The 72,089-nt window shown below is 33.3% G+C and overlaps 2 protein-coding genes and 1 long non-coding RNA gene across 3 annotated transcripts in view; 1 reads left to right on the top strand and 2 right to left on the bottom strand.

The window, feature by feature from the left end:
* LOC134254057 (uncharacterized) overlaps positions 1–5,043 on the top strand; it is a 14,779-nt gene extending 9,736 nt beyond the window's left edge. The window contains exon 2 of the long non-coding RNA XR_009989243.1: positions 4,934–5,043. This is a non-coding gene — a long non-coding RNA (uncharacterized LOC134254057). The remainder of the gene's footprint in view (positions 1–4,933) is intronic.
* Positions 5,044–9,629: 4,586 nt separating this feature from the next.
* On the bottom strand, positions 9,630–12,854 carry LOC134254055 (uncharacterized). The gene is made up of 2 exons (XM_062736622.1): positions 12,724–12,854; positions 9,630–11,895 (listed from the first exon to the last, which is right to left on the bottom strand). Exon 2 carries the CDS (start codon positions 11,880–11,882, stop codon positions 10,218–10,220), a length of 1,665 nt encoding a protein of 554 aa, XP_062592606.1. The 5' UTR covers positions 11,883–11,895; positions 12,724–12,854; the 3' UTR covers positions 9,630–10,217.
* A 12,989-nt stretch (positions 12,855–25,843) lies between these two features.
* Positions 25,844–42,062, bottom strand: LOC134254058 (uncharacterized). The gene is made up of 6 exons (XM_062736624.1): positions 41,846–42,062; positions 40,641–40,709; positions 32,088–33,111; positions 31,724–31,992; positions 26,234–27,335; positions 25,844–26,180 (listed from the first exon to the last, which is right to left on the bottom strand). The coding sequence occupies exons 1-6, from the start codon at positions 42,060–42,062 to the stop codon at positions 25,844–25,846; spliced, it is 3,018 nt and encodes a 1,005-aa protein (XP_062592608.1).
* Positions 42,063–72,089: the final 30,027 nt, after the last annotated feature.

Consider the following 72,089-nt stretch of genomic DNA (forward strand, 5'->3'; position numbering starts at 1 on the left):
CGTGCAGGTATCTATCATTTTAAAATAATTATTTAAGGGATGCATAAATTAATTTGTTCTCCAAAAATTTTATTTAGATTTGATTGCGCAGGGGTTTTTTTTTTCTCTATGCAGCTCTTGCTGACATTTTTTTTTTCAGTTTAAGCTACGATTTAATGCAAAACATTTTGATATATAAGAATCATGTGGGAATATTTTTGAAACAAAAATGCTTCGGGAGATCGTAGATTCTGAGAGAAATGTCCGACAATGTCCTCCACCGGTCGTCATATACAAATTGAAATAAGCAGATGAAAGGAAAAGGTGGGGGGGGGGGTATTTTACGATCATGTTTCATTAAAATGTAGAGTAACTATAAAAAGGGGAATACAGCACTCACTGGTGCCCCCATCCCACCTCCTTTGAGTTTTTTTTCTTTTTCGCTTTCGTAAATAATTTTTTTTCCTAATCTTGTATACATACGCTTTTTAATTCGTCAACAAGTAACGAAATGACGCACATAGGTGTTGGTTGATTATAAATATAACCCCACGGAATACGATTTTCCGTTTTTTTGGGGGGGAGGGGGTCAAAGTAATAATTTGTGAACTTCCCCACTCCCTCCTTTCTAAAATTTTTGAATCCGACAATAATACCTTTACGTTGTAAAATTTTATTCTTAATTCACCTCAATTTTTGAGTAAATACTAACAGTTCTATGGCGAATTGAACGATTGGTATGTCTGTATATGGATACAGCTTTCCGTCATCGCTAAATATAAACCGTACTGTATCGTTGATATTTTGCAGATACAGTACAGTTTCTGCTCATTTGCATAAGAAACGCCCACAAAAAGTGTTCTGTATCGCAGTTACAGTATGCTTGACTTCAAAGGAAAACTCACCGGGTCATGTCACAAACTAATTATACACATATGACATCTAGAGGGGGGTCTATAAAACACAAATATTTCACATTTCTGTAACGTGCCCAAGGTATGAGGCTTTATAATTGATCAAATCTCCAATGAAGGAGATATGTTTCATTGTAACCAATATATGTGGTACTTCCTGGTAATTTGTTATTTGGTAATCCTGGTTGATTTGGTAAGATAAATCCCTGTGTTGGTCAGTACAAATATTGCATTGCAGAGGCAAACAAGAGCACAACATAAGAAAATTCAAGTTTCAGCAATAATTTAATAAAGGAATAACAGTTACTGTAATACTGATGACTGGAAAAACCAAATAAACAGTGGTGATAATACAATTGGTCAGACCGGACGTCACATAATTATGATTTGGTCACGCTATTATGATTTGGTAACGTTATTATGATTTGGTAAAGTGATGACTGTTGATTTTCCGTAATAAATCAATTTGGTCAAATGTACACAATGGTAAAACTTCAAAGAGACTGTTGAATTCCTTAATAAATCTATTTGGTCAATATAATCTATAGTAAAAACTCCCCAACCGTTAGTTATATCAGTGTTTACGTACAAATTCTATTAAAGTTGTTGCGCAGACGTTCTGCAGAGTCAAACTGAAACTTCAGCGTCCGTGGCGACGCTTATATAGGGTAAACTACCGGACATGCGCAGTGCGCTTTACTTAACCAAAAAGAAAGTATAGACCAAAATGGCAGACGATACTAACAACATCGCCGAAGTGGGACAAACCATGGAAAATACGAACGATGTGACGCCGAATCGTAAAACAAATACATAGTAATAAACAATGAAGGTAAGTTGCATAAAAATGTACAATACAAGTTGCGTATAAGTTAACAATAATAAAATAATGACGTTCGAGGACGGAGAACAATAACCTAAACCCCCCTTGTAAATTAGAATCTTCCGAATCGCCATGACCAAAAAGGAAAACAACGTGATCGACAAACACACATGAAAAACGGTATTTACGATTAATTTAAACGATATACTGTAAGTTAAATGAAATAAACATTCATAATAAATACTGTTTCAATCATAAGAGTCCATAATTTTACGTATCAGTCCATATTTCCTCCGTGGTAAACTTGGTCATTTACCAAATATGAAAGTGTAGGATTTACCAAACATGAAATAATAGGAATTACCAAACATCATTTATAGCACACTCTATAGTAATGTTTACAGTTCAAATATAATTGCTGTAAGAGAAATCATGTACAAATAATGATTACAAGTATTATTTAGAGTACGAGTTTCCTACTGTATCAGAGATACAGGGCGGGGCTTGAGGCGAGAGCGATAGCTATAGCTCGAGCCGGGCCCCGCCCTGTATCTCTGATAAAAGAAACGAGTATTCTAAATGACTTGTGACATGACCTTTCCAAGGACCTCACTAATTTACATGCGTATTTGGGTACATACCTCCCAACCAATCAGATGATTTTGCAGAAAGTCGATTTAGTATCCCATTTTAAGCATTCGCAACTGAAATGCCGAGTGAGATGGACGTGCAGGTATCTATCATTTTAAAATAATTATTTAAGGGATGCATAAATTAATTTGTTCTCCAAAAATTTTATTTAGATTTGATTGCGCAGGGGTTTTTTTTTTCTCTATGCAGCTCTTGCTGACATTTTTTTTTTCAGTTTAAGCTACGATTTAATGCAAAACATTTTGATATATAAGAATCATGTGGGAATATTTTTGAAACAAAAATGCTTCGGGAGATCGTAGATTCTGAGAGAAATGTCCGACAATGTCCTCCACCGGTCGTCATATACAAATTGAAATAAGCAGATGAAAGGAAAAGGTGGGGGGGGGGTATTTTACGATCATGTTTCATTAAAATGTAGAGTAACTATAAAAAGGGGAATACAGCACTCACTGGTGCCCCCATCCCACCTCCTTTGAGTTTTTTTTCTTTTTCGCTTTCGTAAATAATTTTTTTTCCTAATCTTGTATACATACGCTTTTTAATTCGTCAACAAGTAACGAAATGACGCACATAGGTGTTGGTTGATTATAAATATAACCCCACGGAATACGATTTTCCGTTTTTTTTTTTTTTGGGGGGGGGGGAGGGGGGTCAAGGTAACAATTTGTGAACTGCCCCACTTCCTCCTTTCTAAAATTTTTGAATCCGACAATAATACCTTTACGTTGTAAAATTTTATTCTTAATTCACCTCAATTTTTGAGTAAATACTAACAGTTCTATGGCGAATTGAACGATTGGTATGTCTGTATATGGATACAGCTTTCCGTCATCGCTAAATATAAACCGTACTGTATCGTTGATATTTTGCAGATACAGTACAGTTTCTGCTCATTTGCATAAGAAACGCCCACAAAAAGTGTTCTGTATCGCAGTTACAGTATGCTTGACTTCAAAGGAAAACTCACCGGGTCATGTCACAAACTAATTATACACATATGACATATAGAGGGGGGTCTTAAAACACAAATATTTCACATTTCTGTAACGTGCCCAAGGTATGAGGCTTTATAATTGATCAAATCTCCAATGAAGGAGATATGTTTCATTGTAACCAATATATGTGGTACTTCCTGGTAATTTGTTATTTGGTAATCCTGGTTGATTTGGTAAGATAAATCCCTGTGTTGGTCAGTAAAATATTGCATTGCAGAGGCAAACAAGAGCACAACATAAGAAAATTCAAGTTTCAGCAATAATTTAATAAAGGAATAACAGTTACTGTAATACTGATGACTGGAAAAACCAAATAAACAGTGGTGATAATACAATTGGTCAGACCGGACGTCACATAATTATGATTTGGTCACGCTATTATGATTTGGTAACGTTATTATGATTTGGTAAAGTGATGACTGTTGATTTTCCGTAATAAATCAATTTGGTCAAATGTACACAATGGTAAAACTTCAAAGAGACTGTTGAATTCCTTAATAAATCTATTTGGTCAATATAATCTATAGTAAAAACTCCCCAACCGTTAGTTATATCAGTGTTTACGTACAAATTCTATTAAAGTTGTTGCGCAGACGTTCTGCAGAGTCAAACTGAAACTTCAGCGTCCGTGGCGACGCTTATATAGGGTAAACTACCGGACATGCGCAGTGCGCTTTACTTAACCAAAAAGAAAGTATAGACCAAAATGGCAGACGATACTAACAACATCGCCGAAGTGGGACAAACCATGGAAAATACGAACGATGTGACGCCGAATCGTAAAACAAATACATAGTAATAAACAATGAAGGTAAGTTGCATAAAAATGTACAATACAAGTTGCGTATAAGTTAACAATAATAAAATAATGACGTTCGAGGACGGAGAACAATAACCTAAACCCCCCTTGTAAATTAGAATCTTCCGAATCGCCATGACCAAAAAGGAAAACAACGTGATCGACAAACACACATGAAAAACGGTATTTACGATTAATTTAAACGATATACTGTAAGTTAAATGAAATAAACATTCATAATAAATACTGTTTCAATCATAAGAGTCCATAATTTTACGTATCAGTCCATATTTCCTCCGTGGTAAACTTGGTCATTTACCAAATATGAAAGTGTAGGATTTACCAAACATGAAATAATAGGAATTACCAAACATCATTTATAGCACACTCTATAGTAATGTTTACAGTTCAAATATAATTGCTGTAAGAGAAATCATGTACAAATAATGATTACAAACTAATTATACACATATGACATATAGAGGGGGGGTCTTAAAACACAAATATTTCACAGTCATGTTTTTATATTGAACAAATTCACATAGGTATAATAACAGGAAATATCTTCTCATCACATCCAAATCAAAGGGGAGGATGCAGTTATAAACTTCAGCATACTCAGTATATGTATCTGACGTACGTTATTCAGAAAATATTGGATAACTGTATTACTTTTATTAGCTGTATTTATGAGATGGATTATTCTTAACATTTAGGATTTAGGGTTTATTTATCATTTTTTTTTAAGACAATGACCCACACCTGTCAGAGTTTGATTCATATTCATGATTCCATATTGGTTTGAGTAAAATGAATTTTATAATTTGTTGATTTTGACTTCTTTGTGAGGTGGAGTTAAATTAGAATAAACAAAAACAATGATGTTCTGATTTGTTATGTTTTCCAAAAGAAAAAAAAACAAGAGAATTTTAAAGTATATGACAGTATTAGATAGCCCTTAAAATTGTAATAAGATATTATTTCCAGAAAGAAACAGCCGTAAACGAAATTAAGAATTTACTGGGGAAGCTGAATTATCATACATCGAAGAAGTGCTTACAGGAAAGCTCTATTTTTCTGCTAAGAATTCCTCGCTCTGTGTCAGACAGAAGGAAAACGTAGTGAAGCAAATGGTTACTTTATGCTAATTGGTAGTTGCAAGTTAGTACAAAGATTGTTTACAAGAAGAAAACACTTACTGTGGCTTTCAACTCGACATTTAGATATATCGACGACTTACTGTCAAGTAACAATGGTTATTTCCATTATCTCGATACGATATATCCCGGTGAGCTTGAGATAAAAGATACCACAGAGCCTGACACATCTGTTTCATATTTGTTCACTTTACTTGGAAAAAACGTAAGGCCATTCCAAGTTTTTTCTATGTTTAGCGTCCGCGTGCGCCTTGGTTTATGACACCCCATAGAAGAAGAAACACACAACATCAGGAGTCATGAAATTGATTAATTTAGTCGAAATTTTTGTTATATTGGGTGTATTTTAAGCATTTAATCCCTTGTTTTTGCTTCAGAATAGATATTTCTTCTATTAAAACAGTTTAGTCAGATCAAATCATTTGAAGGGTGTCATTTTTATGACTTTTAAGCCTGTGTTTTATGTTTTGGCTTGTGTGTTTTTTGCGAATAGATAGGTAGGTTTTTGAAAGATGGGTGGACGCTAAACAGAGAAAAAACTTGGAATGGCCTAATGGTAATCTATCAAACAAGCTCTATGATACACGTGATGACTTTCATTCGTCAGCTTCCCTTACCTGTACAGCAATATATCTTCATCACCTACATATCAAGTTTATATATAAGTTGATTCGATACGCAAGAGCATGCTCTACGTATGTTCAATTTTTTATTATTGACAACAAGTTGATGAAACAAGAATATAAGCAGTCTCGTTTAAAGTCATCATTTCGTACATTCTATGGTCGATACAATGACCCTGTCATTGAGTCACTAAGTTTTTCATACTAATAGCAAGTACAGTATTTATACACACTGAATTGACTACGGATTTTTCTGTTATGTGGTTTTTGGAGACCAGGTATTCCAACAATCTATTGGAATTCCCATGGGTATAAATTGCGTTCCGTTATAAGCAGACTTATTTTTATATTCATATGAAGCAGAATTTATGCAAAATCTTATGCGTGAAAAGAAGAAAACACTTGCTGTGGCCTTCAACTCGACATTTAGATATATCGACGACGTATTGTCAATTAATAATGATAATTTCCATTCCTACGTCGATACGATATATCCTGGTGAGCTTGAGATAAAAGATACCACAGAGTCCGACACTTCTGCTTCATATTTGGATATTTTACTCGAAAAAGACACAAATGATAATCTAACAACCAAGCTATATGATAAACGTGATGACTTTAACTTTTCTATCGTCAACTTCCCTTACTTATGCAGCAATATACCTTCATCACCTGCATACGGAGTATATATATCTCAGTTGAATCGATACGCAAGAGCATGCTCTACGTATGAACAATTTCTTCAACGAGGTAAATTATTGACAAGCAAGTTGATGAAACAAGAATATCAGCAGTCTCGTTTAAAGTCATCATTTCGTAAGTTCTATGGTCGATACAATGACCTTGTCAGCAAATACAATTTATCATTGAGTCAAATGCTGACTGACGTTTTTCATACCAATTGTTAGTCCATTGTTTATACACTGAATTGACGACGGATTTTTTCCGTTATTTCCTGATCATGACAACGAGCACACGGCGGGTGTGACCGGTCGGCAGGGGATGCCCACTCCTCCATGGCACCTGATCCCATCTCTGATGTTTCGGAGGTCCGTGTTTGCTCTGCTCTTATTTTGTATATTGTTTAATGGACTTTGAGATTGAATACTGTTCGTTATCTCCATGTCCCTCTGTTATTTTCCGATCATGACAAGGAGCGTGCGACGGGTGTGACCGGTCGGCAGGGGATTCAAACTCCTACATGGCACCTTATCCCACCTCTGATGTTTTGGAGATCCGTGGTTGATTTGGTTCTATTTTATATTGATTTATAGACTTTTGATCTTGAATAACGTTCGTTACCTCCATATTTGTGACATGACCCGGCGAGTTTCCCTTTGAAGTCAACCGTTCTGTAACTGCGATACAGAACACTTTTTGTGGGCGTTTCTTATGCAAATGAGCAGAAACTGTACTGTATCTGCAAAATATCAATGATACAGTACGGTTTTTTTTTAGCGATGACGGAAAGCTGTAACCGTAGACTAGACAGACGTAACAATCGTTCAATTCGCATGATAGCACTTAGTATTTACATATTTGAGGTGAATTCAGAAAAAAAAATTACACCGTGAACGTAAAGTTATGAGTGTCGGATTCAAAAAATAGAATGGTGGGAGTTTGGCTGTTCACAAATGACTACTTTTACACGTAACCCCCCCCCCCCCCCCCCCGCCCAATAAAAAAATGGAAAATCGTTTTTCGTGGGGGTAGATAAATAATCAACCCAGACACCATGTGCGTGATATCGTTTCTTGTGATAAATTAAAAAAGAAAAAGCTCGAAGGGGGTGGGGGCATACCGACGCGCACCTGTGAGTGCTGAATCCCCCTTTGGTTACTCTACATTTGAGTAAAACATGAAGGTAAATGCCCCCCTTTCCTTTCATCTGTTTATTTTAATTTTGTATATGATTATGACGACCGGTGGATGACATTGTCGAACATTTCTCTCAGAATAGCACTCCCCCTTTTTTACATTTATCTGGTAGGACATTTCTCTCAGAATACGATCTCCCCGAAGCATTTTTCTTTCAAAAATATTCCCACATGATTCTTATATATTAATTTTTTTTTGGGCACGAAATTGTAGCTTTAATAAAAAAAAATCTGTATATCAACAAGAACTGAAAAGAGTAAAAAAAACCTATACACGTAATCAAATCTAAATTAATTTTTTCCATGGAAAACAAATTATATAATGCATTTCATAATTCTAAATGTTTTAAATTAATAGATACCTGCACGTCCACCTCGCTTTCAGTTGCGATTGCTTAAGTAAAATGGGATATTCTATCAACTTTCTGCAAAATCATCTGATTGGTTGATAGATAAGTACCCAAATACGCATGTAAATTAGTGAGGTCATAAGAAAGGTCATGTCACAAGTCATTCAGAATACTCGTTTCCTACTGTATCAGAGATACAGGGCGGGGCCCGGCTCGAGCTATCGCTCTCGCCTCAAGCCCCGCCCTGTATCTCTGATACAGTAGGAAACTCGTACTCTAAATATAACATCTATAACTGCTATGGTGACCAATTAAATATGCAGAGATGATACATATATATAAGAATGCAAACTTTTAATACTTGTATAAAATGATGAATGTGACATACATCTTCTTGACGAGTGAACAGGTCTATTCCCAAATATTATATAAGAACTACCGGTGTACAGTAGGATTTCCCCCATACCAAGCCTTCCCCCGGAAATTGTATTCTAGAAAAGGACCCCCCCGCCCCCGAGGGGAAATCTCACACTAGAGCAACCCCTCCCTCTTTCTTTCTCAGAGTAGAATTTTCCCCCTCGTTGTAGAGTCAATATAAACCACAGCCGCAATAATTTTGTGCAAAAAAGGTAAACGACAAAATTTTTAAAGGTAAATGAGTGGGTTTTTTTGACGTATGTTGTAAGACTTTTCTAAGCATAAATTTCAAATCATGGAATCTCATACAAAATATATAGCTTTCACAAGAAATATAAATACATGTATTCTTAAAATATGATGAAACAAACAAAAAATAGCATATTTTTCAAGTTTCACGCATTCTTTATGTTCATGATGTTTGCACTCCACTAATTTTCAGGATACTGAAAAAGTTTTTGTCCAGTTTCTTAAATATTATTCAATTTATTATCCGAATGATGAAGTTAACGCCATACTAACACTCAGAGGAGAATATCACTTAAAATCCATAAATATTTACATCCACTGAATATTTTCTCCTTTATTTCTTAAGAAAACCCATTGCGTTAATCACTACATGAACTACATGATTAGACATGTCGCCTGTACAGATTTCTTGATCAGTGGCTGTTCCATCAATGTAACGTATAAAGACGTTCGCATCATTAATACAATAATTCATCTTTTTAATCCTACTTTAAATGATTATTTAAACAAATATAAATATAAACAATAAGATGTCTTTCTTTGTTTGTTATTACTGGAATTAACGGTCGCAGCTATTGCAGAAAAAAATTACAAATCCCGCTTGCGCGGGTTATGTATTTTTTCTGCAACAGCTGCTTCCGTTAATTCCAGTAATAAAAAACAAAGAAAGGATTTTATTGTTTAAATATACATCACTCCTATAAACAATACTAGTATAAGCGGATAATTATAATTTAGTGCAATTCTTCAAAGACACTAGTCTTTTTTTTTCTTCCCTTTTTTTTTCTTTTTTTTTTTTTTACAATTTTCTCTAAATCTAAGGTCACCAGTCTCTCAAATACAAAGAGGAAAAAAGCCGTGATCCAACTGCACATCAGGAAATGTCTTAATTCTCATCACATCCATAGCAAAGATAAGAATTACTGCAGTTTTAAACTTTCGCAAATATGTATTTTTGACGATATTCAGATATTTTTTGATAACTGTATAACTTTTTTTATTTGTCATGCAAGCAGTGATAATGCAGAACTGTATAAGTACTCTACTGTCACATCTAATGACAAACACAGATTGTTAAAGGAAATCTTATTTGGAAGATCTAAAATTATGATTCAATCTATTATCTCACAAAATATACTAGTATTATCTGAAGCTTTTTGCTGATAAGAACGATTGCTATACAGCAAAACTCGTTTAGTACGAACACGGTTATAGCGAATTTGATATAGCGAAGTCATCTTGGATCCCCAGCTATATGAATTAAATGAATTTCTTATACGGTTATAACGAATTACGGATATAGCAAAGTAATTTCATAGGTCCCAGTGACTTCGTTATGACCGAGTTTTGCTGTAGTTCATCACCATCTCTCCTGCAGGTTTACATCTTCAATGAAATCACTTTCAATTTTCCAAAACGCAGACCGACCCAACACCTACCCTTACTGTCCACACTCAAACCACCTGGTGTATCTAATCCACAGTCATCCACGCATTGTAAGAATTGTCCATTTCGATCCAGAATATGCAGGCAATCATTGTTGTGATCTGTCACAATAATTTGACTCATGGAATCAGTAGCAATTTGCTCTGGACAAAAATATTTTTTTTTATTTGCTTCATAACCATGGTACCGGAATCTGACATTCCCTTTCGCATCCATGACAACCACTTTCTTTGCATTTCCATCGGAGGCACAAATATCCCCGTTTCTGTTTTTAGCTAAATATATTACAAAGTCTCCTCTTCGAAAAATAGGAACTCCTTTTGAATCATTCTGTATTTCTTGCTTTGTTTTCTGTCCGGCATAACAAACTATTTTGTGATCATAGATTGCATCGTCAGATATCAGGTCGACAAGGATGTTGCCTGAATCGGTGCAGCAAAGTCCCCATGGCTTCCAGCCCTCGGGTGCTTTTATCAGTGGTTTTGTTATATTACGTCTGACAATATTCACATTTTTACCGAAAAATTCAGTGTAAATCAGTTCTCCTTCTTTAGTCACTGAGATGTCAGCTAGGTCCTTTGAAATGCTGATAGACTCTTTTACAGACCCACGTATGTCCAATCGTAGAATTAGTTCGCAACCAACTTCAATCCATGCTTCATCAGATCCAGCACAAGCTATTGTATGAAAATACTCGCACTTCGGTAAATGCTGAATATCAGCAATCACTCTGCCTTTCCCAAGCAATTCTGACGCAGACAAGACGGGGACGTCTTTGATTATACCAAGAAGCAATGTCTGTGTTAGTGTAGCTTTGAATTCTCCAAGTTCTATGCTTAGTTCTTTTCCTCGATCTTTTTTTACTTTTAAGGAAGGAATGGTTACATTAATTCCTTCAGGTGTAGGTTTGTATTCTTGGAGTTTTGATTTGTAGTTGACAACCTTGGAGACTGGTTTGGACCTAAGGATTTCTTTGTTTTCTTTAATAGTTTGGATCATACTCTCGGTTATACTTCTTGATTCATGATTTTTTTCGGTAAGGGATTTTATCGCCTTGTCCTTCATGGATTTAATTGAATTTTGATGTTTTTCAAAGATTTTATCTACTTCCTGATGCCAGCATATTTGGTGTCCTTCTAATTCTCTTTCAATCTCTTCAAATTTTGCTGTTGTTTTTGCAATGCATGTATTTGATTTGTCTGCGGCACTTTGCCGTTTCTCAAAATCCAGTTGCTTCTGAAGTTCCTCTGACTCTAACAAAATCTTTTCAATGTTGTCATAGTAATCAGCTGGAATTTCCTCGATACTGTGGGTTTTGTGCGAAGTAATGACGCATTTCATGCAGACTACTACGTCACATTGTTGACAGCACGCCTCACATTTCTGACCTGGGTGTAATTCGCATTGCTGACTGACCTCTTTCACATTTCTTTTGGTAAACGGAACAATGTCATGTGGAAGTAGTTTATGGGCATCAACATGTTTATTGATGCAGTTTCCACAGAGATTGACCTGGCAGCTATTACAAAATTGATAGGCAGCATTGTTACAAATGTCACAAGTGATGACTTCTTGGGCCCATGTGATAGGTGTGGCCATTTTGCTTGCTGACCTTGTGGAAAAAGTTAAAGAACTTCATTGAGAGACTTTTTGTGATAGTGATTTTCAGGCTAGATTAAGGTACTTCAGGTTTCGCCAAAGGTCAGCATATCCAAATATTTATTTTTACAATAGCCCCCAAACTATGTAAGGTATAAAGTTTAATCTTTTATAGTGTACAGATACCGGTATTTCATTGATTAGGTATCATTGAGAACAAATATTTTGGAAAATATTTTTTTGAGAAAAAATATTTACAAAAATTTTGCATTTTGCACCTGTTCAATGCTGTACCTTTGGTGAAAACCATCATTGTAGAAACAATATATGTTTATCAATGAAGGACAAGTTGAACGTAAATTGTCTCTGAAAGGCTGCTATGGAAAGCTTGATGAAACCCCTATAAAATCTGCCATTTGCATTGTACTTTCGGTTTCAAATCTAAGCATTAGGACAAAATAAAGCAGGGAAAACAACTTTCCAGAAGCTATCGAAGTCCTACATGTACTTGACCTTCATTGATTAACATATTTTGTTTATGCAATGATGAATTTCACTTAAAGTTCGGATGTACTTAGGTGTATTTTGCAAAAGTATTTGCATTTTTAAAAAAAATTTTCTCGATTAACATTCATTTTTAATTAAGTATTTGTTATCAAATGATACTTTCTATTTGTTAATCATTATGTTATATATATTTATAAACTGTAAAAGTTTTTATTTTTGAAACCAAATAGTTTTAGAAATAATTGTAAAAATAAATTTTTGGACACGTTGACATTTGGTGAAACCTTAAACAATGTAAAACATATTATTTTTTAGAGTGTGCAGAATCACTCACCTTAAATACTATTTTGTTCGAAACATTTCTCTGATATATCAAACAACTTGACCAGAATTCACTATATTCACCTTCTCATTTATTACTTTCGTTTTGATTTGAAATTTTAAAACTAAGACTGACCTTGCCAGATTTACACGAAAGAGAGGCAATATCAGTCATTTAAAAGGTCGAGACGACTAGATTTTCTGGCGTCATCATAAATTTGAATGTAAATTAGCTATCTGTTTACTTTACCTACTGATGAATGAGTCGCAAAGCATAATGGACTACTACAAGTACTCAGATATGTTGAAAATAAAAAGCAACTTGAATTGTCCCTTGGAAACTAATTTTTAATTCTATTTTTTGAGATTTATGAAAGGAATATTAAAATTGATGTTCTTTTATTTCTATGCTAAAAGAACACGTTTCACTTATGGCCTTATTTGGTCCTGTGTATTTCTGAAAAACTGAAACAGCTTGATTTGCATTAAATATCATTTAGATCTTTGATGATTGCGTATCTATCAAAAATGACGTAATTTTCTGGCTAGTCAATGTATTATGACGTCATTTAATGCGTCAATTTCCTCATACCGGGGGATATTCTGAAAAAGTTTACGAAAACAGGCGATTTTTAAAGCTATTTTTCGATATTTTATATAGAGCGCAACCTCTGATCTAAAATATGCAGCTCTTAAATAAAAGAACTTTTTCTGAGGATTAAATGACATACAATGAAGCGCATTAAAGTGGTAAAATTTTCCGTTCGAATGGAACTTTTTGAGCTATCTTTAGAACGTTTATTTTCATCTTATGACACTCCCATTTTTTTAGAAATGGATAAAACGGTAAATTTGTTTATTTGAATACCTGTAGAACAGGTTTTCCATAAATAAAACAGCCATTGAATTTGACGGTCTAAATAAATATCGAGTAAACATGTGGTAACTTCAATAGACATGATAAGTTCAAAAATATGTACATATTCGTCACAATTTGTGTTCTACAGAAGCGGAGAGTCTCTAACTCTCTCTTCTAATTTTTTTTTAAAGCTCCATTTCAGTGTAACTCATATTGCTTGTCGCGAAGAATGGGGTGTCCTAAAACATTATACGACGAATATTTCTTTCTCATTTCTAAAGAAATGGGCGTGTCATTATGTTGTAATTGACGTTCAAAACATGATTCAAAACGTTTCATCCAAACGGAAAATTTTACCACTTCAATGCGCTTCATTGTATATCATTCTTAAAATCAGAGAGTGCGCTGGAGGTAATATTTTTTTCTTCACTGAAAGTACTCAAATGTACCTGTGTATTTTTTAAATTCAAGAACATTGCAATTTGATACAGCTAGTTCTCCCAGACCAGGACTTTTAGAAGAAAATTTTTAACAGGAAATAATCAATATTTCATTCTAATGCTTTAAATGGAACATCAAGTGTTAATCAATGAATTGGTATATCTACAGGGCCATTTTATGCACAAAGTGAACCAAGCTATTTACAAAATTTGCTTTATGAAGCCTTTTATCAACGTATAATTCATCGGCCTAAAGCATTGTTCAAAGAGAATTACGTGCTATCGTGTCGATAAAGTTTGAAGTTTTTTTTATGTGATAAAGGTGTATATAATTATACAGTTGTAGATTTCATCGAAGGTCAACATGTCCAAATAAATATATGACTGCCGTCACGAGAAAAGGGCCCTTAAGGTCAAATTTTCATAAATTGCCTTTTTGGTAAATTTTGATAGCCGGGCTCTTTCTAAATGCAAATACATAAATTTTGAAAATATCTCACCTTTTCAGTGTTCTATAAGCATTTTAGTATAAGACGCGCCAAAACAACTTTGACGTTACTCACTGAAAACGTAATGACGTCGACTACGTCTAATTCAATTTCCAAAAATTCCTAAAGTTACATATTATTTAAATATCCTCAATCGTTTTGATCATAAACTTGAGAAAAATTTAATTTTTTTCTTCCAAGCGACTAGTATGTGACTATTCCTAAAAGATTTCGTATGTTATTACTATTTTTATACTATTTTAGAGCAGATCTAATAATTTCGTAAAGGGGGATGTTGGTCTAGACAGAATCTATGAACGGTTTATTAAACCCCTGTCACACCGGGGCTGCGTCCTCACGGCGACTGCACGGCGTCCTCAAAAAATGCAAAACGCCGAGGTGATCGCAGTAGAGTCTCCTACAGCGCCGTGACAACGCGACGAGATCTCCACTGAACGCCGTAGGGTCGCGTAGGGTCTCCTAGAACGCCAGGGGACGGCGATCACTTTGGGCATGCACAAAGTACGCGCCGTGTGATCGCGGTCTGACAAGAACGCCGTAGAAACGTAGTATGATCGCCGTAGCAGCGCGGTGAGATCTCCAACAACGTAGTGGGAGCTCCGTACGAACGCCGTGAAGACGCACATGATCGCGGCACAAACGCAGTGATAGTAGACCGCGCTTCCACGGAGACCTCACGGAGATGTCGCGGAGTCCTTGGAGATGTCACTGCGTTTCTATCGCGTTTTTACGGCGCTTCTAATAAGATTTATCGTCTTGAGATTTTTTGGACTGCGATTACACGGCGACAGCACGGAGTCGTCACTGCGATCATTGCGCTCCCATGGCGTTTCTACAGCGTCCGTTGGCGATCACAATGCGCTTTCACGGCGTTGTTAGGGCGTTGTCAGCCAGCACACAAAACAAGAGCAATGGGATCATATTTGATCAGCAGTAATTCCAACGTATTTGTTGCACTTGGAGCATTTAAGTGAAAACAAAAATGGAAGAGAAAATTACATCAGAACTTGTTCTGTTGTTTCACTTAAATTTTGTACTGTTGTTTCACTTAAATTTTGTAGAAAACTTTTCAGCGTGTTTATTTTTTTTTACATTCATAATATAATCAAAGAAAATCTAACAACACCTCTGAACCGATGAAATTGAAAAAAGGGAGTTTTATCATAAAACTATTAATAATTAAGTACTGAATTATGTAAATAGAATATTTTTTATTAATAAGAATATTTCTTGGCATGATTAGAAGTATTCTCATCGTGTAACTTGAATCTTTAAACAAAAATGTTTTACATTCCTTCTGAATTTAAGTCAATGAGTATAGAACGCATTGTAAACGTATTGTGAACGCAGCCATCGCAGTGAGAACGCCGTGAACACGAGGTGAAAACTCCTAACGCGCCGTGAAAACTTCGCGGAAGCGCAGTCAATCGCCGAGAGATCTCCGTGGGTACGCAGAAGAACGCCGTGAGATCGCCGTAGAATCGCGTCCGTCGCCGTAGGGACGCCGTGACATCTTCATATTATGAAAATTTTACAGAAATTTGTGCAATTTCCCTGCGATTCCACGGCGATTTAAAAGATTTAACAACGCCGTAATGACTCCGTGTGAACGCAGCTTGGTGTGACAGGGCCTTAGAGAAACACCGACATCTTACGAACGAACGTAACTCTCCCTAATTTCCCGTTTTCTCGGGACCAGTAATTGTACACATATAAAGTTTAAAATTGGAAGAAATAAGTATATGTGTAAAATAGAACGTATAGTGTTTTAACCACTTTGTATTTGAAAATTGCTCAAGTCAAAATTTTTGTAATCACTTACAATGTTTTAAAAAAGCGAGCAAATAGAATAAAATACACCATAATACTTTAGACGGATTAGGAAACACGTTTGTCATGCTTCAGTGATTAAACGTATACAAACTACTCGTAGTGTGCGCCTTGTTCATATGGGGAAAGGTTACTTTTTACAGCTTGAAAAAAAAAAAATAAATCCGTGCAGTCAAGTAAATAGGTAGTGCGCTTTATAAAGAGTCTTGTATTGAGAGAGAGAGAGAGAGAGAGAGAGAGAGAGAGAGAGAGAGAGAGAGAGAGAGAGATTCTTTTTTTAAATTTATTAAAATATCACTTCAACGAAATAAACGAGCATTCATGGTAGACAGTATCTTCTTAGATGATGTATTAAATGGCGATCTTAAATAAATTATCTTGGGCTGCTTTTATTTTATATATGTAACAGGCCTGAAGCAAGCAATTTCAGTTTGGGGGATTTGATAGTTTACACACAGACAGAACGTGTAAATTTACGACCTTGAACTTTGACCTTTTGACCTCGAAATCAATAGGGGTCTTTATTAGGCCACAGGGAGATGTTATGTAAAATTTCATTGCAATAGCTCAAATGGTTCTAGAGATATTGTGTGGAAACGAAAGTATTGTAACAGACAGAATTTGCTTATTTATGACCTTGACCTTTGACCTTTTGACCTCAAAATCAATAGGGTTCTTTTTTAGTCCATAGGGAGTTGCTATGCTAAATTTCATTGGAAGAGCTCAAAGGGTTCTCGAGATATCGTGTGGAAACGAAAAGCTTAATATCCATATTGGCATATTCTATTTGCTTCAGTATACATTTCATAATTCTACAAATTCATAAATTTTATTTGCTTCAGTATACATTTAAGAATTCAACAAATTCAGTCAAGGGGATCCGACCCCCCCCCCCCCCCCCCGAACTGCGCATGGTTTACTTTAATTTTTCCCTAAGCGGGGGACACAAATTCTCTGAATTAGCTTGTTTATTTATCGACTTCATTAGGACGGGGGGGGGGGGCTTATCCCCAGCCCCTCAACCCCGTTCCCATATACGACCGTGTGTACATGTATATCTGTTTATATGTGTGGATTATAAAAAAAAGGCTGAAAATATGCATTAATGTAGGGTGGTGCATTTTTTCTTACTAAAGTTGTTTTCTTTGTCTTAAAAATATGCTCCACAATGTCATTATTTGTTAACCATGCATTATTCGTCAAAATATAAAATTAGAAGCTTTTGACCACATACAGACTTATTTTGACCAAAGGTCAAATATATATATATAAACTATAACCGAAATTATAACTTGTTTCATTTGTAAGGAAAATATATACAATCATGTATTCACCATCCTGTTAACCCCCCAAAAAAAGATTGATTCCAGAATACCGACAAAAATATATACGGACTTTTAAAAGTGTGAATAATATGAAAACGTAGTTGTCACTTAGTTGTCATGGCATCCTTCAAAAGTATGTGCATACATACATGTATGCTTATCACCAGTGCCTGTAGACCAAACAACTCTCCCACCCCCACCCCCAATACACATACCGGGTCCCTAGATATTCATATTTGTCTTCTTTCATAAATTAACCGTCTAGTTCATATTTACAATGTATTTTATATGAAAAATACAAAAAGTACATAGAATTCACTTTTTATTTTAAAAAAATTATGCCTGTAGTATCTTAAATCACCTCTGACTTTTTAACTGCAAGTATCAATTTTATATGTTGCAAATTGTAAATGTTATTAATGAAAGAAAGGCCCAAAAATATCTTTGGACCCGGATTTATATATAGTCCAGGGGTTGGGGGAGGGGGCTTAGGTCATATGATGGCATGCTAATAGGGAACTTGTTCTGATATATCTTAAACTATGTCAAAAACACAATTCACTAAACTTCCATTTTTGCGCCGACCCCCCCCCCCCCCTCCGAAATTGGGGATATTAATTTCGGTCTGCCCGTTCGTCTTATAGTTCTGTCCGTCTGTTACACTTTTGTTTCGAGCAATATCTCGAGAAGCTTTTGAGCTTTTACAGTAAAATTAAAAAAAATAGCTTTTGGTCTGGAATGTTAAGGGTGGGGGGTCCAATCCACTAGCACCCGTGAGAATTATATGAAGATTTTTAAGATACATGTTTGTAAGAAGAAGCTTTATCAACCGACAAATTACGAACGGATATACCCCCCTGGATTTATGATATGGCTATAATACCTGTGTATTAAATCCGTATTAATTTTATTTTTCGAAGCATATAGTATTTTGAACAAGAATTTCTTTAAAGTTTTGGGGGTTTTTGCAATTTAATTTTAGACCATAACTCCTCATTGTCCCGACTGCCCTTCGTAAAGTACCCCCCCCCACCCCCCACCCCCTCGACATACTATTATTTTTTATTTCATGCCACAGAATGACATGTTTTAAATTTTCCTTTCATTTCCCTTCTCGAACCCCTTTCCTCGTTTAAATGTCCATTGAAATGTATTGTAGCGTCACGGTAGCGACTACGACAAGACGTGGCTTTGAGGTATCTTGTAGGGATTTTATCTACATGTATCGAAATCCCAATAAAACTGAAGAATTCAATAATCCAACCGTGAATACAATAGACTACCATGACTGAACCCCGTTTTTCAGGTCTGGACGATTTCTAAATAAGGAAGTCAAGAACGATAACCGTGAATTGCTATTAATACACAGAATAAACAAGGCACTAATCCTTCTGACCAATCAGATAACAGCATTTAGACAAACCCATGAGAGAATAAATAAAACACGTGGTTTTAAATTTTTTTGCTCAAAAGATTTTTTAGAACAAACTTTATGTAAACTTTATGCGCATTTGGGAATAATATGATATTGATGACAATTCTACCGTGAACAAACACGACTTGAAAGCTTGGAATACGTTGTAAGTGGGATACGAAATCTGTCTCTAGGAGTTAGCAATCCCAAAAGTTTACTTACGTTAAAAAATTGATATAAATACGGCAAATTTTCAGTTTTAGAGCCTGACATAAAAATCTTATTGAAAAGATAACCCAGATAGCATGACTATGTTGGGCCAACATTTGTAAAAGGTTGTATAGTTGGCGTTGGGGGAACAACGTTGGGCCAACGTTGGACCAATGTTACCAAGTCAACCTTCTTGACCATGACAGAATTCCTATGTTGGCCCAACGTTGGTCCAACGTAAGCAACTTCCATTCACTTTAGTTCCCAAGGAAGGAAGGATCCTGGTGTTGGTCCAACGTTGAACCAATGTTTATAATACACCCTTAAAGAAAAGTATATTTACAAGTTGGTAGTAGTATGTTGGCTCAACGTTGGCCCGATGTTTGTAATACACCCTTAAAGAATGTGTCTTATCAAGTTGGTAGTAATATGCTGGCCCAACGTTGGCCAATTGTTAGTAATACACCCTTAAAGAAAATGTCTTATCAAGTTGGTAGTATTATGTTGGCCCAACGTTGGCCCATTGTTTGTAATACACCCTTTAAGAAAGTGCCTTATCAAGTTCAAGTAGTATGTTGGCCCAACGTTGGCCCGATGTTTCTAATACACCCTTAAAGAAAATGTCTTATCAAGTTGATAGTATTATGTTGGTCCGACGTTGGCCCATTGTTTCTAATACACCCTTAAAGAACGTGTCCTATCAAGTTGGTAGTAGTATGTTGGCTCAACATTGGCACAATGTTTCTAATACAAACGAGTGTTATTTTGTTTAGGTGTTTAAAAGATGGGATATTTATATAGGGCCAACGTAAGCCCAATTATTTTACTGCCAATTAATTGATGGTGTCAATTTTATAATTAGCTGCTGAGCTTTACGTTGGGACAACGTTGGCACATTCTGAAATAATTAAGAGGACTTTCTGTGTCCATGCTTATCATTGGATGACTGCTCTTGTTTAGATATGATGTTTTCAATATTTTAACTTTGCACTTAAGTGATCACAGCACCAAAGAGTGTTATATTCTATTTTTTGAATTTTGTTTATGCTTATATTTATTTGTAATAAAGCAGATAGCAGAACATCGTTGGCCCAATCTTGCATTATGGTTGTATTATCTATGTTGGGTTACCTTTATTGGGCCAACAATGGCCCAACATGGAATATCGATAGCTGGTTATGTATAATGGTGCGCTAATGTTGGGCTAACTGTTCGCATTAAATCATAAAATTATTATCATCAGAGAAAATATTTGTTTGGGGATTGGCATCGGCCCAACGTTGGTCCAATATTCATGGGTAGACAACAACCGGGCTACTTGTAATATCCGCGCCATTTTTAATCTGACACGAGCGAACGTAATGAGACTGATACCTTGCATATCTGCATCCACTTTGTAAGTATTTATAATATGTTTTCCTCGGCACAGCTGAATTAACGTTTAGTTTTTAAACGATATCATGTACAAATCTGCGCAAAGCAGACACGGGGAAGTGCAGAGGCCAGGTGCTGTTGGGTCAACACTGTACCCCAGATGGCATGCTAACATTGGGCCAACGTTGGGCCAATGTAATCGGTTACATCGGGCCAGTGTTGGCAAATGACATTGACCCAATTTAAGTTTGCTCATCGGCCCAATGTTGGCCCGATATGTTGCAATGGGCCAACGTTGGCCCAGTGTAGAGTGTTATTTCTACAGATATTTGCCCAACGTTGCGCCAACATTGTCCCAATGAATGCGACATTGTTTGACCAACGTCAATAGGAACATTGGGCCGATGTTGGCAAATGACGTTGTTCCAGTGTCATTTTGCTCCTTGGCCCAATGTTGGCCCGATATTTTGGACCAACATTGGGCCAATGTGTATAAACATTTAATTGTTACAAATCTGTTTATTAACAAATCGTCTCTACAATCAAAAATAAATCTACAACCAATCCTACTTGAAAGTACAAGCTAGCTAAAATGAATTTACAAGGCTTGTTAAAATTCTTATAATTTATCAAAACAAAATAAATTATCAGTGATTAAATGTTTGTTTTTATACAAGAAAAATAAATTAAACTAGAGGTACTGTGAGCAATGAGCTCACTAAATGATACCCCCCGCCTCCCATATGGTTATAACTGGTGAAAAAGTCCATGGTTTCCTGTGGCCGGGAAACCCAAAATATGTTTCGGATCAAAAAGTAAAATAGGAGGTGCACAATGGCAATATGTAATTAAGATTCTGTGAAAGTTGCATCAATTTTCATTCAGTGGTATGAGAGGAGTTGCGGATAAGAGATGGGTACCCCAAAGCGTAACAGACGGACGGACGGACAGACGGAATGACGGACGGACGGACGTACAGACGGACGGAATTAACGATTACTATATACCCTCCCGCTTTTCAAGCGGGGGGTATAATTATAAAGTAACAAATGTGTTTTGATACAGTTAAAACAATAAATAATTTGCCCTTTATTTAGATTGAAATGTGTGACTAGTAAAGTACATTTCCGAAGACTACCACTTAATTTACTTATATACACTTAACGTAGAGCACATGATCAAACATTTTGAAAATGTTAACTTGTTGAAGTTAAAACTAAATTTATTCAGTACTAAACATAAATTGGGTTCTTTCAATTAAAATTTGTTCAGTGTAACGACTTTTCTATACATGTATTTTATGTAACATTGAATCGTTGTGATGATGATGATGATCGTTGTGATGATAATGATGATCAAGCGTAGAAATGTTATGCATAAATGCCTCCATCATGCAAACCTTAATTGACAGCTTAAACATATAGTGATAAACTTGTAAATTTAATTGTATGTTTACTCTTTACTGAGAAAAGTAACAAATGTATTAAGTACCAAATACTACAATTTTAGTGCTACTGGATATTCTAAAAAGACATTTAGAACACAATCAAAGAATAGCTAAGGTATGCCATGGACAGGGATGGGGGAGGAAGAAACGGACAGAGAAGAAAAGAAGGGGGAGGAAGAGACTCGGGAGAGAAAAGAGAAGACTTAAGAGAGGGATCAGATGGAAAGTGGCAGTGCCTAGCTTTTTTCTGTTATATACTGTGACAAATCTGTAGTTCTACCCTTTTCTGTGTCTGTTTGTCGGTTACAAACACGATGCAGGTGCCAGAAACATTTTCTTTTGTGTAAGTAAACAAAATGACGGGATTCATTTTAGTATTATTTTAAGAACAGGGGGGCTTTGTTTATTTGTTGGACCTGCTTATTGATACCTGCAATTTACTGAACTTGTGCATAAATTTACATCAGAGAGGGAGTACACAGTCATGTAACCCTACATGCATCGCTTGAAGTGAGCATCAACTTTTATTTCTTTATTAATGTTTTCTTCATGTCCAGCTGAGCAATAAAATACTAGTATGTTATAATTTAATTTTATATTTTGATTTCTTTCTCCTCAGTTTTTTAATTAATGCTATGAGATATGTATTGAGAATATGTATTAAACTATTAATCTAGCATATATAGATAGTATCAAAGGGCTTTTACCATTAAACTGTACTACAAAACTAGTATAACCTTAATATATGTATTTGTTTGTCAATTTTGAGGACAACTGTCCAACCAGTGAAGAGCAAATGAGTTGTCATGATGGAGAGCCAATCAGATACAAACCAACATTGGCCCAAAAATGATGTTTGCCTAATATTGAAAGAATAAGTGGCCCAACAATGGCTCAATAATATCCGTTCGTTGGTCCAGCAATAAGCCAACAAGTTGGTCTGATTAAGGGCCGATGAGCAAATTACCGTTGGCCCAACATTAATTGCTTACAATGGCCCAAATGTACAAAAATGATGTTTGCCCAACATTGAAAAAATACATTGGCCCGACAGTGGCCCAATATTTACTGTTACATTGGCCCAACAATAAGCCAACAAGTTGGTTTGATTAAGGGCCGATGAGCAAATTACTGTTGGCCCAACATTAACTACTTACAATGGCCCAATTGTACAAAAATGACGTTTGCCCAATATTGAAATAATACACTGGCCCAACAGTGGCCCAATATTAACTGTTACATTGGCCCAACAATAAGCCAACACGTTGGTTTGATTAAGGGCCGATGAGCAAATTACCGATGGCCCAATGTTGAATACAAACGGTGGCCCAACATAAGGAGCATTGTTGGCCCAACAAAGGTCCAATAACATCCTGCTATCTGGGAACAGCCTTTTTTTTTTTTATTTTTGAGTGTTTGTTACAGAATACTAGTAGTCCATTCAGTTTCTGATATGCGAGGTAAGATATTGGGATAAAACGCATTCATGTATAATTACAGGATTCTCTTTTCTCCACGTTATACGCCTTTCCTTATGCCCATTTAAAGTCTGCATAGCTAAGTATTCGGCGCTCATGAAACCCGTGCTAATGCAAAACTTTATGTGTATACTCCATACGATAAACACTTGTGTGAGTTGATCTATATACATAGAATTTAAGCATTATCGATGAAAATCGGACGCCTAAGCAAAATTATATTTACCATCATATAATATATTCTTGTAAATGTTATAATTGAACTTGATAAAAACTTGCTGGTGCGATCAATACCTCTGTAAACGATTACATACTATCGTGCATTATTTTTTTTTTCTTTACCGAGATAAAAATGTCAAGGTTGTTCATGGTAAAAATGTGGGGAATACCTTATTCTTCAAAAGTTTTCATCTTACTTCTACAGATTTTTTGTTAAAAAATCTTTTTGAGGAAAAAAACAAAAGCACGTGTTATCTTTTTGTTCTTTTAAAATATGTTTTGGGGTGTGTAAAAATCTGTTGTCTGATTGGACAGAAAAATAATTACGTGTACTTGATGTACATTTATAGCAACTTTCGGTTATCGTTCTTGACTTCCATATTTAGAAATCGTCCAGACCTGTTTTTGGTTACGTTCGTTCGTAAGATGTCGGTGTTTCTCTATAGAACGCTGCTTTTTGTAACTCAAGACTACATGTATATACAACTATATACTATAATTTATGTTATATTGATTTGGAATTTTGACTTAAGTCTGTTCTCAGTATATATGGTCATATGGTCTTGAGGCTTGGAATATACAATTACCAGTTGTGTTTTGCATGGATCTGATATTCATTTACCTGGATAATCTAACCTACATTTTCCAGGACACAGAAATACATTTTGAGAATGTCAGCAATGCTCATTTGATAGGACAGGCCTTACCTTTACCTGTAGATAACACCCAACGAGATGAGATTTAATTGTAATATATTTAATAGCGAGCGTAGCGAGCTCAATAGACTTACGTGTAAGAACAGAGGAAATTTGGAATGAAATCTGTACATACGTCAAGCATTTTTTTTTTAAACCTTCCCAGAATTCCTTAGCTACCCATATGCCCTTTGCACGAATAAATAAATAAATAAATAATAACGTTAAGCATAAAAGGCTTTCAGTTTGTAGAAATCTTTAAAAGAAACAAATAATAACTCTGCAATGTTTTTCGACAAAAATTGCTCTATGTCTATAGTTTTCAACTAGACACTCGGCTGTTTCCGTAAATCCTGACGTGCTCTCGTGTGACGTCATAGTCTAGATGTCTCTTGGACTTGACGTTTCAAGTGGCGGATGAACGTTTCAGGCATATTTTTGAAGACACAACTGCGCTCGCCCCAACGGTCACACCGTAAAATATATTAATACAGTGCATATGTTTTGTATGTAGATTAAAGTAATATGAGTAAAGATCAAACTACTTTTCTCTATTTCGTTTAGAATGCACTCTTTTGATTAAAGCTGCCACCTAGCGGCACAGTAAAACAACTGCTGTCACCTAGTGGTGCTCCAAGGGCAATAAAAATTCAAGATTGCCAAAAATGCATTTATTTCTACTATAAATGTAAATTTAATTTAAACCCTTAAGCTAATTATTAATTAGACTAAAATAATATCCGTACGATGAAGTAAACACCATACTAATACTCAAAGGAGAACATGACCAAACGTTCCATGCAATTGGTTCCATAAATGCAACACCCCTGTCACCCCTATAAACAGTATAAACTGGATATTATAATATTTAGTGCAATTCATCAAAGATACTAGTCTTTTTTTCTTCAATTATGTCTGAACCTTAAGTCACCAATCGCTCAAATTAAAGGAGAAAAAAGTCGTGCTCCAATAACATATAAGGAAATGTGTTTTAGTCCAGTCCAAATCAAAGGGAAATGTAGTTTAAGACTTTTATTATTTGTCAAGTATGCCATGATAATGCAATTCTCACAGCTATGGTCTATTGTTTTCTCTGTGGGTGAACATCATTATTCTATCTTCAAGTGGATCACTCTCAACCATTTGAAATATAACTGCAAACCAGCCTTTATTAATCTGAGATGAACAAATTCAGTCCGCTATATTCTAGAATTGTGTCTTTATTGTAAATATATAGTTGAAACAAAATTTATTTTGAAGAGTTAGATTTAAGATTCTATCTACCATCCCACAGTATTTTGTCTGAAGCGTAGTGTTTATGAGAAATATTTCATTAGTTCATCAGCATACAATATTTCCTGCAGGTATAGATCTTCATTGCAACCACTCTCAATTTTCCAGAATGCAGACCAACCCAGTACCTTCCCTTACCGTCTACACTTAGACCTCCCGGTGTATCTAATCCACAGTCATCCACACATTGTAAGAATTGTCCATTCTGATCCAGAATATGCAGACAATCATTGTTGTCATCCGTCACAATGATCTGACTCTTGGAATCATTAGCTATGTGCTCTGGACAGAAATATTTCTTTCTCCTGGCTGGAGAACCTTTGTAGCGGAATCTTACGTTCTCTTTCTTGTCCACAACGACCAATTTCCTTTCATTTCTATCGGAGGCACATATGTCCCGTTTCTGTTTTCAACTATATAAAGTTTAAACCTTCCTCCCCGGTAAATAGGTTTTCCATTAGAATCGTTCTCTATTTCTTGTTTTACTGTTTGTCCCTTATAACGTACTATTTTTTGATTGCTGTAATCATTTGAAGTCATGTTGACAAGGATATCACCTGATTTGGTACAGCACAATCCCCGTGGCTTCCAGCCTTCAGGTGCTTTTATAAGCTCTTTTACCAAACCCAATCTGACAATCATCACAGTATTATTGACACAGTCTGTGTATGTAAGTTCACCATAAGGAGACAATGAGATATCAGACGACTTCCCTGTGACGGTGATACATACCCTAACAGACCCATTCACGTCAATATGATATATGTGTTTGCATTTACCCACAATCCATGCTTCATCAGATGCAGTACAAACTATTGCATAAACATCACCTAGTGGAGTTTGAATATCAGCAACCACTTTGTCCTCCCCAGTTTGAGTATCAGCAACCATTTTGTTATTCCCAGATGATTCTGTCGAAGACAATACAGAATTGTCACTAGTCTGGCTGAAAAGTTGTGTCTGTGTTAATGTAGCTTTATGTCCTTCGAATTCTATGCTGAGCTCTTTACCTGGATCTGTGTTTATTTTTAAGGAAGAAAGGCTCAGATCAAATGGGTATTTAAGAAGTTTGGATTTGTAGTTGACTACTTTCGAGATTGTTCGGGCACGTAGGATGTATTTATTTTCATGTATTGTGTTCTCCATTTTCCTGATCCTTACATAAGGTGCAAGGATTTGTTGGACTAATATTGGGGGTTTTAATGCCCTGTTCTTCTTAGTGTTAATTGAAACCTGGTATTTGTTAAAAATGTCGTCTACCTCTTTATGCCAGTCTGTTTTGGATCCTTTCAATTTTCTTTCAAGCTCATTAATCTTTGCTGTTACTTCAGAAATATATGATTTGCGTCTGATAATTTGCTCCTCTGAATCCAATCTCTTCTGGAGTTCCTCTGTTTCTAGCAGAATTGTCTTCCTGTTTTCATAATATTCAAACGGAATTTCTTCGATATTATGGCTTTTGTGTGAAGTAATGACGCATTCCCTGCAGACCAGGAGGTCACACTTTTGACAGCAAGTCTCATATGTCTGGCCTGGGTGAAATTTACAATGTCGGGTGTTTGTAAAGGGAACAATGTTATGCGGAAGTAGTGTATGTTTTTCGATCTGTTCATTGATATAATTTTTACAGATTTCGACGTGACAGCTATTACAGAATTGAGAGCCAGTATCGTTACATATGTAACAAGTAACGGCTTCTTGTGGCCACGGGTTGGATGTGGCCATCCTCTTGATTTCTGCGTATTTTCCAGTTTATCTTTACTTAATTATCTTAAAGAAAAAGTTAGAGAATTTTGAGTAATTTGATAATTTGTGTTCCCGTACGTTAAATTTCAGCCTAGATAAACACGACAAATGTAGTGAAAAATGACACTTTTTGAAATATTTAGCATTTATTACTCACCCCTTTCTCTGTCATGTATCAAATATATGTAACATATTCACAATATTACTTTTTACTTTCGGTTTGATAATAATTTTTAAAAATTTCACTGATGCATTACATGAATTAACTTACTTGTAAAGTAGTACTTAAGATCATTATCCAGGGTTGTCTGTAGTTACGCTCCCAACACCTCTGTCAACGCTCGTTGTACAAGATTCCTGTGCTCATTTTGAAGGGTAAAAATTAGAAATAAAAATTGTAATTAATTTTTTTTTTCATTATTGAGAAAGATCATAATTTCACATTTCTTTCAAATATATTATCCCCAAAAAATGATTTATTTTTAAAACGTAAAAATCCTTTCAAAAGGAAACAGATAGAGATGTTTTAAAACATCACTGGTTTCTGGAGAGCAGATTGAATAGCATTTGATACATACACTTGAACTTGCGTAAAGAAAGGTGTAAACTATGGAGGAAAGAAAGATGAATGTTTTTATCATTGTTACTTATCACGCACAATAGAGATTGGAAGATTTTGAAATACAAATGAAACAATATAGACTATGTCTCCAATAGCTGAATTTCTTAATGCGGAGCTCTAAAAAAAATGAAAATATGAGGTATCCATATCAAATTTTTTAACGCAATTTAACCATTTGGGATTGCTTCTTTATAGTGGCAGATATGAATCCCGCTTAAAATTTATTCAAAGTTTTTAAAGTCGTGTTTGTTCACGACATAATTGTTATATAATCTATTTTATTCCTAAACATGCATAAAATTTACAAAAAAAAGTTTGTTCTAAAAAAATTAGAGCAAAAAGTTAAACCAGAAGTCTCTGACGAGACTGTAGCTCTACTGGTTTATACTTACTCGTATAACTAAGGAAGAGAAATATAAGAAGTATTTGAACTTGAAACTTTGCAACAGCAATAAATCAAGAATGATTAATCAGTCTTTTTTTTTGGCAAGATTTATTGCTACATGTACCAGACTAAAATATAAATGGAGTAGCATCTTAAAAAAATATATATATATATATATATATATATATATATATATATATATATATATATATATATATATATATATATATATATATATATATATATATATATATATATATATATATATATAAAACTATTTTAGCAACCGTGGCAACACCCTTCATCGAAATCAAAAACTTATAAAAAGAATTATGTATCTTAGTGTAATCTACTTGTGTGCCAAGTTATAATGAAATCAGACTAAAACTATAAGAGTAGTCGTATTTTGAAAATATTTCAAAGAAATTTCTCTTTCTAATAGCCATGGCAACATCGTTCATCGAAATCAAACTTCAATACACAGAATTTTGTATCTTAGTGTCGTCTACTTGTGTGCCAAGTTATATTGAAACGAGACCAAAACTGTAGGAGAAGTAGCATTCTGAAAATAAATTTTTATTTTAGTAAACATGGCAACACAGTTCTTCAAAATCCAAAATCAATTAAAAGAATTATGAGTCTTATTGTAGTCTACTTGTGTGCCAAGTAATAATGAAATCAGGCCAAAACTGTAGGAGGCGTAGCATTTTGAAAAATTGTTTACAGACGGACGGACAACAGACATACGGATGGACGACGGACACGTTACTATCTCATTAGCTCCTCTGGTCTTCGACCAGTAGAGCTAAAACCACGTGTATTGTTTATTTTCTCATACGTTTGTCTAAATGTTGTTATCTGATTGGTCAGAAGCATTAGAAGCTTGCTTATTCTGAGTATTAATAGCAAATGTTGGTTATTGTTCTTGAATTCCATATTTGGAAATCGTCCAGACCTGTTTAAGGTTCAACAATAATTTAATCACATAATAGAAATAACATTATTTGAATTAAAAGTTTTTGAGGAAAGAGAAGGGATTCTTTTTAAATTGGACTGAGGTCTTTGCGCATGACCGGTAGTTTACCCCATGTACACATCGCTAGTGACTCTGAAGTTTCAGTTAGACGTCTGCTCGACAAATTAATAAAAGAATTTCGTAATTATTGATGTTTTTGGTAAACTTATAAGCACTTATTAACATTTAAGGTTTTTACGATATCTTTTATTGATCAAATTGATATCTAATGGAATTTAACAATTATTAGGTGCCTATCAATAACGTGACGTCCGACCTGAAGGCTCAAGAGTTCAATTTTTAAGACGTTACCTCATGCATTTGTCCAACAGTGAAGGAACTTCCCTGAGCATCGTTTCTATATCTTTCATGACTACATGCACATTTAAAGATGCCAAACAAGAAACAACCAGACACCCCTTTCTCCTCTTTTTCTTCCCGTGCATGGGTATGACATCAAATATAAATAAGGACAATTGTCAAGGGCCACATCAGAAGTTGAACTTGGGGTAGAAACTAGAAACAGATGGTGTACATACCTCATGCGTTATCAGGACACTTTAAATCTGATCATCTGAACAACACAAGGGCTATGTATCCTGAGGACTGATCGAGAATGTCATAATGCATCTCAAAAATATCACAATGCAACTATGACACATCTTTTTTTTTTTACATTAATCGCGGTTTTCAATTTTTTTTCGGAAAATTATAAAATCTAATGTTGATTTCATCATTTCAGCATAAAGATGCATGAATAATCAACACTTATAAAAGTTGAAAATGCCAATTCAGAAAATTAAAACTGGTTTAAGTATGATTATTAACCACACAATTTCAAAATAAATCATATCAAATACGTATTTATGTCTAAGCCTTTAACAAGTGCATACTCAGTAGATTATATTGTTGTTGTTTTTTTTTTTATCTTACTCTAGGAATTACTGTAGAACACAGTCACGTTAGACGTTTTTATCAGGAAACAACCGGTTTCTTTGCGAAAGGCAACAATTTGACAGCTATACCAAGTTAGACCAAAAAGTTTGTTTTCCGTTTTATATATCAAGTGAACTCGAATCCTAAATTTAAAATTCACATTTTTAAAGTTTGACACATTGTGAATAATTGCACTCCACTCCTTTCCAGGATATCGAAAAAGTTTCAGCCCAGTTTCTTGAATTTTGTACATTAACAAAGTTTATTTTCAGAATGAAGTAAATTAAACGCGTAAGAAAACTATGCCATTATTCAAAGATGAAATTATTTATACAATATATAATGTATAGTCCCAGTAAAATAATTCCGAAGCAAATGGTTCCATAAATGCAACACGTATACATACTAATAATTATGATTTCGTGCAATTCATCAAAGATACTAGTCTTTCTTTCTATTCACAAATCTTCTTTAACAGAGTCACCAATTAAAGGAGGAATAGCGGTGATCCAATCGCATATTAGAAAAAAACGTGTTTGTTACATTCAAATCTATGATAACAGTGCATATGTAAAGTTGAGTATATTTTTGCGTTCTTCCGACATTTAAGATGCTGTACCGTAAATCTGGAAATCTTTGCTGTAGATAAATTTTTAGCAAAATTGCGAGTTCATTGCATTCGCAAAAATATTTTTCTTAAAAATAATTCAACAGTAAGAAAATGGAAACAAAGTAGTGATCATTCACAAAATTTTGAAACGTAAAAATTTATCAACAGCATTTTGACCCAGATTCGCAAAAAAATAATCAACGTAAAAATTTCCAGATTTACGGTATTATTTAAATGATTTTCCATGTCAAGTGCATGATCATCCCATAGTCACAGCTACAGTCAATCGTTTTCTGTTTTTGTGAACATATTCATTTCATAATTTACTGAAATGCTCTCTCAGCCATTTAAAATATAAATCTGAGTAGAGAATCAGTCAAATATATTCTAGTAGCGTGTCCTTCTTAGTCAAAGCAAATAGTTACAGTTTGGAACAGTTAAATTTTAGATTCAATCTTTTTTCTCATAATATGATGTACAAAGCGCATTGCTCAAAAGAAATATTTTATTAGCTCAACAGCAAATAACCATTCCTGTAGGTTTACACGTTCAATGAAATCACTTTTAATTTCCCGGAATACAAACCAACCCAGCATCTTCCCTTACTTTCTATACTTAATCCTCCTGGCGTGTCTAATCCACAGTTATCAATGCATTGTAAGAATTGTCCATTCTGATCAAGAATGTGTAAACAATCATTGTTGTGATCAGTCACAATGATCTGACTCTTGGAATCAGTAGCTATTTGTTCTGGACAAAAATATTTCTTCCTTCTGGCTTGACAGCCTTCATATCGGACCGCCCCTTTCTCGTCCACCACGACTACTTTCTTTGCATTTCCATCAGAGGCACAAACGTAACCATTTGTATTTTCACTAATATATATTACAAATATTCCTCCCTTGAATATATACTTACCAGCAGAATCTGTCTTTATTTCCTGTTTTACTTTTTGTCCTTCGTAACAAACTATTTTATGACGGCTAAAATCATCCATAACCATGTTGACAAGAATATCGCCTGAACTGGTGCAGCAAATGCCATATGACCTCCAGCTTTTATGTGATCTGCCCTGCCGAATCTGAAAATCAATACAGCTTTATTGACAAAATCAGTACATATAAGTTCTCCCTGCTGAGTCACTGAGATGTCAACTGTCTCCTCTGTGAGGTACACGGTTTCCTTCACAGACCAATCCAAGTTTAAACGCACTATATTTCTTCCTCCACCAAAAACCCATGCTTCATTGGATTCAAGACAGGCTATTGACTCAAGATTATGATCGGTCAATGAAGTTTGAATATCAGCTATCAATTTGCAAAATGGTTCTGCTAAAGACGATCCATAGTTATCACTGGTTTGATTAAAAAGTAATGTCTGTGTAAAAATAGCTCTGTGTTCTCCAAATTCTATGCTGAGTTTACCACGGTCTGCGTTTAATTTTAAGGAAGGAATGTTCACATCAAAATCGGCAGGAAGATCTTGATATTTTTTAGGATTTGGTTTGTAGTTGATCACTCTGAAGACTGTTTTGGACCTTAGGATTTCCTTGTTTTCGTTTATAGTTTGGATCATTCTCTCAGATTTGCTGTCAGGTGCATATCTTTGATCGGTAAGGGATTTCAGGGCCTTGTTCTTCAAAGACTTAATCAAATCTTGGTGTGTGTCAAACATTTCATCTACTTCCTGATGCCAATATGTTCTGGCTTTTTCTAATTCTCTGTCAAGCTCTTCAAATTGTAGACTTGTTTTAGAAATCTTATCTTTAATATTTGAATCACTGGGACCACTTTGCAGCGTCTCTAAATCCAGTTGCTTTTGAATTTCTTCTATTTCCAGCATAATTTTCTTCCTATTGTCATGGTATTCGAAAGGAATGTCTCTAATATTGTGGTTTTGGTGAGATGCAATGACACATTTCATACAAACTAGGGCATCACAATGTTGACAGCAAGCCTCACATTTTTGACCTGGGTGTTTTTTCACAATGCTGGCTAACAACCCCCAAATTTCTTTTTATAAAGGGCACAATATCATGCGGAAGCAATTTATGGGTATCGACATGTTTATTGATGCAGTTCACACATAGTTTGATTTGGCAACTGTTGCAAAATTGATAGGCAGCATTGTTACAAATGTCACAAGTGATCACCTCTTGGGCCCATGTGATAGGCGTGGCCATTTATCTTGTTGACCTTTAAGAAAGATTTAAAGAACTTAATTGAGAGATACTAACAAACTTCTTGTGTATATGTGATGGGTTTAGACATGTTTGTGCACATGTGATGGGTTTTGGATGCAATACCAATTTCGCATGATAATCTGAATAGAAAAGGAGAATTTTACAATTTGATTGGTGCAATCGTTATAGTTCAGGCTAATTAAAGATACTTTGAAATTAAACATTCATAAATCATACTTACTTATCACTCACTCTTTGGCACTATATTTATTTTAGATTAAAAATATCCTGATAAAACGGAACAGTTGCTCAAGATTCACCAGCTCACTTATTATTTCAGATGGATCTTAATTCCTGTGAATTGTTACCCAGAACTATTTATTTTCCCCAAAGGATATCACATCCGTGTTTGAGTTCGTGCAGTATGCTGCTGCAGAAATTGTATTTACCTTGTTATGTAATTTAAATTCCCTCCGAATGTTAAGGACATATGCAACAAAAAATTGAATGGATTGTATAAGTTTGTAAACCTAGATTTTTAAACCTATTTGATGGTAAATGACACAAATATTAAATTTCTGGAATATATTAGAAAAAATACCCTAGAGGACATCAATTCTGTTCTTTGAAACATATCTGAGTTAAAAAGAGAAGTCTCGGCAATTATTTACTTGAATTTTTTCTTTCTGATGAAATAAGATAATTTGATTTTTTTCTTTTGAAAAACAGTTTCATTTTATGTCACTTAGGACATTTTGTTGGTCAAATTGGATAAAATTACAACGAGATTTCATTTTGGGGGAAGGAGGGGTTAATTTCTTTTATATGTTGCTCTAAATAAGCCCATTTGTTATGTTTTGAGAGACTTTGGATATTTTTTAATGTAAGGATTAATCTAATTAAACAAAATCGTTGTTATTCTTCCTACACGCATGGTGTTGGTACCTCAGCCAAATTAATGTATTTTCATCAAAACAGGTTACATGTATTATGTTTATAATATTGAAAAATTTGTTTGTGTTCATTGCAGTCTTTGTAACTTTATCATTAATGTACTGAATGAATGATTGTAAAGGTACTGGCATTGAATGATATGCACACTTCTTAATAATAAAAAAAGAAGCATTTTCATTTATATTTTAGTTCAAGATATAATTATATTTGACTTTGTGTCTATTCAATTTAAGAATGTAAGGAACCCTTTTGTGTAAATAACAATACCAACTGAAGCGATCTATATATCATTCCTATAAACGATAACCCATAAATAGGTACTTAGCTGGTCATTTGTCACAGTTGAGTTACCTGTCCTTAATTTAATATTGTCACTACGTTCTATTAAATAGCTCCTAATCACAACAAACCCCATGATTTTTCCTAATATCCTCCCAAAGAAATTCATTTTCAAAGAGACATAGCCACAAGACTGAGCTGAAAACTGTCTAAAAATGATCTCTTCCAAGAAGATGAAAATAGGTGCGAATGAGAAACCCGTGCTACTTTACATATTTCGCCGAAGAACTCATATTAAAGATATGAAAATATTTTAAGCTCACCTCAAGTTTGGGGTGGGGTGGGGGTCGGGATTATGTGATACCCTCGGTATCGGCGTCCCAGGTGAAAGTTTTTCTATTATATGAATCAGAGATGCACGGAAGATGCTTCTTCCAGTGTTGTTCATTGAACAGATGCTTCTTCCAGTGTTGTTTATTGAACTGATTCAGATGTTGCATTTTCAGGAGAGGAATGACGTACGGATTAAAGGTACTTGGACACAGATTTGAAGTTATTATTTTCTCTATAATATTACGACTTATATATTTTAATAGCATTTCACACAAAAATTAATTAAAAATCTTATTTCGTTTAAAAGATATTGAAATTTCAAATTTTTCGGCGGGTTTGATTGACATATCTTTGCACTCTCACAAATTTAATTTTATTCTTAATCCTTAGGAAAAGTGGCAATCTCGTTTTGTATAACTGAAAAATATTAATACTATAATCCAGAAAATTCAGAGTAGACGCGTTCGAAAGCAAAACAAACACACAATATACTGTCAGTCCGTGCAGTTGTGGTAAGCAGACTGTGACGATTGAACGCACCCTGTGAATTCTAAATAAGTTTTAATAACTTTTAAATGAAATAAGATTTTTAATTAATTTTTGTGTAAAATGCTATTAAAATATATAATTCGTGATATTATACAGAAAAAATGAGAAAATATTAATTTCAAATCTGTGTCCAAGTACCTTTAATATTTTAGGAGCAGGTTAAAATTTTGGGTGAAGGTCTTATTTTTAGGTAGCTACAAGCCCAAATCTTGACCAAACTAATATGAATAATACTTCTAAGGATGCAAAATACCAGGTTTGCTTCAGATCCTGGATGTTACCTACATTTTCCGGTTGAGTGAACAGGTTAAAGTTTTAATTGCAGGTACCATTACAAAGTATCTATGAGCCTTATGATGACAAACCTTGCATGGGTGATACATCTAACAGTACACATACACAAACTACCAGACTTGCTTCGGATGCTGGATGTGACATATATTTTCCGGTTGAGTGAACAGGTTAAATTTTTGATGCAGTTCACATTTCCAAGTAACGATGAGTCCTATGTTGACCAAACTTGTATGAGCGATGCATCTATGGATGCATTTTATCAAGCTTGCTTCAGATTCTGGATTGTTTTAACATTTTCTGGATGAGTAACCAGGTTTACAGTTTTTTTGTGCAGGTCTCATTGCAAAGTAACTACGAGGGTTGATCCAAAAATATGTCTTAAACTTCGATAAATATAATAATTATCGACATATAAAACAAAAAAATTGTATATATTGATACTATTTTTATTTCAAATCAAATCTAGACCTCAAAATTAGAATAAATTTGATTTATACTTTTCAAAATATCGGATTGTGCACAACATACCATTAGGTTAGTCGCCACACCTAATAATGTCATATGACGGATGCGCACCTTCATACATTTAAACGCTTCCCCTTTGATTCAGTTAAAAGAATTAAGATCACAAACGCATTCACAAATTTCATTTTTTAAAATAATTCTTGGTTCCCGTCGAACATTCACTCTTTTCATAATTAATTTCCCAGTCAAAAGTTTTAATTAACGTCACACACTATTAAACGTTTCCATCCGATCTCCAATCGTTTGGTCTTCTTCGCCTCTGCTCAACATTCAAAGAACCATCACACACCCAAAATCGCTGAAATAATATATAAACAAGTCTCTATAAATGAAACCACAGAGTCTGACACATCTGTTTCATATTTGAATATTTTACTTTGAAAAAAGTTCATGGTAATCTAACAACCAAGCTATATGATAAACGTGATTAACTTTAACTTTACAATCGTCCACTTCCCTTACTTATTTAGCATTATACATGAACCTTCATAAGGAGTTTATGTATCTCAGTTGAATCGATACACAACAACATCCTCTGCGTAAGAACAATTTCTAAAACGAGGTAAATTATTGACAAACAAGTTGATGAAACAAGAATATCAGCAGCCCCATTTAAAGTCATAATTGCTTAAGTTCTATGGTCGATACAATGATCTTGTCACGCAGCACTTTTATGGCCTACTATGAGAAATCGGCGGAAAATAGACGTGCAAAAAAAGGGGATTTTTTTTAAAAACTGAATTTATTTTAATTAAGCTGTTTTATTATCACAGAACTTAAACACTTAAATATTTGACTTTTACCGAATATTTTGTATACTTATAAAATCACGCCCTCGATTTAAAGAAATCAGGAGCACTTTTCAAGTTAAGAAAAATATCCTTTATTTTAAGAAATAGCATAGTACAACCCACTCTGTACTGTATGAAGTTTGGTCCCATCGATGGACAATCACGTGATGAATTCATAGTTCGTGTACTGAATTAAGGTCATCAACAAATTTCAATATCGCAAGGGCATACCCTAGTTGAAATTAAAAATTCAAACTATTAATTGTTTCTGCATACTTTGTAGTTATTGAAAAGTGCTGCTTTGAATAGAATTCAGTTTTAAAAGTTAAATTTTCAAGTAAATAGTACATGTACAATGTCTAAATGTATTTGACTTTTACCGAATATTTTTTGTACTTATGAAATCATGCCCTCGATTTAAAGAAAGCAGCAGCACTTTTCAAGTTAAGAAAAATATCCTTTATTTTTATTCTATAAATGGTTAATATCTATTAAGTGTATGCCCTTTCGAAAGTACGAATTTATGAGGTATCTCATTGTAAAATATGCGTAACCTGTACATAAAAACACGACACAATTAATAAAATACATTCTCTTGATATTTTATGAATAATCGCACTAAACCAAGGATATACAGTTGTATTAATCGACTATTTAAAACCTGTTGTGACCGGACGGGAAGGGATGCTAACTCTGCCATAGCACCTGATTCTACCTCTAATGTTTTGGAGGTCCGTGTAAATTCTGCTCCTATTTTGTATTGTTTTAAGGACTTTTGATCTTGAATAATGTTCGTTATCTCCATATGTTTCATTACATTATTCCCTCTATGAGTATGATTAATCAATTGTTCTATTTTTTGAAAGAAATACAGGATTAACAAATGCAGAATTCACTCTGCATATTTTGTATTGGATATCATTCTTTAGGAAAATCATGAACTTGTTTCACGAAAGATATGAAATGTTCATTAAGGCCCTATCTCACTTTCATTTTGTAAGTCATCTTCAAAATATTACTTTGAGAGTTACTAAATTTCTATGCAAAAGAACAAAAAAAGACACACCCTTCCCTGGAAAAACGATTAATCTCTCCCTTAAATAAGAATGAGACCATGTGCATGTATTGGAAGGTTGCAGTTGATATAAGAATTTGAAGGAATAATCCAGTCCCAAGCGCCGGTTCTCTGCACGGTGTCAGGTCATTTCTCTCTAAAACTTTTTCTCTCCCAGGTTATTTTTCTCTCCTACCATTTCACAGTAGGTCATTTCTCTCTTCTACCTAGGTCATTTCACCCGCTTTTTAATCTGATCTAATTAAATTATTTACAATTTCATTCTTGTGTTATTAACGTTTATCTTGTAAAATAAATTAATTTTATCTATTTATGACTCATAAAAATCGAACGAATAAAAAGTGTGTCGGAATCTTATTTACAGGGAAATATAACAATAAATTGATATTGTTGCCCAGCTCTTGCCACGTGGAGGACACTTCGTTACCAGAATTTATTCACAAAACTTCTACATAAGTAGAAGGCACTTGCTATAACTTTAAACTCGACAATCAAATAAATCGATGAGGTAGTATCCTTTTGCAATAGTAACTTTAAATTAGTCCCCCGCGTGTTGCAGTGGTTAGTGCGTGCGTCTGCTCTAGAAGATTCTTACATTGCGGGTTCGAATCACAATGTGTGATGTGGAGACTGATGTTTCGGAAGAGACCGAAATAAGCAAGGTTTCGTGTCGTCGCAGTAGCTTCAGACACAAAACATCACTGCTCAATAGCCGTATGCATGTATATGACAAAATATGCAACTTGCCATAGGCAATTGGTGGCCTCTCCATATGAGGGAAAAATTCTTGAGTGGGACATTAAACAACAAACAAACAAATGAACAAAAAGATTTCATTCATATGGCGACTCGATATTTTCAAATTAACCTGATATAAAAATACCACAAAGTCTGACACGTCCGTTTCATATTAGGATATTTTGCCAGAAAAAAAGCCGCTAATGGTAACTTAACAATAAAAAAAATATGATTATGTAACATAATTACTTCAACTTTTCTTTCGCCAGCTTCCCTTACTTCTAAAGCGATATACCTTAATCTACATATGGGGTGTATAGCTATATAGTCTAGTTGATTCGATAGGCAAAAGCACGTTCAACGTACGACCAAATTCTAAAACGATGAAAGCTATTGACAAAAAAGTTAACGAAGCAAAGATATCGATAATGTTTCAAGTTATCATTTAGCAAGTTCTATGGTTGATGCTTTGACCTTATCAGCAAATACAATCTATCATTAAGTCAAATGATGGGCGATTCATATTGATAGTAAGGCCGTTTTAAAAAAACCGAATTTTCAGTTTGCCCGAGCACACGGTGGCTGCACCCTCCGTGACAGATGATCCCACCTCTGATGTTTTTTTTTTAGAGATTCGCATTTGCGGTGCTCAATTTTCGTATTCTTTACAATAAAAAAAAAATATTGCTGTACATTTTCTTCATATCTAATTTTTATAAAAAATCTATACATAACTGAGATACATAAAGTATATGATTAATGCATTAAAAAAAAAAAGAAAAAATACATACATTCCAACGATATAACTTTTACGATATTCAAAGATAAAAGCTTCTATAACACATTTATTTAAATGTTTTAACCAACATTTACCAGGTGAGTATCATGTTAATCCTCCTGACCAGCAGCACCTTTCAGAAATTTTTGCAGACCATGAAAAAAGACACCTACAATGATAATTAGGTATGAAACGTGTCCAATACTGTAAATATCATTTATGACAGTATAAATACATGTAGTTTTATGCTGACAAATGACTTTATATTGCAAGTTGTGTTTCATTTTTGTGTTATATGTTTGTTCATATAGTAATTTAGTTTTAATTGTAAGCCCTAAGACGGGCCTAAGCAATTTTTTCCACTGTGAGCCTCAGGGTCGTTGCTGTAATCTGAATGGTTGAGAGTTAACATCGCCTTATACGATTTGTGAAGAAAAGTAGACATATTTTGTAAGAGGAGGCCGGAAAATATTTTTAAACCCCTCCCAATTCTCCCATATTTTTTGACAAAGAACTTCGAGCTATGAGCCTTTGGACCTCACCTTCTGCCACTTACAATGATTTCACAAATAGTTCAATACATACATGTGTTAAGTAATAGTTTCCTAGGTTATTGTTCATTTAAGTTTTGCTGGAGAGAGGAAGCATAAAAGGTTTATAACATCACTGTGGTCATCAGCATTTACAACGCGGGATATTTTTACTCTTAGACATATATTTTAGACATATATCAAAATGTGTAACAAATTGAATGCAAATATATCGTCTAAATGCACTGCAGTAACACTCTCATTTAAATATTTATAAAAGTTTTACAATAATTTTGATATAAATACAGGGCATTGCCTTATCGAAAGAAAGAATCAAAATCGTACGAAATATATTTAACATAATTATATGCTGTTAACAATAAGTTTATCTTAATAAAAAGTATTGTGAAGTTTCTTTGCCAAAAAAAAAAAAACTATTAGCAATGCATTGAATCAGCACAAGTACAATTATTAAAGTGATAATGTTTTCATTACCAGCTATGTCAAGCTCCAAAGCCACTGATTCTGTGACTCCATCTATATCAATTTCATAGATCCCTGCATCTGCAAGGTTGGTGTTATTTATTTTCAGCTTAAATATCATCTGGTGCTATAGAACTCCCCTCATACTTTGGATTCGAAATATCGATGTTTTCTATTTTAATGCCATGCCTTCTTCTCCATTGTATTTTCTTAGGGACCTGTGGAGAACAAACTTCGACACGATAAAGCTTGCTATCCCCAACAGAGATCTTTTTTCCTCCATGTATTATAATCGTTGTATCTGCTGTTGTAAAAAAAAGTACAAAACGTAACATTATACTTTTATGTTACACAAAAATTTTGATACCTTACACAATTTGTGCATGTGTCCTCAATAAAACGTTTCAATAGAATACCCGCATCTGCTAAGTTAGTTGAAGAACAATAATTTAAAATTTTCCCCTTGAAACACTATTTAATTTTCCTGTTTAGACAATATTTTCAACTCAATATTTATTAAGCCGATTTAACTTTAAAATCCATCAAACAGAAAAAAACGCTTTAAATTATGTGAAAATACTTAGATACAATACAGCATAAACATAAGGATAAGGAACATGGATTGTAGTTGATAAGACAATACAAAATAAGACAATGTTAAAAAAATTAACAGAACAACTACAGAAACCTTTACGTCTTCCTAGCTCTGCGCACTTTATAAGCTCATATGACTTTTTTGCGACAATGAAACAGTGTAATAATATGGAACGAAACAATAAAATCTTCAGCTATAGGACTCTTATCGGCGCTTAATTACCATAAAATCGAGACGAGTATCTCCAGTGAGAGAAATACTTATTAAAAACCCCTCTTTAAAATGTCAATTTCTAACATTGCAAACATTTTAAACATTCAAGAAAATACCATATAAAAAAATCTCGATTAATTCTATTTTTAAAAACCAATGTCAGACAACAATGCCAGAGAAAAACTTCGAAAACTTAATATTGCTAAGTGGCAAGTACACTGACATGAGATATGAAATGCATCTCAGAATTGATATATTTGTCTTACTTTAGTTCGATAATTTAGATATTTTTTATTGTAATATGTAACCTTCAATTGTGCAAAATATCATGTGAGCTAAAAAGGTGCGCGGAGATGGGTTATACATATATAAAGAACAATAGAATTTAATAGAATCACACATTCCTTACCTAAAACCTTCATAGCAATAGAAGCTATTCTTTGTTCTATAACAACCTCATACATTCCTTCATCTTCAAAGTTGACTTTATTGATGCAAAGTTGAATTTCATGAGGTGCTATGGAACTCCGAGCATATTTGGGGCTTGATATATCGATTGTTTCTACTTTGTCCCAAAAATTTCTTCTCCAACATATTTTGTTACGAGAATCACTTGCAAACACCATAGCGAAAAACCATGCAGTCCTGCCAAAACTGACGGATGTTGTTCCTTTTATTGTAATTTCTGTTGAATCTAGTAATGAAATAGATTTATGTTCTTTTTTAATCTTTCTTAAATAAATCAGATTTATCAAATTGTTTCAGACACTCAAAAGATTACAAAGAAAGTTTTCAAAAAGTAATACTATTCCATATTTCTTTCAAAAAAATTTTAGTGTCAAAACCATATGCCTACCTGCATGTACGAGTTGACGATTCCAAGCAGATTGGTCAATTTCCATCTGTGTTCTACCTTGTGTTGCAATCCTACTGCAATCTGTCAATCAAACCAGAAAAACTGGTACGTAATGTTAAAAATATGAGGAAAATTAATGATACAACTACAATGCTTTTAATATCAGATTTGTGGATCCTTTCTTAAAAACAAAATTCCCTACAAGGAAGATTGGAAAGAGTACTTATAAAAAATCTTATCGCAACTTTAGAACAGTATACAGTATAAACTTTGTAGCTATACATCTGTGATGCTGTCATAGCTGCTTTAGTAAAAATACTAAATTAGTAATTAATAATCCCTCTCCGAAGGATTGGATGTATACTGTTTTACCCTTGCATGTCTGTCTGTGAATCTGACTGTCCGTAACAATTTTTCGTTACTGTTTTTTTCATGAAATACTTATAACAGATTACAGATGCTTAATTTTAGCACACTATTTGCTTTGGTATGCAAAATTAGTAGTATTATATCACATGAGAGTGTATTTTGACATCAGAGCGGTATTACGAGTTGGTTGAATTTATCATTAGAGTGTTTTTGCCAATTTCTTTTATATGACGTCTGTTGTTGAATTTTTTGGTCAATGACTTTTCTATATGTTTAATGTTCTCTTTAAACAAGAAACTAACCAATGTGGCACACATTTTTCAGAATATATTCACCATTTCTCTGAATAGAAAATTGAAAACAAACAATATGAGATCAATCTGGGAACTAGGAAATACAAAGTGGTACATATATCATACATATATGATATACATATATATTAAACAAACCTATTTACTTACCCAGTACATCCAAATCAATAGAGTCCGTAATACCGTCAATAACAACCTCGTAGGTTCCTTTATCTGAAAGCTCAGCATTTCTGATGCAAAGCTGAATATTTTGTTGTGTTATGCTACTCTCTGCATATTTAGGATCACGCAGATCAATATCTTCTGTTCTTTTCCCTAATTTTCGTCTCCATTTTATATTCCCAAGTGGTTTTAAAGACAATACTCGGACAAACAACTTCACTTTCTGTCCAATGTGAACATTTGTTGATCCCCGTATGGAAATTTTTGGAAGATCTGTTATACAAGAAACGCAACGAAGATAATAAAACTAAGAAATATACTTTCTATTTATTTCAAATCAAAAGCATTGAACTAATAATGATATTGTTTCTATATATATATATATATATATATATATATATATATATATATATATATATATATATATATATATATATATATATATATATATATATTGAAGCAGAAAAAATCCACAGTGCTCGGTAGTTTACAGGTAAATCTTTTTAAAAAAGAAACACGAAAACCTTAAATTTAAGCTTAAGGATGATGTTTACTCAGGTTTCAGAAAACAGAAAGGAAATTTCATAAAGTATAATATATTAAATCAAAAATTGTTTTAAATGGATAAAATCACTAAGTTTTAACACAATATCAATTTTAAAATTTCATATTTTATTATTTGAAGAAAATATACAGGAACAAAAGTCAATGTATAGTAATGCAGAGGAAATTCGGACTAAATTTTTATTTTTTCATTTTTGTCAAAATCTTTTATTTCTTGCAATAATTTTCAAAATGTAAAGATTGTATGTTTCTCCAGACATCACTTTTCAAATTTTATATGTCTTAAAGCCAATAAATTATTTCAAATAATTAAATGCTATTAAATAAAGAAATTCAGAAATATGAGCAAAAACCATTTCAGGCAATATATCTCAATAATTTGATCATTGACCCCATATAATGTTAATACCATGAGAATTATGGTAACAAAGGTGATATGAGGCTATAAATAATTTAGAGTTCTCATCAGTCATATTTTTTTAATATTCGATTAAAAATGGGGAAAAATACAAATATGACAGAGGAAATTCGGACTGTAATAATTTAAAAGTTTTTGACCCTAACTCTAATCGTTTCTTTATATGAAGCAACAGAGTTTCATTGCAATAATATTTCAATATTTAAAGAGTTTTGTTGCTTGTAATATTTTGTGAGTGAAGAAATAATTGGTCATAGTATGAAAAATCAACGTATTTTCCAAGAAATACTAAGGGGCCACTAGCATGAAAAGTAGGTCATTGACCTAATTATTTGAAATCAAAATTTAACACAAGAATTATAGGTGTACAATGTGCAATAGGTGGTTTTTCGTTCTCATCAGTGGAATTTTTTAGTCATCTGAGTAAAGGTATACCTTAAGCGCTTTCATTGCAAATCTTTAGAAGCTTTTAAAGCTTCTGAAGATTTGAAATGAAAGCGCTTAAGCTAAATTTAAGGTTTTCGTGTTTCTTTTTTTAAAAGATTTACATATATATATATATATATATATATATATATATATATATATATATATATATATATATATATGAAAATTATTTTTAAAAAAAACACACACAGAACGAGTAAAACATAAGCGCTTTCATTTCTTCTTCATGATGTTTTACAATACTCATGGTAACGTCTATTATGACGTCATAATAACTTAACGTTAACAAGTCTTTGATTGACGTCATATTTTTCCCGTACTTTCACAGAACAATGCATTAACAAAGCATACAACAACAAAGCAATAAATGTGATTCAGTAACATAATTTACATGTAAAGAAACAATTCTTTTACATTAAACTATTTAATTTAGGTTTGAAAGTCCTTATAAAATGTCTTTCTTTATCACGTCTTTCAATTGTGTTAGAGTTGTGCAGTTTATAAAATGGAAAGACAGTAAAAGTTCTATTTCCGCACACGTCTAAGTGTTCACTGACTTTGAGTTTGCGATATTGCGGTACGTTTATTTGTTGTTTGTGTACTCTGATCCTTTCCCGTAAGGCACTTCCCGTCTCGCCGATATATAGTTCCCCGCAACCGGAACATGTTATAACGTATATAACATTTCTAGTTTGACATGACATGTTATTATTAACAGTAAACTGTTTCCCGTTAAAGTTGAAACTTTGTCCTTGTCGTATGTATGGGCAGGTACCACAACGCGGATCCTGGCACTTGGTCACATGAAATTCTGTCGTTTCTTTAAAGGAGGACTTTGTGAGAATTCGTCTGAGGTTCTTCGGCTGCCTCCTACTGTTTATGAATTTCCGATTTTTAAATATTTTAGACATAGTTTCGTCGGTTTTCAAAACGTCGTTGAGTTGGTAAACAATCGGTGCAACGTTTGTATTCTGGGGATTATGGGTCGTTACTACTAGGGCTGGGCAAAAATATCGATATTCAATATATTGCAATACATTTACAAAAATATCGTACTGCAATACGATTTTGTTATATCTATATATTGGCAATATGAATAGATTAAGGAATTTTGTGATTGAATATAAAAATGGACTTATGAAATTTTGTTATTAAGCCAAAGAGTAAGACAAAAGTTGCTTTGTGGGAGCATTTCAGACCATTAACTTAAATGAAATCAATAAGATTTTTTTTCGTGTTGGTTACTTATCATTGTTATGTACATTCTGCATGTAAATTAAAGTAAATAAAGTAAGAAATTAAATGCCATTTTTATTAGATTAAAAATATTGCATTACATATCGCAATACAATTAAAAATATCGCAATATATCGCAATACGAAATCTTGGGCTAATAAATACCTATCCCTAATTGTTTCCCACTCTAGCGCCAATTTTGAAAAACCATGACTTGACCAAACTTAAATTCATTTATTATATCTTTACTGAATTTTCCCTATATGCAATAAGACCGTTGGATAATGACTAATTCCCTAGAAATCGTTATGAAAGGACTAATCCCTGTGCTTTAGTCATGTGAACTATTCCCTGCGTTGAAAACTAACCCAGATTATCTGTAATACTCTTATTTTACTTTTACATTGGTTAGTTTATAGTGAGCTAATCCTTGGTTTAAAATAACGCTGAATCCTCTACATTTTTTGTTTGTATCAGTATGATAAAAGTTGAAAGTGTATCATTGCTGGAGTTATCGAGATTCCAGTTCCCCTCGACAAGGACTACTTTCCTTGGCTTCGCCTTAGGAAGTAGTCCTGACCTTGAGCAACTGGAAAATCACTATATTCTACTACAAGTGTATAATAACATCGGGATGCCTCAATGTCAATAAACTAACATTGCATCGCTGCCGTTCTAAAGAAAAGTTTATTTTCCTTATACATGTACACATATACTATGTAAATTAGATATAATGATTTCCTATTCCATTTCAATTTATCCCAATTAAGACAATTCAAAAATGAATTTATAATAACACAAATGTTTGTTTTATCTAAATTTTGCAAAAATTATCAAATGAACTTAGAGCTCCCTTCAGAAAGTTTAGCAGGAGTGTATTAAATTAAAAAAAAACTCAACTTTTTTGCCCAGTCGTCTAGTAAGACTTGAAATAAATATCTTTTCATTATAAACATACGCAAAGTAAAATATTTTGTAGCCATACATATAGTACGAGGGCCGTTCAAAAATTACGCGGACTGTGCTATTATCTACTCTTACAGACGTCATGTAGTCATGAAATTTCAAAGAAATATGTATCCTAAAGATTCCAATAAATTTTGGGCAAAATTTCTGTTTTTTTTTTTTTTAAATTCTACTAAAATTGTCGGTATGTTGATATCGCTGATGGAGAGGTACGGAGCACGACAAAAAACTTGAAGCAAAAGCATGCGGAATGCAAATTTTACTCATTAATTTTCTATAATTCGCGATATTTTTCGACAATTTTCTCAAATGTATCTTTAAATTGTTCTATTATTATGAAAAAATAGATTTTTGACGTGATATTTGAAGTACTAACAGAAATATAGTGATTTTTCTCTGATGCGATTCCCGTGGAAACGACTGTGAAAATACTTCGTATTAATTGACGGCGCACCACATTTTGTTAAATTATGTGTAATGCTCGAGATATCGCCAACATATACCCAAAATATCCATAATAAAACATGAAGTAAACTAGGGTATTCGTGACATTCGTCCACAAATAGCAAATTGAAATTTTAGACCGTAAGACCTGTGTAAAAAGGGGGACAGAAAAAAGATTATCGACGAAAACTTTATCCGGACTGGTAAAGAATGCGTGATTGAGAGTCACCAATATCACACTATATCGCATAAATATCTGCAGTGTTTGGTTTTAAAACAAAAAAGAATATTCTTTACTTGTTTAATAGATTTTAAGCTTGACAAGAAATGGTGTTTGGATGTTGAGTACCGGTATATAAGGTAACTAAAACTGTACAGATACTCTTGGGAAAATGTTGAGAAAATGAAAGCTCAATCACATATTTTTTTATAATGCCTGTGACGTCGAAGATTTTGCTGCTCCGTGACTTAATGATATGTCCTGAAAAATCACTCAAAATTGATACCAATTTACCACATTTTGATATTCAATTTTGAAGACCATATAAGCAAAGATTCTTTTATATTATGTGTGACATTTTGCCCGATTATGTCGTCAAATTAATATTTTTTCTGTGCAACAAGTCCGCGTGATTTTTGAACGGCCCTCGTATACGGTACTTTCGTAAACTGCTTTAGTAAATCTTCATCAATGTAATAAATTGGCTTGATAAATTTTATTAATCAGATATAATTTTGGAATATCCATATTATTAAATAGAGAAAACAATTTATGGTTTAAGCAGCCTATTTAAATAATAATTTTTTTCTAATGCTGTTCAGATTTTTTCTGAACAGAAAATATGTCACAATTTAAAACCTACGTTTATATGAGATCAATCCGGGAAGAAGGATTTACATAGTGGTATCTCTGTTACAAATATCGTTGCAGTTCTTAAACAGACTCTTATACTTACCCAGTACATCCAAATCAATTGAGTCCGTAATACCGTCAATAACAACCTCGTAGGTTCCTTTATCTGAAAGCTCAGCATTTCTGATGCAAAGCTGAATATTTTGTTGTGTTGTGCTACTCTCTGCATATTTAGGATCATGCAGATCAATATCTTCTGTTCTGTTCCCAAACTTTCGTCTCCATTGTATATTCTGGGGTGGTTTGGAAGACAATACGCGGACAAAAAATGCCGCTGTCTGTCCAACATGAACAGTTGTTGATCCTCGTATGGAAATTTCTGAAACATCTTTAATAAACCATATGTGGTCAATGTAGTTATACTATTTTATTTCTAATTTTCCCTTTTTTTAAATGAAAAAGTTTGATTCCATATTGTTGCCATTAATAGCTCATAATGACTTAACCATACTTAAATCCACAGAGAAACATAATGCCTTAATATCAGTATGACTAACAGTGCCTTACTGTTCTAGAGAGAGGAGTTTATTCCCTTACACATACGTGTATATTATGTAAACTAAATTTGATACTTGCAAGGTTAACAATTTAAAATTATAATTTCTAATCGCATATTTTATTGATTATTCACTTGATTAGTTAGAGCCCTTTTCCTCTTCATTCTTTTTTTCTTAAATGTTCCACTGCAAAATTCTATGATATATTTTTACCATTTAAATTGAAAAAAATTATCATTTTTTATTTTAACTAATATTTCCGAACTATTTCAGACAAGGTACTCTAGCATCACCTTTATACATTATAATATAATAAGTTCACAATCAAACAAAATGAAAAGAATCTACCTTCTTTCAAATGTAGAGGTACTCGAAAGCTTTTTCCTGTTTCCCGTGCTGTAGTCACGATCAAATCATACATTCCCTCATCGCCCTTGGTTGTGTAATTGATGACAAGTACCGGATGCTTTAAATTTTCAATACTTCCATCATACTTTGATTCGGTAATGTCAATAGGATTCCCATCTTTCCGCCATGTTATATTTAAATGCTTAAATGGGGATCTTATAAATGCTCGTATGAATGCAGTATCGCCGTCTGCACATTTGTTTGGTGCAGATATTTTGACGGACAGTTCTTCTAAAAAGTAAAGGTGAAATGAAATGAATTCATCATCAACAATACAATGATTTATTAAATTAAATACTTTTCTTTACCCAAACTTCAGACAGGTCCTTAAGTCATTTGTATATTTATGTCCATGAACAAAGCGTATTGCAAAGACTTGTTTATTAAATGGAAAAAGACGCCTAATAACGAAATATTCTCATAGGTATGCAGCATTTTAAGCGAGATATACTGAATCATGAAGAATATCACATAACATTCGGAATCAATGGAAACTTGAAAAAGTGACTTGTATTATGCACATTTAAAAACAGATGAAAAAGTGTTTTAAAAAGGAGGGTAAGTTCATCTTCATATAAACAAGGATGCCATAATTTAAATATAACCAAAAAGGAGTGGACACTCTTATTGTATTAATCCTGGCTGTGAATCTTTTGAACTTTTGCTCAGAATGTTTTGTCTGGATAAGTACAAAGATGACAATATCACGTTCATTTAGCCCGAGCTTCGAAAGAATACAGTATTTGTTCTTGATGGCCCGCATAAATTCCTGGCCTCGAATTTCTATGAAATGTTTGGCAAAGACCAAAATGCAGAAAACATGCATCTTTCTTTCTTAAATTAAAACCTATTTACCGTGTATTTGATAAAGGCTAAAGGAATTAAAACAAAATACCGATATTGGACGTCAGCAATTTCAAAATGTTGATATAAATTTCTCCTTAAGCTTCACAATAAGCTTCACAAAAAGCTTCGATTTTTTGATAAACCTTCAATATTGGCACTTTGATGTTTTAGTTTAAAAGATATTTTACTCATTAAGAAATGAATTGAACAGCGGGCATAAATGCCTATGACGTTTTAAAAGCGAATGCTTTTTTTAAAAAAAACGTATTTTAAAAATTTTTAAAACCGATTTTCTTAAATCCTTGTTCATTAAGTAATTAAATCGCAAAAAGAGGTACAGCCTCAATCAATCGAAGATTTAAAAAACAATTAAAGCATAATAAAACACAAAAAATTACCCGAGGTATCAATTTTTTCAGCATCTCTTATCATTAATGTAAAATCGCCCGATCTTAAGTTGAATAAGTCCAACAACTCGTTCTGAAGGATAAAGTTTTGGAAACCCCTTTCTATCTATCCTCCTTTGATATCATCCTGATATAATTTGTAATCCTCATCAGAATGAAATTCAATAATCAATGCCATTGATTTTTCTCCAAGTTTAACATTCATATTGGGGAAATCGAACTTTCTCAGAAATTCCAGAGCAAAAACAGTTGCTTTTTCTAAAGATACGCCCTGACGTGTTTGAATATTTTCCATTTTCTTCCTCGTTGTTTCCAAATAATTTTGGGTTTCACTTCTGTAGAATCCTTGTTCGTTGTCCTTCAAGTCTTCAATTATTACTCTTGATGATGAGCTACTTTCAACCCCAGCAAATATTATATCCAGCATTCTACAAATCTGATCAAGATATTGCTTGACCTCAAAATGTTTTTCTTTCCGGTAAATTTTTATAAAAATGTATGTTGCCGTAGATATTCTACTTTTCTCATCTAAAAAAAAATTAAGAATAGTTAAATGCAAACAGGATCTTGTAGTTTTGTTACGTTCATCATAAAGTCATTGTTGCATTATATCTTGAAGCGTTAAATTTCGCAATTTTTTCAACGGGAGATCAAAAAATTATTTATAATATTTTCTTGTAAGTCTCTCTTATTCATATCTAACTGAGACTTGAAGACAGAATAGATTTGTGCTCTTTGGTAACGCACTTTGAAAAAAAAATACGCACTTTAATTTTTGTTTTTCAAAGTGTGTTAAAATTGGGACAAATCAATGCACTTTGAAAATATAAAATTTCTTTTCAAAGTTCGTTGATATCGACCAAATAAATGCACTTTGAAAAAATGCGTATGACTTGGTCAATATTCTTGTAATTTTTCAAAATGCGTTGTAACAGTACTCCTAAGCTAGTAATCACCATAATTTAAAGTTTCTATGGCTTATTGAGTTACACATTGAGTTACAAATTCTCATACTATCTATTTTCAAAATGTACAGAGTTTTCATGGTATCTTAATAAGAACTTTAGAGAGAATAAGCATGCATTCAGAATGCTAAGATTCATATAATTACATGCATTCATACAGAGATATTTCATTTTAAATTTTACCAATCTCATTAAATTCTTCCATTTCTTTCCGTAGCCTTTCTATGTCATTCTGCATCGCTTGTATTTGTTCACCATCAAAGTTAGCACAGTTCTGTACTGAAAGGATATCTTTTAGAAGTTGACCGCTGCTTAAACTTTCAATTGCCTGGAGTGAAAAAATGAAAAAATAATCTATACTTTAACATACTTCTGTTCATTTTACAAAAAATCTATAAAAAAATATTCTTTTTCTGCAGGAATGATAAAAATGGGATAAACTGATTAGTTGAGAACTATTTTAATTAGTGTAGCAATTATAGCGTTGTATTTTCCGAATATTTTGGACTTTTGGGAATCTGTTAGTGGTAGAAACGTCCGAAAGCAAAACATACACATAGTATATTGTCAGTCCATGCAGTTGTGGTGAGTAGACTTTACGACTGAACAGAGCTCGTGCCCTGTTTACAAAAACTGCTTGCGTTTAACGGGTGTGATCGATTTGCTAAAATCTGTACACAACACTTAGTTCAGAATGGCGATACTTGTGAAGGAGTTTTGCTTTCTAACATTTCTACTCTGAATAAAATTATTTTTCTGGATTAAAGCTTTAATATTCCTCATAAATTTATACACAACAAGATTGCCACTTTTCTTTAGTTTTAAGAATAAAGTTAAAATTTGTCAAAGTGCAAGGATGTGTCAATCAAACCCGCAAAAAAATTAAGTTTTAATAACTTTTAAATAAAATAAGATTTTAAATTAATTTTTGTGTGAAATGCTTTTAAAATTTATAAGTAGTGATATTATACAGAACATTTTCACTTTGTAACCTTGACCTGTTGTATAGAGAGGGTATTTATAGGCTTTAGCCTGTTGCCCAGTCTATTCAGTTTACTGAATAAAATATTGTTTAAATCAAAATATTCACTTTGTGTCCTTGCACCTAATTTTAATACCAAGCAGAAAAAGAACTTCTACAGTAATATGACACTCAATGGCTATGGTATCTATGACTAAACATGGCTTTGCTGTTCCTGAAAAGAAGATTTTTCCGATAATACATAGGAAATACTTCCATATATATATATGACCAATCATGGGTTTGCTGTTTTTGAGAAAAACAAATTTCTCATGTATACCTATCTAAACGTTGATACCCCATTGTTTACCCATCTTACCGAGGGGTCATTACTTGAACAAATTTGAATCTTCACTACATAAGGATGCTTCCACATGAATTTCATCTTCCCAGCCCCGTGGTTCTTTATAAAACAATTTTTAAAGATGTTCCTATGTATTCCTATGTAAAACTTTGATACCACATTGTGGCCCACCCTAACCCCGGGGATCATGATTTGAACAAACCTGAATCTACACTACATAAGGATGCTTCCACACGAGTTTCAGCTTTCCTGGCTCAGTGGTTCTTGAGAAGAAGTTTTTTAAATACCTTTGCTATGTAATCTTATTTTAAACTTTATTACCCCATGATTAAGGAGGGTGAGAGCCTTCATTTGAACAAACTTGAATTCTCTTTACCTCAGAATACTTTGTACCAAGTTTGGTTGAAATTAATTCTGTGGTTCTTGAGAAGAACACGTAAATGTGAAAAGTTTACAACAATGACGCCAACGACGACGACGACAAAGACAGACAACGGACATATTTTGATCAGAAAACGAATAAATCAAATTATTGAGGATATAAACAATTGATTACTTTCTTTGCATTATTTTTGAAAAAATAATTTGTTAGTTAATTTCACATATTTTATTTCAGTCTACTTGTAGATTATTTTTAATTTAATGAATGAATTTTTACTATTTATTAATAACTTTATTTATTTATAAATTACTTTGTATCACATATACTGAAAAGGAAAAAAGTGCAGTTTTTAATGTAAATTGAAAAACAAAACAAAAAACTAAAGGTTACATTGACTTTTACATACGACTGTTAGCATGTATCATGTACGAAGGTACATAATTGATAATGCATGAGAAAACATTTCCAGTGGTCATAGAAATGATGTTAGAGGCAATAACATATGAAGATTGGGATTAAAGGGAAGGGTGGTTGTCATTTTCTTCAAGGGCAATTTATTTTTGCATTGAAATGACCCATTATTATCGTTTATAAAAATGTCGAGATATAAATGTTTATATCGTAAAAAAGAGCTTTCATACGTAGTTCTAGTGTTAAGGTCATACGCAACGTAGTTAGAACTTTATTTGGTTCTTCTTTGGAGTTGAAGAGTTCCACTAAATGAAGCACCTGTGTGCAATACTTTTAATGTCTATATATGGATATGTACACCTCTTCTAAAGCAAAGTTTGATAGAAAAATTTATGGAATTTAAGTTTTGTAATTTTTGTACATTTTCCTTGAAATAATGCAAAAATTTTTATATTTTGATATCTTTTCAAAACCCCTGGTAACACTTGCGTATGTCCTTTAAGTAACCAATTCTCATGTGTATTGATCATAGAACGTGTATAGAGTAGCATAATGTATGTTTCGACGTTGTATATGTTGTAAACATTGTCAATACGTGACCACACCTCAGAGAAGGGTTTTTTTTTTTTTTACCGATGAATAGCCACGTGAAATTTACTTTTCATTGACAGTACAGCATGGGGAAAGCTGTAAACAAACGGACTTGTACAATGGAGTGGGAAATACCCTAATTTTTATCATTGTTAATCATTTGTATGTAAATGTGAGCATGGGATTAGTAGATAATAATGTACATATTATATTAAGCGTGTAAAATGCTTGGAAAATGCATCACGTCTTTCCGAGAGCGATTTAAAAAAATGACTTTTCGAAACACACATGTAGTATTTTTGTAGTAACCCATAACACCCCTACTAATGTTATTGAGATTTAAATTCAAGACACGTGGTTTAGGTTGATCTATTCAAAGGTTATAGGGTAGAACCGGTTTTATAAATAAAATTGGCAGTAAACAGGATATTGCTATAGCCTGTTTCACCCCTACTAATGTTATTGCGATTTAAATTCAAGACACGTGGTTTAGGTTGATCTATTCAAAGGTTATAGGGTAGAACCGGTTTTATAAATAAAATTGGCAGTAAACAGGATATTGCTATAGCCTGTTTCTTTTGAAAACATGTCCTGTAATGAATGTTTCCAGACCTTTCTGAAAGACTTGCATGATTTTCAACAGAAATTAAGGGAGTGGCTAAAGGAGGGGGTGTTAAAATAGCACTATATCTTATACTTTTCGGCGAAATTAAGAGCTCACTAGTGACCGATTCGCCGGTAAAAATGTATTTTATCATCTACACTGACAAACCTTTGTTTGCCTTATATGGCTATTGTTATAAATGCGCACAGAGGATCTTACCACGAGCAACTGACCAATCTTTGGAATGAAAAACAACGTTTACGCCAAATACATGTTTACATTTTACTTCGATCACGTGGTTCATGTCAGTCTATGATCATGTCAATGGAATACAAAATAATTAAAAAAAAATGTTCTTAAGAACAAAATACAAAGATAAGAAATTATGGAAGATGTTACGGGCGTTTTTAATTTATTGTTTACTGGAAAAAAATGATTAACATAAAATGTAGTTTGTGTCTAGTTCACAACACCAGCGCTTCAAGGGTAAGGAAAACGAGCAGCATCTCTTAAGCATTTAAATGGACAAAACTTTGTTTACGTTCGTGATCACGTGTTTGGCCAGGGAATCCACCTGGCAATTGTATTCACCGATAGTACAACAAAGGAATTAATACAGACGCAAATCTTTTGCAGTATGACTTTCAGGAACCTAAACGTCGACCGTTTATTGAACAAATGAATTGTTTGTCATTATGAGCATGAACATAATATTTTTATAAATGCTTTTTTATTTACAATAAGATTTTCCTTTTTTCAAGCATGAAATTCCTGTAGTATTCGTAGTAACCCATAATGCAATACTCATTCAGCTGATTGGTCAGTTAAAATCATGCTGGTGCCTTATTTGCTAATCTGACGCTAAAAAATATAGTCCCGTTTCCCATGCAAAAATATTTTTCCAAAAAGAAATTTTAATTCATGACTGCAGAAAATTGTATTATAAAGAATACTTATTTAAGTTTGAATGAATGTAAGAGAGATCGATTGATTGAATTACATTTCTACAGACATTATCAGCTGATTCTAGGGTGGTAAAAAACTGAAACGCAACATAACTTTTCTGTTTACCATGTCTCCACGTGCTACTCACTTCCTAGCCACATTTCCGTGAATAATTTACCCTATCTCGCTGAAGTCTCGCTAACTCTCGCCAGGACCACTGCCAGAGCTACTCTGAACTCATCGGGTCTTATAATTTACAGAACACCGAAAAATAAAAGGTTCCGAACACATTAGTAGGGGTGTGTTTCTTTTGAAAACATGTCCTGTAATAAATGTTTCCAGACCTTCCTGAAAGACTTTCATGATTTTCAACAGAAAAAGGGTGGCTAAAGGAGGGGGTGTTAAAATAACAATATATCTTATATACTTTTCGGCGCAAATTAGAGCTCACTAGTGACCGATTCGCTGGTAAAAAAAATGTGCATAATCATTTACACTGACAAACCTTTGTTTGCCTTACTGAGTATATGGCTATTGTTATAAATGCGCACAGAGGGTCTTACCACGAACAACTGACCAATCGTTGAATGAATAGCAACGTTCACCAAAAACGTGTTTACATTTTACTTCGAACACGTAGTTCAGGTCAATCTACGATCATGTTAATGGACTGCAAAATAAAATGTTCTAACGAACAAAATACAAGGATAAGAAACCATGAAAGATGTTACGGGCGTTTCTAATTTGTTGTAAAATGGAAAAAAAAATTATTAATAAAATGTAGTTTGCGTCTAGTTCAGAATACCAGCGCTTCAAGGGTAAGGAATACGAGCCTCTTATGCATTTAAATGGACAAAACTTTGTTTACGTTCTTAATCACGTGTTCGGCCAGGGAATTCACCTGACAATTGTAAATACAGACGCAAATCTCTTTCGCAGTATGACTTTCAGAAACCTAGACTTCCGCCGTTTATTTATCAAATGAATTGTTTGTCATTATAAGCATGAAAATAATATTTTTAAAAATGCTTTTCTTTTACCATAAGCTTTTCCTTTTTTCAAAATTCCTGTAGTATTCGTAGTAACCCATAATGCAATACTCATTCAGCTGATTGGTCAGTTAAAATCATGCTGGTGCCTCATTTGTTAATCTGACGCCAAAAAATATAGTCCTGGTTCCCATGCAAAAATATTTGTCCAAAAAGAAATTTTAATTTATGACTGCAGAAAATTGTATTAAAGAAAATACTTATTTAAATTTGAATGAATGTAAAAGAGATCGATTGATTGAAGTACATTTCTACAGACATTATCAGCTGATTCTAGGTTGGTGAAAACTGAAACGCAACATAACTTTTCTGTTTACCATGCCTCCACGTGCTAGTCACTTCCTAGCCACTATTTCCGTGAATAATATACCCTATCTCGCTTTAGTCTCGCTAACTCTCGCCAGAGCCACTACCAGAGCTACTCTGAACTCATCGGGTTTTATAATTTGCAAAACACCGAAAAATAAGTTTCCGAACACATTAGTAGCTATAGGGGTGCATAATGCAACTCATTCAGCTGATTGGTCGATTAGTCAGTCACGTTGGTTCCTCAATTAACATGTAAATTTATTCCGAGGTCACAGAAAATAGTTTCCTCGACCTGTTGAAGCTTGCTAAGTTTGTCTAAGTACACACTATACTACTTAATATTTAAAATATGTCTTAAAACTGTAATATAAAGCAAAGTAAGATGGCACGAGTTGCTAAATGACTTTATATTACCCCCAGTAATAAAACATTGAATCATAATATTTGAAAAAAAGCTTTTTTCAGTCAATACGACCAACTTCGAAGTAAAATATCACTTCGCCCAAATACTATACTCCTCAGTTGGCTAAATCATCGCATTGACCGCAAAAACAGCAATACAATGTAATTACATGAGCATTTTTCTTTGTTTTGCACACAGCTTTAGAGAGTTGCACTTAAAAAACTTTATCCTGCCTCTCTTTTGATCGGTAAGATGTGTATCTTTTTGGTATATGAATGGCTGACCTTGTATTTTAGACGATCGTCTTATATTTCTGATGAAAAAATTCGTGCTGGTTTTTAAACTTTTAGAAATAATACTCTGATACACGAAATGTGTATCACAATTTATGACTAATTCTTGTACATCATCAAACCACATCTTTTACATTCTTTTAGATTTTTATCAGTAATAATACGGCAAGAGGCAGATTATAAAGATATAACTGTATTGCTCTTTTCTATTCATACTCTGTATTATTAGTTTATTATGACAACCTTTGATTTAATGATATGCAAAATATCAATTTAACAACATTTGTCCTATTACAGCCTTAGATTTAATTAAATACAGAAATACATGTATTGAATAAACAAAGTAATATGCCTTGTGTATTTTTGGAGAATCGAATATTTATTGTTAATAGCGATTAATAGGTCAATGTGAACACGTTCGGAAGGGTTGGGGGTGAACGGGTCAGGGATAATTTTCAACAATAGTGTATACGGTGTTCCTTTTATTATCTTAATAAGTGTAATTAGACTTTTAAGTTTTTTTAAAAGAAAAGAAGAAAAAAGGGTTTCAATAGGGTCAATAAATATTCAGGGCACCTGATCCCACCTCTTATGTTTCAGAGATGCGTGTTTGCTCTGCTCCTATATTGTATTGTGTAATGGACTTTTGAGGTTGATTGTTCTTTATCTCCATATATTTCTTTTCAACAACATGTTTAAATTCGTATTATTATCATAGAATGTTTAACATTCTATTCATCTATCTGAATTGTACTAATATTGTTGGTAAATGTACTCAATGTAAGAAATTATTTCTCAGCATGATATTTCGAAGTTAATCATTTTTTAACATCAGCATTTACATATAATTTTCTCATGTAACAGTATTTAGATATTAAATAAATATTTGAAAATGTCGACATATGTGCATGTTGGATTAAATGTTTACTCGAGTTTTTGTAAAAGCTTAACATTTATTATAGATATACATGACTTCCCATGGGGGCTTTGGGGGCTGGTAACATTTTTATTTAATTTTACAGATCTTCCTTTAGGACTGTTGTTCCGAATACCCAATGAAAAATTAATTACAACGAACTCTGCATAGAGAAAATTCAGATGTTTTTGATACTTTTATCTTGTCAATATTGAAGGTACACTTGATTTTGTGGTCTTTTTTCTGTCTTCTTTTTTTTTGTGATCAACACATACACATTCAGATATATAATAATTCTGTATTCATTGAAAATATCAATTTCCCTGCTGATTCCTATAATAGAAAAAAACTAATTAATACCGTAGCCAAATCTAGCCAATCTGTGTTGAATGTGCTTGTTTCTAGTTTCAATTTGTGAACATGACAAATATTGTTCCGATGAAGCAATATGCGTTCTGCATTGCCCCCGTCATTACGATCGCATGTTTTAGGATCCTTCAAAGTATCTTTGGGATCTTTGGATGTACGAGATTTCTCATCCCATTCTTTGGGTCGATCTATTTGTGTATGATGTCGCAGCAATTTGTACAAAAGAGATACATCAAACTCTCTAGGGTCTGTAGCAGGCATATTTCCTAAAGAAAAAATATAAAGAAACAAAAATATATGTATAAATAGGATGTTTGAATATTTCTGAAAAAAAAATTAAACAGAAACATCATTCAATCTATCCTGTAGTTTTGAATTTTTGACAAGTACGGATACCATGTAATAAACTATTCAAACATGAAATTCAATTTTTTTGTACAAAATTTTACTGTCTACAAGTTCTTAAGCTGAAGAGTAAACTGCTTGGATAACGATGCAATAACTGAGAAGAAGTTAATCAGGGAATTTAATATGGCGATATATACTCGTCTAAAAGCTAGTTTAAATATAAACTGGCGAATCATAAATTGCTATATAGTTACTAATTTTAGGGGGCTAAAATTGTGCTTTAAAAAGCGTAGAATACAGGATTTTTTTATTTATAAAATTAACTAGAAACTGAAGCTTTGTCTCAAATATTGAAATATAAAATAATAAAAATTTTATACAAAATACAATACAAATAAGTTTTTCATTTTCATGAATAAGCTTATTACCAGGATACAATAATTTTGTATTGTAATTGAATTTTTCTGCTTTGGGTCTTATCTGTGAAAGCAATGTTGGAAGATTTGGGACCAAATCTTTTAGTTTTATTCTCAGCGCCTCCGCTGCAAGGATTACGAGCTGGTAAAATCGTAAGCAGTTGTTTTCATATTCTGCTGAGGCCAGGGCATCCTCTAAAAAGTGGTAAAAAAAAGTTGGAAACAATTTTCTGAACATCTTTTCATCAATTTGAGATTTGAAATATCAACAAGAGCATTTTTCTTCAAAATATAAAAAAAAGAAACACACCCTAGCTTCAAAATTCAGAAAAAGAAATTTCAAGTGATTTAAACTCAAGCCATTCTTTTTTTTCAGCCAGATTGGCTATTATCGAGTCGATAGATTGCATGTTGTTCTACGTCCCATGCGTGAATTTTTCACTCATATAGAGACGTCATCATATACTGGTGTTCAAAGGGTTTCAAATTTATGCCTTTACTCGACACTTAAAGCCATTGAGCAGTGAGGGATCTTTATCGTGCGAATGCCTGCCGTGACAAAGGAACTCAGCTTTAAAGGTCTTATTCGAAGGACCCACAAGTTTCACTTCAAAGTGCCGAGTACATGTCAAAGTAACAGTTACTACCTGATTTTTTGATAATCGATTTAGGTCAGTCGCTGCCGAAATCACGACTTTCCCATCAAATATCGAGTTGAAGGCCACAGTAATTTATTTTTTTTATAAGATCTTATATAAAATTTGATTCATATAAATCGTCTTAATTTTACAAGCAAACGATTTTGTAGTTCTTTAGATGATTATAATTATGGTCTGTTATGTACGGAAGACCAATAGTGCAATGAAAAACTAAATAAATAACAAATTTTCTAAATAAAAACAGAAACTTTTCAATAGAAAAAACGAAAATACTAAAAAGTCCCAAACAAACAAACAACCACTCCCCCCCCCCCGAAATTAAAAACAAAAAATAGCTCATGAATTCCTGAAAGGTCAAGACCTTGCATATCACGTTATTGAATTCTCTTACCGAACTATACCTACTACTCTATCTGTGTATCCATCAATCTTGGGTTGTTGAAACAGTAAAGAATGTTTTGCTTACTTTGTGGGGATTTCTTAAGCAAGTGTATGCATTGTTTCTTCACAATTATAACCGACTCATACAATATGTAAATAAATACAGATTCATAATTAATTATTTGCAAAATCCGAGAACATAATAGCTAGTGCATCATTTCTATTTAAGCTTTGATAAAATGAGCAAGAAATTAGAGTTGTTTTGGTTACTTATCCATTCAGTGAACGATTTTTAAAATTTACTTATTGTTACCACTTTGAATTGGGTAATATTTTGCACTTGCTCTATTTGAACAATTTTTATGATGCCAAACAAACTGGCAAATGATATATTCTATCGATAACGTATCATTTTACAGCATTATTGTGTCGTGCAATAAATTGAAAAATGATGTTTAGCCAAGGGAATTTTCTTAATGTTTTAAAGTTCAGGAGTTGTAAACAACGGAACCTTAACAGGCAGACATTTTAAATATTTGGGCACTTTATAAGCAGATGTTTCATGTTCGGATTCATTGTTTGCTGTTTCTGAGCTGAGGGTTTAAACAAATGTTAAGTTGTCTTCGGCGTCTATAGAATAACATAGATTTGTCAAAGTTCACATTAAGGTATTCCATCCCTAATAACCTCAGATTCAATAAATTAGAATACATACTAGATACTCATATTTAGACACGATTCCCAAATATTTCTATTAAATCATAGCATGTATAAGAATAAAATGTGTCCTTATTTACTGTATGACATTGACTTTTATTGAAGAGTCATCTCCCTCTTCCTCTCTTTTTAAGTATTTCAAATCAATTTCAAAAAATCTATACGATAAAAAAATTCAATTGTCTTTTTATTTCTAATGATTTCATGCATCTTTCCACCATAGTTTTTATTTTATATTCTTATCATTTCAAGTTTTTAAAATAACGATTGTATAAATAGACAATTTCTGTTAATTAATTATTGCTAAGTTGATTAAATTTTTGAAAGTTTCTCCCAGTAAATCCTTTTCAACAGTAAAATGCTTTGAATTAATATCAGAATATTATAAACGTGAGGATATCTAAGGATAGAGACTTAGGTCCAATTATGGATGGATCACCTTTATGTAAGATAAAACATATATCTCAGCATATTTGATATAAACAAAGGTAAAATTCTTCCCTTTTGTGATTGGCTACTCCATCTGGTTATGTTATCAGTATGGGAATAGCTGAGTATAAATACAAATGTTATCAATGTTGAAACAAAATCAGGTCTACATGTATATAGAATTTATATGAACTTTATGGAACGATTCATTGGTTCTCACCCTTACCATGCACATCTAAATTTCGTATTTTTTCAGTTTTTTTATTTAGTATTTTCGTTTTTTATTTAATTTAGGTTTGCACTTTTGGGTATTCTTAGTAAATGAATGGGTTTTAAATGCATGTATTGGCTACCTTATTTACAGGTCATGTGAGAGGTCTTTTGATCTCAAGTTGTTTGTAAAAACATCAACTCACAAGTATATGACTGTTCACTGACAAATTGTCTGAATTATACTTTACACATTATACTCTATTTTATATTTCATTTAATTATATGTGAATCGCTCTTCAGAAAAAAGACAATCGAAATGCTTGCGGATATGTGAGGTATGACCCTAATGATGAAAGTTTACACAAATCGCACAGACATAGCATCAGATTTCTAGGGCTTTGTCTCAGAAGAAATAAAACTTTAGATACCTGACACGTTCACGTAAACCTCGTTACTTATTTCTTGTCTGTCTTGAAAACGGTACGATCCTCTATCTTCAATAGTGGCACCAATGATGATAAGTTTTGGTTCTTGAGAATTTTTTGAGCTCCCTCGGTATTTTGTGATTTCACCATCGATATCGATTTCATTTCCATCTTTTGTCCATATGCCATCAATCCCATTTGTTATCTGTTTCAAAGGAAAACCGAGAAATTCTATTTTACGATTTGCGGAAAGTAGCGTTGGTCCTGAAATCATGATCGCAGGATTTCCTATAAACAAGATTTATCCATTAATTATTTTTTCTAATAAAACTTTTTTCTAATAAAAATGAAGTCGTAGGTCTTTTTAAAATTCCATGAAAACACTTACCAGTAACTTTAACTGATAACCAGCTACTTTCACGAGTAGCAACAGCGTTTGAAACACGAAGTTTGTATTCACCCTCATCATGAAATTGTAGGTTTTGGATTGTAAGGGTAACAATATCACCACAGAGTTTACTTTCGTATTTTTCTCTTTTTAAATCTAGATAAAAATTTTCTCCCTCTATAGTTTTTTTTAATCCAAAAGCGTCTGTTTATTTTTGGTTCAGACTTTACTTTTGCCCTGAAAGTAACTGACTCGCCGTACTTTGCTGTTTGCGTTTCACCCTCCATATGCGTTATCTCAGGACGATCTGTTTTTAACAGTAAAATAGATATGCTGTTCAATACGTATTACAGTATGTGTATAATCTACATTTTTCTACATTGCATCTATGAAAATCAAAATTACTTCAAGTGAGAAGATACATGTATTGAACGAAACAAAAAAAAATAATCTAAATAGTGTTTGAGCGAATGTTCTCTTCTTACCCCCGACAACCTCAAGTTTAAGAACATTGCTGGTTTTGTCTCCTTCTTCATTTGACACTTTCAGGGAATATATTCCTTCATCTTTGCTTTCTAATTGGAAAATAAGCAGATAAAAGAGCATTTCATGTTTGGACAACCTTGTTGCATTAAATTGCATTCGATGTTTATCTTGTTGCAATTCTACTCCATTCTTTAACCATTTAACCGTTTTTTCTCGAGGGAAGGACAATACATTTGCAATAATCTTTATTGTTGATCCAACAAGACTTCTGTTAGGTCCAGATATCCTTGGAAATGGGGGTCCTTTAAAAAATATATACACAGAATTATGTTTTAATTGAAAGCTGGTATTCCAATGCAATGCTACGTTCCAACTATTGTGTGGTCTGTTACGAACGCCATGATTAATGCTTCGTAGCCGATCGCAGATTTTTTTTTTAAATTTCATTCCAACTGATTCGAAGAGATGCTTTCTCATGCAATTTTTTTAAAGCTTTGATGCGGTATGGTCAAGATATATAAATACTAGTACCACGTGACTCGGTACCCACGATCTGATTAACCGTTCAGATAAGAAGAATTACGTATAAATAGGATTATCAAAGAACAAGGTACAGTTTCAATACAAATTAATTAAGCCTGAATTTTTCTAAAATATTAAAGTGATATAAAAAATCAAAAATCATTTCTGATCCATAGGAATTCCATGCAGCAGAAATATACAAATCGTTTTTCTCATATGATCTCCTTAATGCTAATTATGACGTCATTAATGTATGCATACTCTTTCACCGTTGCCCACAAAGATTTTGAGGTATATGATTTTTTCAAAGTAATTCACATCGCATATCCAAAAATTGAAGTGGGCGACGCTGACAGAGACCATATCTTCTGAAGGAAAATAAGCATAGAAAATGAGTCATTCTGAGGCTTTTCTGCATAAAACTTCGAAATGTATTAAATTAATGACGTCATATTTCAAGAAAGGTCCTCATTCATGCCATATTCTTTAATGATTGATCAAATTCATCTACTCAACTCTTGTTAAAGCCAATTTCATAACTTTTTTTCAGAAAATAAAATTTTTATGGCATAATAAAACCCAAACTGTACATTCTTCCTTAGTTGACAAAAGGACCTCGATCTGTTACGAATATCAGGACCCGAATTTCCGATTTTAAACGATCTTCTATACGTTTAAATACGTATTCTTACGATAAAGTACTTTATCACGCCCCTTCAACTAATAAGCGATAGAAGTACATGTACACGTTCATTCAGTCACCGTCACAGTCACTGTACCCCGACAAATAAATTTTATAAACAATGTGACTATATTGAGTTCATTATATTTCTAAATAAAAACTAAACACAACAAATTAATTGTAGTTGATGGCAACATGATGTTTAAAGTGTTGCTACATGTATGTTCATATGTTATTGCTAATAGTTCGCAAAATCTCTTACCTTTATCAGCTTGTACAAAAAGTCTAGAGCTTTCATAAGTACCCCATTCATCTGCATATGTAAAAAAGTATTCTCCAGTGTCATCCTCGGCAAATGATTTGATTCGTAGTACAGGGTTCGATCCCTGCAATGAACTCCTCTCATATTTTGATTCAGATAAATCTATTGCTGTCGTTTTCTTTGATATTTGCTTATGCCAGATGACACTAAGGATTTTCTGTTGTCGCATTGCTGAAACAGCGCCCAGACAAATATCTCTTCCAAGGTAAAAATCAGATTGCTTTTCAATAGCAAATCCATGATGTTTGTAACTAGTATCTGTTTAGAATAAAATAATTCCATGGAACTATATATTTAGAAGAATGTAATTTTTTCGACACTAGCTTGAACAAATATTCCTTTAAATAGGCTGGAGGGTCAACAAATACACCATTATATACGACTTATTTTTGTAGATAGGATATAATAAATTGTCAACTATCATTTGTCAAAGAATAATTACATACATCTTAGTTTTAGAATTTCATATATTTTGTATATCATCATATGGAGCTCTTATTCTAAAGGAGATAAATATAATCTAAAAATGACCATAACCACCAAGAACCTAATAAGGATGGTTATCATAACTTTATATAAAGTTAATACATAGATAGCAAACTGATCATCTCAAAGGATTCAGCTTTTAACAAAGGATCTTTCAATGAAGGGGGATTGTAATGAATTGTATTTAAAGTTTCACTTAAGCTCTGGTGTTCCACCTTTACTTATTGACCCTTCGGATGAATATGAAACAAATAGGACAAGAAAATATACTTATTATAAGGATTTCATGCAGATATCTGTTTTTTTCATGTACTGTGTTCTCTAAGCTACAAACTAGGTTCATGAATGTCAGATCCCTAACGCATGGACATTCTTAAAGTGAAGCATAAACCATATGTACATGTAATGCAAAGGAAAGAAAATATTCCTGGGACGAAGCTTTTGACATGTTTAAATCTTGATATAAAGAACGAGGTCGCTTTTGATTGGCATTCGGCAGGAATCTGGGCGTAGTTGAAAAGTGAAAATTTCACCGTCATGTCACATGAAAATTTTTACATTTTTTTATTTATCAGGTTCCTGTGCAACAGGAAAGGAAAATATTTTCCCGAAATTGAGCTTTGATTTGCTAAAAAATAACTTAAAAATTGGCCAGAACAGACATTTGGTACTAAATGGTACATTTTCAAACACGTTTTTCTAAAATTTTTCTATCTCTGGGTCTTCTCTCCTTGATTTTTAAACATTATTTGTGTGTATTTTTATTCAAAGAAACGAATACACATTTTTAAAAATTGGAAAGAAGACCCAGAGACCACGAAAAATGAACTTTTCCTAAAATAATTCAAATGTGTAAATGTGGTGCTTCTTTGTCCTTTTAAAATAAACTGTATATGTGTAGCGTTGATAGCTCATTAAGTTGGGCACCTGTTTAGTGTACTCGATGCAAAATTTTTTTTTGGTTCGAGCCTTGCATGGAGCTTTAATTTTTTTTTCCATGCAAACAACTATTTATTTTGTGATGTATTCAAATTTTGTATTGAATAAATTTTGGTTCTGGTTGGATCTCGAGCGAAATTAATTCCAATCTTCTATTCTGTAACGTACATGTACATCTATGCATTAAATATTTAGGTGTTTATTTTTTGTGAAACATTGCTATGTTATTATACTCTCATGTTTAATACTAAAATCTGATTGGTTTAGGCGCAGTTAACAATCCGTTCTATTACCCTCAGCCTTAGCAACGCATGTGACAACGGGTAACACAACGGTTATGCCACATGCGTGGATATTATGCGCGTACGGTTCACCGTAGAATTCTCAAAACGTCAGTTGTGCGTTTAAAAGAATTGGAATAAACTTGACGTCAATAAAAGCTTGCGTCCGATGTAGCTTACTTGAAAACAACAAACGACAGACGAAACATGCTTTTGAGTGCAGAAATAACGAAACTTTATATGATAAAAGACTCTTAGCTATAGAGTAACAAACAAACAATAAAAAGGTCAATAAATCTTTTTAGAAGGGGCGAGGCGTTTGAAAGCTTTATAAACGTGAACGTAAAGATGATCGACGATTTTTTTTTTTTCTGACTTAATTTAAGAAGACATTCAGTATAATAAAATACTTGGTGCCTGTTTTGGAGGGTAACAGTTGAAATTGCCACCCCTCGGAAAACCATTGTCAACCTCCGATGACGCGTCGGTTGACAATGGTTTGTCTTGGGGTGTCAATTTCAACTGTTACCCTTCAAAACAGGCACCATTTATATATTATAATACCACTAGGAAAAACGGAAATAAATGTTACATTCTCACAAAGTCTTTCAAACTAAATGAAAAAAAACTATGGATGTGTTTGTAAATTCTGACCAGCTTTGTTCAGCCGACCAAATCATGGACATTTAAACCATAAATGTTTCGTACAAATGATTCCTGCAGATAACACGCCAAATGCGCCCATCTTCTTTGAGATAACTTTACACCCTGTACAAACAGGCACTCTTTGGTTTAAATTAATTTGCCTAGGGGTAAAAACATATATATGTATGCCACGGACATGATTTAACACAGTCACGTATTTTTAATCTTTGATAAAATAAATTGCTTCAAGATAAATGCACATACTCAATAAAACTAAGATGCACCTGAACAGGATGACCAGTAAGAAGGAAAAATCGGTTTAGTATTGAAAAGTGCACCAGGGCTTAGACTTGAATTAACATTACCAAAGGATGCTCCAAAGTTTTAATTACCTAAATAAATATAATTTAGCTTTTCTTGAGCAGAGGAATTTTACAGATTTTTTATATGTATTCCGATGTAAAATCTGACTGTTCATTGTGTGATCCCACTCTAATCGCTTTTAAAGGGGCTGGGTGGTTGTGGCCATTATAAGACTATTTTTAGCTCCATATAAAGATATAACAAAATGATCAAATTCTAAAACTAAAATTTTTGAATTTTTTGTTTGCCAAGTGATAGTTGACAGCTTAAAGACAAATGATACCAACAACCTTTTGTCAAAATTTTGAAAATAACAATTTGGGCCATGTTTTAATAAATAAAATGAATAAGTTTCACCGCGTAGTTTTTAATTTTTTTTTCAATGTTGCACAAAAAAAGAAATTGAAGTGAAAAATATTTGTTTAGAATAATAAGGATGGTTTGAACATAACAGAAAGTTTACAATTTCTTTATACTATAGACATTTATTATTTGCATCATTTGCAATGGAATAAAGTAAAAAAAAAAAATATATCAGGCATCCTTTTTTTGTTTGTATCACCTGCCCTTAAAATATATCCTAGAAAAATAAGTTAAATCTGGTGGTTAATAGAAAAAATTATGTTAACCCCCTAGCCTCCTTAATTTGAATAAATTTGAATCCGCAAGTCCTGAATATGCTTCTAAAATAATATGACATCATTGATTTGCTATTCTTGAACATATTTTTTTTTTTTCAAAATGGTCCCTTAATGTTATGTAAAACTTTGGACCATTGTTGCGTCCGCCTTACTCATGGGGACCATAATATGAATTAACTTGATTTTGATTCTATATTATCTAAAATAGCTTCTTTGACAGACGTCAAAAACAGATGGAAGGCCGAGCACCCTTTGGAAATGCTTACAGGTGAGCTAAAAACTCATTAGGTGAAGTAAAATCAAACTAAAGCTAAGTTGAAAAAAAAATAAGCTGATAATAAGGGCCTTATAATTTCATTTATATAGCTTTCACTTCAAAAATGAAACCTTTGTTAAATGTTATTGAACATTCTTCCTGTATGAACATTCTGTTGATAAAGTTTGTACTTCAAAGGCCAAGAACAGAGATTTAACCTGATATTCAAGAATTTTTAAGTTCTTTTTGAATTAGTTGAGATTAAAAAGTATGTTAAACTGTAGTTTGTTTTTTTAATTGACCTTTGGATTAAAATGTAACAGGACAAATATATATATAATAATTTGGGTTACCTCCATTTTTTCTCAGCTTCACTTTGTTGGAATAATCAGTCAAGTTTTGATACTGGACCTCCAGTCTGTAACAACCTTCATCGCAGTCATCGAAGTCGTTGATGCATAACATAGGATTCCGATAATCATTCGAACTACCTTCGTATTTCTTGGCATGAATGTCGATAGCGACTAACCTTTCATTCCTGATTGTATGCCATCTAATGCTTTTAACTGTATCGTGAAATAAACGTTTTGATTTTAGTATTCTTCTTCTTTCTCCGCTGTCTGAATCTTCGTATATGACACATTGAGGTATATCTGGAATAACCTAGAAATGTTATACTGTTCTCTATAACGACTTTTTTAACTTTCAGAAAAAGAAATTAATCTATACGTACATACCTAAATACCATTTTAAGAATAAGTCCCATGCTTTCCATACTGATACCATGAAAACTACTATAGCGAATATGTACGACGGTATTTCTATCAAAGGCATGGCAATCAATCCCTTTTTCTGGTGAACTAATACGAGCTTGTATCCAGTATTCACAATTCTAATCTAAACGCAATATAAAAGAAGTTTTAAAGTCACTGGCAATTAAAAAATACAAAAGCTCTAACAAGCTCTTTAAGACGCTTTTGACTGATATGATGTAGTAAAATGCACCGAGTAATAATTTTATACATCACAGTTAAACAAAATGAAAACACAGCAATACAACAAATGAATATGCAGCACACAGACAAAATAATTAGATATATTTGCAAAATTTATGTTAAAGATACTGTAACATATGAAACACGTGTGTAATAGCACACAGACACAGATTACAGATCTTACCAACGGAAATAGTATGTACAACTATTGTCCTTGCTGCTGGAAGGATCTTTACTGCAAAATATGTTGAATATATTTGTAGTGAGCTCCATATAACTTTGTTGAATACTTGTATTTGAAAGACATTTTCATAATAACATAAAGAGGCTGTAACTTCAGGGATTTCTAATTTGAAAAACAAATTCTTAAAACTAATTGTGACAAATATCTAAATCCTATCTCAGACGACGTTAGCCATGTTCGTTGCAATACTTTTGGCAATTGAATATAGTTTAAAATACAGCAATTTCTTGAATAATCATACAATTCAAAAGATAAATGGTCAAGAAGATTTTGATGCTGATGCCTTAAACTACGACAAATTTGTACACATTTGATTAGAAAAATGTCTTCACCAATGTTATAATTTTATCATTTTTCACAAGATAAATAAAACTGCATAATGTTTTATCTCATTTTATATTCAACTAATACATAGCTAGTAAAATAGTGTTAAATTTTACAAAAAGACTGTTCAACAAGCCTCTTTAATGCAACAATCGCAGGAAAAAATAGGTTTACTTTTTCCAGCCACAAATAAAAAATCTATAGATATCTCTTACATCCAATTCAGATGTGTAGAAGATTTGTATTACTGGGCTTTACTTACATACCAACGATGGATTACTAACATAAAGAGTCTTTTCCTAGCCACACAATCTCAAAAAAGATTTAAGCTGATCAAGAAGTTAAAGTTCTTCGAGTTATCAAAACCTTTTATGATACTGTGAATAAATATAACAAGAATTGGTAGATTGGTGAGAGAATACACAACTCAGACAATCAAGCTGAAATAAACAACCATAGTTTAAGTTCAGAATTGATTTATCGATATATTGCTAGATATACCTGATGTTGATAACAATGAAATCAGACCTCGGACCTCAACAAGAGGCCCATGGGCCTTATAGGTCACCTGAGCATTATTCAACAACTTTCCAGTGATTGAATTTGATTCATGTTTTAAGCCAGATGCTATAGCATTTACAATTTGCTCATCATAACTACACACTTAGCAGTTCCTTAGTTTGGTTTCTTAATACCCATAGGCAGGGTAGGGGAACAAAAAATGCATTTCAACATATTCAGCAATAATGAGTAGTATCACTACCACACATGAACCCTGGACTCTTAGGCCTAGATCCACACATTGTACAATTTTTGGAAAGGCATTCATGCTTTTCAAAAATATTTGATTTATACAAAGGAGCACATTTCAAACAATTCATTCATTTTCAGTATATAAGTACAGCATCCCCCCCCCCACCCCCCTCTATGTACAACTGACCGTGGGGCCTTGAAATTTACAATTCTTGAAGATTAGGGCCCTTGCTCATAACTATATAGGTAGTTCATCCGCTTAAAACCTAGGTACAAAGAAGAAAATATTCCAAGATTTAATGTTTTTTTTCACTATACATGTATAATCAATATAGCCCCCTCCCCCTAACACCCGAACCCCTGACCCTGGGGCCATAATATTCACAATTTTGGTAGAGGCACTCTTGCTCATCATAACTATGTACTTAGTTAGTTTATATAAAATCTAGGAGCAGAGAAGAAGATTTTTAAAGAATTCATGTTTTTTCACTATATAATCAATAGAGCCCCACCCTAACACCAGATCGCCTGACCCTGGGGCCAAAAAATTCACAATTTTGGTAGAGGCATTCTTGCTCATTATAACTATGTTCATAATTATTTTATTTAATACCCAGGAGCAAAGAAGAAGATTTTCAAAGAATTCATGTATTTTCACTATATAATCAATAGAGCCCCACCCTAACACAAGAACCCCTGACCCTGGGGCCATAAAATTCACAATTTTGGTAGAGGCACTCTTGCTCATCATAACTATGTACTTAGTTAGTTTATTTAATACCCAGGAGCAAAGAAGAAGATTTTCAAAGAATTCATGTTTTTTTTTTACTATACATGTATAATCAATATACCCCCCCCTAACACCAGAACCCCTGACCCTGGGGCCATGAATTTCACAATTTTGGTAGAGGCACTCTTGCTCATCATAACTATGTACTTAGTAAGTTTATGTAAAATCTAGGAGCAGAGAAGAAGATTTTTAAAGAATTCATGTTTTTTCACTATAAAATCAATAGAGCCCCGCCATAACACCAGAACCCCTGACCCTGGGGCCATAAAATTCACAATTTTGGTAGAGGCACTCTTGTTCATCATAACTATGTACTTAGTTAGTTTATTTAATACCCAGGAGCAAAGAAGAAGATTTTCAAAGAATTCATGTATTTTTCTCTATATAATCAATAGAACCCCGCCCTAACACAAGAACCCCTGACCCTGGGGCCATAAAATTCACAATTTTGGTAGAGGCACTCTTGCTCATCATAACTATGTACTTAATTAGTTTATTTAATACCCAGGAGCAGAGAAGAAGATTTTCAAAGAAATAATGTA

This window comes from Saccostrea cucullata, unplaced genomic scaffold (assembly GCF_032062105.1).
Source record: "Saccostrea cucullata isolate Sc308-1 unplaced genomic scaffold, CSIRO_AGI_Scuc_v1 ctg1490, whole genome shotgun sequence".
Lineage (NCBI taxonomy): Eukaryota > Metazoa > Mollusca > Bivalvia > Ostreida > Ostreidae > Saccostrea > Saccostrea cuccullata.

Bases quoted from the DNA above. Each gene is read 5' to 3' on its own strand.
- LOC134254055 (XM_062736622.1), bottom strand. From the start codon at position 11,882: ATGGCCACACCTATCACATGGGCCCAAGAAGTCATCACTTGTGACATT.
- LOC134254058 (XM_062736624.1), bottom strand. From the start codon at position 42,062: ATGGTGTTTGCAAGTGATTCTCGTAACAAAATATGTTGGAGAAGAAAT. The intron at 31,993-32,087 runs GTTTGTTACGAA...AATATATATTAG, and splicing joins ATTTTAGCCGTCATAAAATA to TGAAAATACAAATGGTTACG. The intron at 27,336-31,723 runs GTAAGGGAAGAT...AATTTCACCCAG, and splicing joins AGGAGGATTAAGTATAGAAA to GCCAGACATATGAGACTTGC.